Below are 72089 nucleotides of genomic sequence, written 5' to 3'. Positions count from 1 at the left end.
GAAGCCGTCTGCCTCTGTGGTCCCCACTCTGACCTGTAGAGACTAAGCTCAGCGGAGTCCCGGAGCCAAGATGGCGCTCCCTTCAGGGCAGGTCACTGTCCTCCGACTGGGTGGACTCTATTTCTTAAAGCTTCCATCACTTCCCAGTATTGCTACCAGTGTGGACAAAGATTTCAACCTCTGGGTTAAAAAAATCCATATTAGGTCTTCATCCATGATTGTTGATAGAGTCTTTCCAAATCTGTGCAGCTTCCTAAGTGGCAGGTGTGGTGAGAAGATAAATTTTAATTTTTTTTTCCTGGTTTTTAGAGACAGGATTTCTTTGTATAGCCCTGGCTGTCCTGGAACTCACTCTGTAGACCAGGCTGGCCTCGAACTCAGAAATCTGTCTTCCTCTGTCTCCCAAGTGCTGGGATTAAAGGCATGTGCCACCACTGCCCAGCTAAAGTTTAATTTTTTTAACTACTTCTATATTCATGAAAGAACTTAGGAATATTGGGATAAAATGAATATCTTGTAGTTACAAGAACCCTTTTTAAAGTACTGATGATATTATATTAATAAGATGAGTTTTATAAAATCAAGAGAGCTGGTTGCCAAATAAGAAGTCAAGAATTATAGTGTCAATATACTGATCCAAAGCCCTACCACCCCAAAAGAGAACTAATGTATTGGAGAATCACAACAGCAAATTAGTCAATCAACATATTCTTATAATATGAAATACTTCCATAGAAATTTGAAACTGTAGGGTGTAGAAAGCATTTGGGTGGAATAATAAGGATGCCCAGAGATAGGTGTGACTGGTAATAGCAATTGCCCATCTGAAAGTACTAAATAATATATATATATATATATATATATATATATATATATATATGTGTGTGTGTGTGTGTGTGTGTATGTGTGTGTATGTGCAGGTATGTGTATCATATATAGAGTATATAGACTCATATATAATATTTATGTATTATATATATTATAGAATATATATATATATATATATATATATATATATATATATATATATATAATAGAATCATGTAGAAGGCAAACTTTGGACTGCTAATGAAGTAGTGTATAGAACAGCCATTTCTTATGACCATGGGGGATTATCAGGAAAAAGTGAATTAAGATGGGAAAGTAGACACTAAACTGGTTTTCATCTTAAGAAATGAAAACAAACAAACAAACATATGCACTCTCGTTTTAATGTCTCTTACTTGCTGACTGTAGATGTAGTTTGACCAAAATTCTCATGTTCCTGCTAAAAGGATGAACTTCCTTTTAAACTGTAAGCCAAGACAAAGACTTCCTTTTTAATTACCCTGTTAGGTTAGTTTGTCCTACCAGTGTACCTAATATATAAAAATGGTATCAAGAAGTGACGAAAAATATCATGATGTGTCTAATTACATTGTTCGTATCTCATAGGAACTAATTTGATGAAAGAATGTGAAAGAGTTTGGAACTTTTGAATAAAAATCCCCTTTGATACTGTAAGCAGAGTTTAACTGGCTACGTTGGTAGAAGACAAATATACAGAATGCTGAGAAATGAAGATAATGAGGGCTTGGCTTAAGAATTTTCTAAGGGTTTTCTTTCTCTTTCAGTCAAGCAACATGCCCAAAGGAAAAAAGGCCAAGGGGAAGAAGGTGGCCCCAGCTCCCACCATCGTCAAGAAATGGGAGGCCAAAAATATGGTCAATCTTTTGTTGGAGAAAAGGCCCAAGAACCTCAGAATTGGGTAGGACATCAAGCCCAAAGGAGATGTGACATGCTTCATCAAATTGCCCCCCTACATCAGTCTGCAGCAGCAAGGAGCCATCCTCTATAAGCAGCTCAAAGTACCTCCTGCCATTAACCAGTTCACCCAGGACCTGGACAGGCAAACAGCTACTCAACTGCTTAAGCTTGCCCACAAGTACAGGCCAGAGACAAAGCAAGAGAAGAAGCAAAGGCTACTGACCCATGCTGAGAAGAAAGATGCTGGCAAAGAGGATGTCCCAACTAAGAGACCACATGTACTCTGAGCAGGAGTCAATACAGTCACCACCTTGGTGGAGAACAGGATTTTGTTTGCTCCGGTGGTTTCAGTCCCTTTTTTCCCAAGCAATTATTCTTATGCATCATTTATTTGCCTTTAGAAGAAGGTTTTGTTTTTGTTTTTGTTTGTTTGTTTGTTTTCTGTGCTATTGTATCTTGGAACTTTACATTTTCTTATGGTAGTAGCTCACTGTAATTGATTGACTTGAGTCTTGAATTTCAGATTACCTAAAAGACTAGATTCTGAATGTTAAAATTGTCCCAATTACATTGTCTGGAGTCAGAAGACTCATCCTATATGTGCAGAGCAGGATTGAATGGGTCAAGGTTCTAGATTCAGTGAAATGGGGAAAGGGAGCCTCTCTCTCTCTCTCTCTCTCTCTCCTAGACACATGTTGACTGACAGCCACACACTGCTACTCCTGTGACCTCTCTGTCATCATGACTGCCCCCTCCTACTTAGGCCAAAGTAAATGTTTCTTTTCCTACTTTGCTTTAGTTACAGGTTTTGTTCCAGAAGCATGTGTGTGACAAGCACAGTAACTTCCCCAAATACAGAAGAGGAGAAACTCACATACTTGTGACTACAAATATGGCCATATATGTTTCTTCATATGGATGTTCATTTGTATATTTCAAACTTTCTTAATAAGTGTCCAGGATAGGAATCAAACACCTTCCCTATATTTTGGTAATTTTTCCAGAAAAGTATTAAAATGAAGTTGCTGGGAAGAGGATTCTGGGAACCTCTTGTTTACAGCTAAATTAGACAAGCATTGTGAATCATCTAAGGGCTCAAAAATAACTAATATCTGAAGGAGATACTGGATAATCTAATGAGACTAGGTTTTTAAACAGGGATATCTGTTCTAAACTTCAGTGTTTATTTTCAGGTATATCTTCAATTGTAGAACATCCAGATGGTGTATACTAAGATTTGAATAGTATTTTGAATAGTATTTGAATAGTATTTGAATAGAGCTGAAAAACAGTGATCTAATTCTAGAAGGAAAATTCTGTAAACAAGATAAAGAGAACCCAACTCTCCTTTAAAAATATTTGACTGAGTAAAGAATTGTTAAATTGTGCTGAGAATGTTAATTATATATCCTTATTGCAAGCTCTCTTTAAAAACTATGTTTCCTTTAAGTAACCTAAGCTGTTAGAGACTACTCAATTTGATCGCTTCATTGACAGCTGCCAGACACTGCCTTGTGCCCAACTGCTGTGGCAGAATACTGTCAACCTAAGAATGTTTTCTATTAGCAACCTGCTGAGTGACATTGCGGCATCCTGGCTACTTTGAGTCTTTCAGGGATATTTATCAGGAAGAATATGCCAGATATAAGTAACTTTCTAACCATAGTGTGGCTGAAACAACACACTCTGTTCAAAATAGCTCCAGGAAATTTTACCAGACTAGAAAGACTCTACTTCTGAACAGACAAACATTGATGAACTGGAAATGAGGTGGTTGCCCTGTAGTTCTTTACAAACAGTATTGTTGGGAGAATCACTCAGTTATAGGGAACTCAGTAAAAAGCCAATGATTAACACAATATTAATCTTCAAATTAATCCTTATAAAAGTCTTGTGATTAGTAGATTTGGAAGCTATACTGTGATAGATGGAATTTTAATCTGAACACAAACTAGCCAGAGTCCTTTTCCTTCCTCTATAAACATACCATTCTGTCTTGATACATGAGTCTGGGAGGCTTATCCTACAGGCAGTGACACACATGCCTGTGCTGTAACATCAGGTGTAAGTAAATGCTACTCTAAAATGACCAGGTTCTTACTTGTGGTCTTTATTATAGCTACATCAGTAGATGCCAAGTATGACTGGCAGCAATAAGGACTGAGTAGAAAAGTTCAAGAAGTTATCAGCTGTGAGTCCAAATACCATGAAACATGAGATATTACTACCAGTGTGGAAGATGAGTTTGAGTTAACAAGCACAGAACCTATAAGAAGCCACTAGAAGGATGTTGGAGGAATTCAGAAGGCTAAAGAAAAAAAACAAAACAAAACAAAAAACCCTGAGTATGGAATACAGAGAATGTATGCAGATCAGAAAGGAGAAGCTAAGACTCCAAGGACTGCAAGCCTGGAGACTCAGATCTCTACAGACCTTACTCTGGCCACTGGCCATTGGTGCTCTGACTAGTAGTTATCAACTTCAGCCTTGAGCTCCCAACAAGTAAGTGACGTTACGAGCTTGGAACAGTGAGCATGTGATTCTCAGGTATTAGGTCTGAAAGCCTCTGGATTTGGGAGCTTCAACCAAAGAAGGACTCAGAACCATCAATACTAAGGAGTCTGTGACTTTTCTATGATTTATGACTGGATAGTATAACAACTCCCCACAAACTGTAATGCATGGACTGAAATCTGCTCTAGGTTTTGTATGCTTTGCCCATGTAAAAGACTACAAAGTGAATCTGATTGGTTTGTTTAGCTTTTGTGTCTCCATTAAATTTTATAGATGCAAGATGTCTACACCTATAACGATAGAAGTAAAATTACATGAGATGAAAGAATGAAATAAACAACAGGAAAAAATGAAAAGTATCTAGTTTAGTGCTACATTGCAGAATACTTCCTCATGCATCACCTGTTGTCAAAAATAAAACACATAATTAAGGACATTAAAAAATGTATTCAAGGATACTAAATATGCAATAGAGAAGATACACGGCTTCATATTTTTGGATATAGTGATGATTCACAGATACAAATATATATATATATATATATACACAAAATAAAACAAAACATATATATATATATATATATATATATACATACATACATACATACACACACAAAATAAAACAAAACAAAACAGAGGTTTCCAAATAAAGAGTTCACTTCAAGCCAGGCTCTCACTTTTAGTCCCAGCACTTGGGAGGCAGGGACAGGCAGATTTCTGAGTTCGAAGTCATCCTGGTCTACATAGTGAATTCCAGGATGGCCAGGGCTACACAGAGAAACCCTGTCTCAAAAAACACAAAAACAAAACCAAAAACAAAATCAAAACAAAAAAAGCGTCAAAGTTCGCTTCATTAAACCGCATAGAAGCTGTGTTACTTATACCTAGGGCTAAATTCTATTATGTGGCAACGTTTAGTAGTTGGATAGAGATTTATTACATATTCCTGAGTATAATAAAAGACAAAATATTTGATTCTTGGACTTGTTCAAGTGGTCCACTTCATAAAGAAATATTTTCTAGTCTGATTATAAATTTGTATCATAAATACTTTACAATATGCAATATATTGAAATATAATTGATGTGGAATCACAGAAACACTTATCTAATTTACAAAGGAAACATTTATTTTCAGTATTGTGAATATACTTCATAATTATTGATATCAATTTCTATACACATATATACAGTGCTCTCCTGAGGAAAAGATAATAGGTTTTATATATATATATATATATATATATATATGTATATATATATATATACATATATATATATTCACACACACTGATGTATTCATGAAGAAATGAATATCTGTTATAAACATGAACACACATGCATATATTAGTGAAGAGATTTAAATGCACAGATACATGTATTTGTGAGATTTATTAGTAACTAGCTCACACACTAATTTTAGTACAGTCACTCATTATAGATACACAGTTCGTATAATGCAGGAAATGAGAAAGAGTTGCCTTAAGCTGAATGAATAAAAATAAACAATAAACAAAATCAGTCTTAATTAACCAGCTCTATCCTGCTGCTTGCTGCTGTAATTCTGGGTCTTCTGGATTTGAAGTGACAGATTAATTGAAAAATTAGATAAACGTTGAATATTAGGTTGGAATAATGAGCATCTAAAATATTTAGCATATTAAGATTTGTCCTGAAGGCTATCAGTATCCATTTGTCTTTAGTATCATATAATTTCATCTTGCCAAAAAAGCAGATGCAATTGAAGGATTATATTCTAGAATTTTTCTGCGTAAACAGAAGATGATATATGTGATCTTTGCGTAGGACTCTAGTAGAGTAGAAGTAGAATAATTATTTCTATATAAGTTAATAAGTTTAGATTGTCAGTAGAAATTTTTAGTACTCTGTTCACTAATTTGTGAGGAATTATAAGAATATTTAGTATAAAAGTTTTAATGGTGTCATGAAAATATATATTTGGATACTCAAGTGAATTTTCTAATCACATGGGATCATGTTTCTCTACATTATGTTTTATGTATCTTCATAAGTGAACTGTTTTTATGTAGAAAATTACTCCCTAAGCTCAGGAATTTCTTTGTTTTAATCTTTTCTTCAATATTCATAAATACATGTCAGATGTTTTAATCAAATTCAATTCAAATATCTAAACTTCAATTTCTCTCCTATGTCCACAACCAAACTTTCTTCTCTGTCTCTCTGTCTCTGTCTCTCTGACTCTCTCTGTCTCTCTCTCTCTATCTCTCTGTGTGTCTGTCTGTCTGTCTGTCTGTCTCTTTCTCTGTCTGTCTCTTCCTATCTCTGCCTCTATCTCTCTTATACTACTCACTGGAGGTATCTAGTATTCCTCCATGTATGTGCATGGGTATATAGGATCATCTATTTTGCCATAGTTAATCTTGTGAAGTCCTCATTGTTGAGAACAACTGAATTTCCATACCCAACAACTATCAGTTAGCCATACCTTATCAAATCGGTGCTGATCCTCATGAGTCCCTTCTCCATGTTAGGGATACCAGGTTTTGCACATAAGTCCCAAGCTCTGTAGATTCATGTGTGCAAACCAAATTCCAAGTCTGCCAAACTGTTTGGCTGCAGATACTTACTACCTCTGGCTCTTACAATCTTTCTGTCTCCTCCTCCATGACATCCCCTGAATATTGCAGAGTGGGACATGAGACAGATATTTCATTTGGAACTGATTGCTTCACAACTCTTATTCTATATATGTTGACAGGATATCATTCTTTATATTAAACTCCATCTATTACCAAAAATTATCTGAAGATGGTAGAAAGATACACTATTTGTGACACTTAAGACAAGAATTTAGGGGTAGTGGATTAGGTTAGTCCCATAACATTCATACTTCTATTGCACCAATAAGCAGGTCCATCTAGGTCAGTTAGTATTGTGTAGCTCACTGAGCTCATAACGGGAGTGGTGTTAACTTTTTACCATGCACAGGACCTTCCAGTACTATGAAAGGCAACTAGAAGTGATGAAAATTCCAGGCATGTACTAGCTGAATTTCTTCATATCTGGTGACTCAGATATGCGGCACTTTCAGCAGTAAGGGGTTAACATCCATTTTTGGAAAGTAACAAATAGCAAAGGAAATAGCTTGCAGTATTTAAATAAGGACAAGTTTAGGGGACCCTGACAAACAGTGCTAAGAAGGGTAACCACACTTGGTACTAGAATTTTTATTTGATAGTATATGCTGCCTATAAATGACATTCGTGACTATCCCTGATCTCAATATTATGAGGTAACTCCATTAAATCAAAACACATATATTTTAGGAAGAGTCTATAGTAGTAGATTTATGTAAATGTAGTCAAAGATCTCTATTTTTAGTTTTTCACCCATACTCCTGTCTTTTCCCTGCCTTCCAATATTCCATCTATTTAACCATTCCTTGTCTTCTATTTTCCTATCTATTTTTGTGTCATTTGTGTTCTATCCCTTCCCTTGAGTACCCAACATATGGTTTCTTAGTAGTTTCTTGTGTGCAGAGGTACTCCAATTTAAACATGTTCTCAATTCTAAATGAGTTGAAACTACCATTCACATATAATGAAGAACATGCAACATATCTCTCTTTTGCTCTGCATTACCTTACTAATAATTATTTCCTGTGTTTTCTATTTATACAATTTTTCATAATTTATCTTTTCACTTGTATAATTATCCTTTGCATAAATACACTATAATACATGAGCCCATCAGTTGATGAATATCTAAGAAGTCTTATTTTCCTAACTATTGTAAAAGTCACAGCAATGAACAGGTATGATCAGGCACCTCTACCGTAAGACTTAGAATGCTTTTGTAATATGCACAGGAGTGTTATAGCTGGATCATACAGTAAATCTATTTCTAGGTTTTTGAGGAAAATTTACAATGTTTTCATAGCACCTGTACTAGTTTGTGCTCTAATCAACAATAAATAAATGTTCATCTTTCCCCACATCTCTCCCAACATCTCTCCTCTTTAACTTGTCTACTAATCTCTTATCTGTTTCAATGTTCCTAACTCTATCATCTGGTGTTCTGCTCTCACCCATTATCCTAGGGTAAGATGAAAGTGGAAAGTAGTGTTAATTTGTGTTGCCTTGACCACTAAGGACATCAAGCAGTTTAAAGTGTGTCTTAGCTAACTTTTGTCTTTCCTTTTTCTTTTTAGAACTCTTTGTCTAGTTCAATGCCTCACTAATTTTTCTTTATTTTTAACTTTTTATTGATTCTTTGTGCATGTCACATCGTTCATGCCAATCCCACTCATCTCCCTGTCTTTCCATATCTGCCATACACCCTTGTAACACGATTCCCCAAACAAACAAACAAACAAACAAAAAATAAAATAAAATAAAATAAAATAAAATCTTTCCAGGGAAGCTACTGTGCCTCATAATGCGTCACACTCTTTTGTACAAACAACTTCACTCGTAATCGTCACCACAATGAGTCATTGGTCTGGTTTGTGATGCTGCTGCCTTCTGTCGCCTTTTCAATGTGGAATCCTCACCCAGATTTGTCTCATATCCTCTTGCTCCATGGGGATCCTGCAGCTTTAGTTCTGCAAGAGCAGTCCCTTCACATGTTCCAGAAGGTCATAGATCAGGTGGATGATGGAGTAAACTAACTCAAAGTCGTGGTTCTAGGTAGGTTTGGGTGGGAGCTGAGTTGGCCTGCTCACAAGCTTTCCTGCATCTATACCACGAGAGCCAGATCTCCCACTTTGCCAATGTGAGCAACAGTGTGAACACTTCTAGCAGTGGCAGCTGTCTAGGGACAGGACAGCTTTGCAGAGCCCAAGCCATCAGGACCAGCTGCCCTGTTCTCATACCCTCTGGGCCAGCTCACCTGAGCTTCCTCCAACAGGACCAGTTGTAATGTGCTAACCCATGCCCTAGTTTTTAATGGGATTGTTTTTTGAAATTGTTGTTTGTTACTGTTTTTGGATTTTTGTATATTATATACACTAACTCTGTCACATAGATTCCTGGTAATCATGGATGGTTTTTGCATATTTAATTCCAGCGTTATGCAATGTTAAAGAAATGGAGGGACCTGGAGGGCATCATCCTGAGTGAGGTAACCCAATCACAAAAGAACTCACATATGTACTCACTGATAAGTGGATATTAGCCCAGAAACTTAGAATACCCAAGATACAAGATTCAACTTGCAAAACACATGAAACTCAAGAAGGACGAAGACCAAAGTGTGGACACTTTGCCCCTTCTTAGAATTGGGAACAAGGGGCCGGGCGTGGTGGCGCACGCCTTTAATCCCAGCACTTGGGAGGCAGAGGCAGGTGGATTTCTGAGTTCGAGGCCAGCCTGGTCTACAAAGTGAGTTCCAGGACAGCCAGGGCTATACAGAGAAACCCTGTCTCGAAAAAACCAAAAAAAAAAAAAAGAATTGGGAACAAAACACCCATGGAAGGAGTCACAGAGACAAAGTTTGGAGCTGAGACAAAAGGATGGACCATCTAGAGACTGCCATACCCAGGGATCCATCCCATAATCAGCCTCCAAACACTGACACCATTGCATACACTAACAAGATTTTGCTGAAAGGACCCAGATATAGCTGTCTCTTGTGAGGCTATGCCGGGGCCTAGCAAACACAGAAGTGGATGCTCACATTCAGATATTGCATGGATCACAGGGCCCCCAATGGAGGAGCTAGAGAAAGTGCCCAAGGAGCTAAAGGGGTCTGCAACCCTATAGGTGGAACAACATTATGAACTAACCAGTACCCCCGGAGCTCGTGTCTCTAGCTGCATATGTATCAGAAGATGGCCTAGTCGGCCATCAGTGGAAAGAGAGGCCCATTGGTCATGCAAACTTTATATGCCTCAGTACAGGGGAATGCCAGGGCCAAGAAATGGGAGTGGGTGGGTAGGTGAGTTGGGGGAGGGTATGGGAGAACTTTTGGGATAGCATTGGAAATGTAAATGAAGAAAATACCTAAAAAAAAAACAACAACAAAAAAAAAGAAATCTGTTTAGAAAATGTAAACTTTCCAAGTCTTCTTTAAAAAAAGAATTCTTGAAATAATCAATTAAAATGAAAACATATAGTCTCTGTTAACTATAATAAATATTTATATTTCATCTACTTTGCATATTTGGATTAGAGGAACATTTTTTACAGTAATTTTAGAAATAAAATTGGGAAAATTTTGATCGTATCATCAGTGTTTGAAGCTGCAATAATGAATTTATCTGTAATAAAGTACAGGCAGAACAAGATTATATTTTCTCTTAAAGAATTGTTCTCCCAGTCAGACATTTTTATCTGAATATATGTATAATTTTTTAAAAATCCAATTATTACTTTCCAGCAATGTCGATTATTATATACCCTAATACTTTGAACTTTTCCAATTGTACAACACAAGTTAATCTAATATTCACATTTGGTGAATTTTATAACTTTTCCTTGAATTCATCTGGTTTTCTGTCAAACTCTAGATCCACAATCTTCTGAAGATTAGGATTATTGATCAGTGTTCAATTCCTAATTGCTAATGTTACTCTACTAATCAGTTCACAGAACTGTAATAATGTTCCTTCACACCGATATTTCTAAACCAAGGTTTGATTGATATAAAACTTTAGCATTCCCATTCCTGTTAGTGAATGCTAGGACATTTTAATAATATAAAAGCAATAAGACTGACGAAAGATAAAATAATGGGACAATACGATATTAAATGTCAACCAAAATGCTACATTATCCAGTTTTAAATTTTTAAAAAGGCCAAGAGTGGTGTGACAATAACAAGTGTTTGAAAATAGCCTTGTAATTTATGAACTTGTGTAACTGTTTTCTGAAAAGTAGTTTGTAAAATAGAGGCAAGTATTTGTGGCTAGTGTAAGGAAGGTGCATTAGAAAATACATTTCTCAAATATATATATATGTATATATATGTATATATATACATATATATATATATATATCAATCATCTAAAGTTAATATTTTTTTGGGATATCAGAAACAATGTAATAAATCATGACATTTAATGTGCTTAATACCTTGAGCTAGGACTTCACTGTGGAAGTCTTTCTAATATTGTCTTTTTCTCCCAATCTCTGGAAGCTTTATATTTTTTTTTCGTCAAACACATCTTGAGTTCTCTTCTTTAGCTGTGGAAATCCCTCCACATTGGGTGCAATTGCCTTTGCCACAGCCCCTATGATTTCAATACACAGAGAACTTAAAAACCACAAGAACAACAACCAGACAATATACCTGAGGCCCACATAGTCATTGTCTAAGTTCATTGTTGGTTTTTCAGATGTATTAGTCTCCCTTGGAAATAATTTACACTTGTTGAAAATTATATTTAAAATTACCTTTCCCTTTTTCTTATGAAATAGGTCTATAAGATTCTAATAATCACTACTACTTTGGTGTATGTTTCATTAACAACTTTGTACTTTAGTTTTCTGAATGTACTACACATGGCAAAGACTAGAGGATTTCAAATTTTAAATGGATATAATTTTCATAATCTACTCATGAAATGTTGGGCAGGTTGTTCAGGCTTCAGTTAAAATGGCCACTTTATTTAGACTCATGTTTTGAGGCCCGTTGTATCTACCAACACTATTCTCTTAAGGACTCATAGAGTCTTCGGAGGCCATGTGAAGTAGGCAATAGAAGTAGGACTCTGCACTTCCTTTTCCAATTTCTGGTCCCAGCTGTTGTCTTCCTTGTTGTCCAACATGTTGTGAATAAGCATTCTTCAGGGAGCATCCTCACCAGGGTTAATTTTCCCCTCTTACAAAATGAGCTATAAGTTGTATCTGTCAGATACTGTGCTTCACTGATGATATAATTCACTAATATATTTGGTTACAATCCACATCCAGTAATAATTTTCCTCTAAAACTTGACAGGTCATTTTCAACTCTGTAATCCTAGTACACTAGGTATTGGTTCATCAATGGAAAGTAATCAGTGAAACAATGCATTTCCTTAAATGCTCATGATTTTAGAATATAAAAATGCTTAAGTGCTTGGTGTGAGGTTATTACTATCAAAGGATAATCCAAATGCCTCATATCCTATCACACATTATATTTTCCCCAGTTTCACTGACCATTGAAATTTATAAATGCTTAATTTTAAGATATTCGTGATGTTCTGATGTGATTGACATATACATTATGAGTAATTGCTATCAAACTTGGTGTATTGACCCCTTCATACAGCAATTTGTTCATAGTGCAAATATTTGAGAAGTACCTAGTCTTTTTAATAATGATTTGTGAGGTAGTATGGAAGAATAAACTATATTCTATAAAGTGTTATATGAAATCATACTTTTCTAGTGAGAATATTAAATATATTTTTACAAGTTTGTCATGATGGTACCTAAAAGTTGGAATTGGGAGCATTATAAGTTCAAGTCTACCCAGGGTTACATAGTTACCTCAAGAATCACCTGGATTTGACCATGTCACATAAAACCAAACACCTTGGATGAAGCTCATGGCAAAATCCTCGCTTCACGCATACAAAATCCCCAATTCAGTTTCCTACAGTGTAAAACCAAACTAAACCAAAACTCCTTAATGGACAATATAAACATTACCAAAGAGAAGCTTAAATGTGAATTTTGCCATTTGGATGAACTCTTCTGTTCAATATAACATTCTTTGATTGAGACGATGCTTCTGAAAAATCATCATGTCCAGAATCAACTTGGAAGAAGTGTAGATTTATTTCAGCTTATGCTTTCAAGTACAAGATCATTGCTGAGGGAATTCAGGACCAGAGATCAAAGAAGGAATTTAGAGGAAGGAGGAAGGAAATGAACTGGAGACTATAGAGCAAGGTTGATAATTCCCACTTCTCCTTAACAAAAGTTCTCATATACCCCAGGGATATTTGCCTAAAGATGGTGCCACTAAATCCTAACAGTTCTTCACAGATACGTGGATGGACTGCTCTGACCTAGGAGCTTCTTAATTTGAGGTTCCCTCTTCGTAGATGACTAGTTTGTGTCAACTTGACAGTCATGGCTAACTAACACAGGTCATTCCTTCTCACCTTGACATATAAACATACCACTGTTAAGCAACCTTTTTTTCCAGTCTTAAATATTTTATGTTAGTTCCATAATAAGAAACATAGAATAACATAGAAGTCCCACAGTCTTTAAAATAATTCCAACCATTTAAAAGTTAAATGTTTCTTTAAAAGTTCAGTCTTTTAACTGTGGCTTCCTGTAAAACCAAAACCAAGTTAAATATTTCCCATTCCAAATGTAAGAATGTTGGAATCGAAGCAATTTTATCAAAGCAAAACCAAAATTCCACAAATCAAATCCAAATTCTATAGTTCAATGTCCAACATTTCCGAGTCACCATGTCTGTCTGCGCCAAGGGGTTTCAGCCCCTCCATGTCTCCTGCTCTGCCATCTGTAGCATATGGAATGCCTCCAGCAGGCTCAGGCCTTCTTCAGTTCACACATTCCAAAGTCTTTAGTGGATATCCATGGTCCTTGTCTTCTTTACAACAGACTCTGCTCTTACTCTCCATGATTTTTTTAATATTGCAGTTTCCCTGCCTTCCAATGCAGTATTAAAGAGACTGTTGTTATACACTGGCAAATTTGACTTGTCTCCTCTTTTTCAGGCTACCACTTCCATGCGCAGACCCCATGAAAATATTTTATAGAAGATTTTACCTCAATGATACTAATCTCTTCTTTCATATATATATATATATATATATATATATATATCATGTGGTCCCTTTATTTTTAATTATTTTATTTATATTCCAAATGTCACCCCCCCTTCCTGATCCTTCAACCCTAGAATTCTTTACCCAATACCCCTTTGCCTCTGAGAAGGTGTTCTCCCACTGGCCTCTGTGGGGGAGGTCTCAGGTGGCATTAGTGTTAGACTGGGGTTCTTCTCTCTGTTCCTAATTATAGTAGACCTCCTGGGAGACAGGTAGGCTGTGGGATGGCTCAGGAGGGGGTCATGGTGGACAGCAATGCTGATCTCTTTATCACAGCTGATTCTATTGGACCAGTAATGCATAGAATTTTTCACTATAGGGATGAGGATGTAATATTACTTATAGATAAGTCTTCAGTCCCAAATAACCAACACACATTTTCACAATTCAAAATGTCACAAAAATAATCCCTAGCCTATTTCCTTGGTTTCTACTCCTGTCTCAAACTTTGGGAGATGAGGTAGCCATGTGATTAAGGCGAAGGGCTGATGAAACTTCAGGAGCTATGTTTTTAATGTTCATTTTTATTTTAGCATTATCTTCTAAATTCACACAATTCATTCAACTCTAGTTTTTTCAACTCAAAGTACTAAATACTTTCACAATCTGTCCCCCTTTGATGACAAATAATAGAGAGAGAGAGAGAGAGAGAGAGAGAGAGAGAGAGAGAGAGAGAGAGAGAATGGTCAAATCCTTCACAGCAGCCCCTTACTACTCTGACATCCTTGGTTTTATTTTGTTTGCCTGCTGTTGTGGAGAAGCATCACCATGTAAATCACTTGAGGGGAGAAAATAATTTGCTTACATTTCCAGCTTATAGCGCATCATTGAATGGAGGGAACCAGAGTAGACACTTATAAGCAGAGACCATGAAGGAATTTTGCGTACTAATATCAAATCTTAGTCCTAGTTTGATACATGCCCAGCTAGCTTTCTTACATAACTCAGACCCACTTGTCTAGGGATATACTGCCCCCATTGCTCTGGATGAACCGATATCAATTAACAGTTATTAAAATGCCTCCACAAACATGTCCACCGTCACATCCTACCTGAGAGAAATTCTTCAATTGAAGTCTCCTCATCCAATGCAACTGTAGGCTCTGTCAAGTTGAAAATAAAAATTAAATTCACATGCGGTCTTATTAATTGTAGTAGCTTATTGTGTTAGCTTGTTTTACCCTTTGACAAGCATGTTATTTCTCCCTTATTTCCCTCTGTCAAACCACACCTTTCCCTGTCCATCAACCCTTCATATTTCTTATTTCTCCTCCAAAATTCTTCAAATAGATTAACAATAAAAACACTTAGAAAATATTGTAAAGTGGATTTTCGATATTAAAACTTCCCCTATACACAGTAAGCAACTTTTTAGATGGACATCAGAGCTCATGCCAATTACCAGCATGATGACCATCTTAGCAGAAGAACAAGTGGAAAGATCGAAGAATTCAAGTGTAGTGGAGATTATCTAGTTAAACCTTGGCTGTGTGTGGTTATCAGCTACTGGAAGCTCATTCTCTCATTTCTTTGCTGTGTCAATCCATACATCTGTGCAGTCAAAATGATTCATCTTTGTGTTGGACAAGCAGGTTTCATTGCAGCAGCTGCTACAATTCATGCCTGCACAGCTTCTCCAGGCTGTAGATTCTAAACTGCTAGCAAGCAGAAACAGACTGGAAGGAGACACTTGAATTTTCTATCCAGAGAAGTAAACAGAACACAGCCTACAAGTTATTATTATTTTTTTAATCTCCATTCGAAAGTACAGATGAAATTTAGCTGCTTGGGCATTGCTCAATCCCCCCACCATCTCAACGGGTTCCTACTGTGTAAATATTGTGATCTTAATAAATAAATACTGAAGCACAGCTGGCGCCGGCAAGATATCGCTGTTAGGTTGCTGTGGCCCTGTTATCACCAGTGGGTGATGCTAATTATTCTCAGAACTGAGGCTCTGGCATACTAGGGGAAAAGGAATGCAGAGGAAAGTCAACAGAGGTTGAAACAAAAATAAAACATTGTTTGTTTCAGACCATTGCAAGGGCATTCCATCCTTATGAAAACCAGAGCTACACAGAGTACAGGTATGTATGTGAGTTGCTTTTCTCGGTAAAAAGGATTTACCAACACTATTTATTTCCCAGCTTGTTTATATTGCAGCTGATTAAAATTCACACCACTTGTTTGTAAGAGCAAGAGGAGGTAATTGGGGTGTTGAAAGGACAGCACTGGGAGCCTGGAATTCTTAAATGAACGAGCAAAGAGGGAGGGTATTGAGCAAAGAGGGAGGGTATATTTGTCTTTCTCCTTGCTTTTCTGGCAGGTGTGTTACTGACCTACCTTTGAACATTATGCACATAAATAAATAAATAAATAAATAAATAAATAAATAAATAAATAAATAAATAAAAGTTTATTGTGTATAACTATCTTGATTTGAAAAATCACATGCTTTTTAGAGGAATTTTCAAGCAGAGAGAAGCTGCATATGAACAATGACTTTCCTTTCTTGAAAATGCCGTGGTTAATTTTTAATTGTTAGCCACTGGTGACTTCAGCATCCCTCCCATTCAAGTAGAGCTGGCTCATCATATTGTCACAGCCTTTTAAGTAATGCTGTTTGACTTTGAGCAGATAGATAAGCAGAGAGAGCCCTGTTAAATGGCACCTTCCTGGTTTTCTCTGTCAGTATTGAAGATCCCGTTCTTGTGGCATGCTCTCCATATTTGCTTACTTGTCTGCACAGACAACTTACTTCAGAAAAGGCAAACTGCTGTTAGTTAGATTCTTCTCGACTCCTTCCACTGTTTCCTCTGGTCATGCCTTGGCTCCTCATGTTCAACTACTCCTCATACCTCTTCTTTGTTTAAAATGAATTTAGATTCTAAGGTAAAATGGATTGGAGCCAGTTATTCTTGGGGTTCTCTATGGAGCATCTGTGCCCCTGAATGCCAATTACAAGAATGGAGATAGTTGGCAATACTCTGCTGCTTTATTCAAGAAATCATCAGTGAAGGGAAATTGGGGGCTTTTCCAGTGTAAGGAAGAAAAACACTCAAAGATTACTGAATTTGTCATGAAAATTATCGTTGGTATATGTGTGGCTGAAAGGTACACCATTTCACAGTTCTTATCCTTGACACGGTTTTTCAACAAATATCATTTTCCATATTAATCTGCATCCAAAATAAATATTTAAGCCAGAGAATCAGGAGACTATTGTTGCAAAGAGGATCACATTTGTTTTTGATTCATTCAATCTGAAGATAGTTTCTATAGCTGCCAGCTCAAATCACTAGATTAGTAATGTGATACTCATTTCAACTAAACAGGAAGAGAAGCATTTTCAGTAATAGTATCTTGCATGGTTTTAAGATATAAAAATCGAGGATGCCAGGAGATAATTAAAACAGAAAGGCAGCTAACCTCATTCTGTGAATGAACTTATAATCACAGCGTGTGATATTCCAGTGAAGCCAACAGTGTTTGCTCATCTAACTTCAGGTGGACAAACCTATTGTCTCAAAAATTCAAGTTATAGATCTTCTAAATCTCCATCTAGGTCTTGACATCCCCTTCTTTGAGATTCACTGTCTTGATTCCCTCTGAATTGTTCTCTCTCTGAACACATTTGATTGCTTGCTTAATTCAAACAAATGAGACCTCTAGCTTTTAAATGGAGGTACTGGATCTCCCTGAGACCCAGGACAGCCTTTTTTCTGAGGCACAGGGTTGAAAATGATTTAGACTTATTCTACTACCAATGCTTCCTAACTCAACCATCATCTCCAAAATTGGCCTGGTAACTACCTGATGGTTTCTGTTTTGTTTACAAATAGAAATGCCATTACTTCCCAAAGGCTTCTCACATTCAGTATTTCTAAGTTTTCTCATGATAGCAAATCTTTGCTTATGTCTCCCCTCTTAGAGTTATATTCTTGCTCTAGTATATGAAGTCAAGTCTAGTATATGCGTTTTACTTAGGACAATCATCTTTCACTGATTGCTTCCACAAAACTCACTTTTTCCACACACACAAAAAAATCATTCTTACATTTCCCTGCAAACCTTAAATTTATTTAACATTCGAGTTCCTGTTGTTTTAATCCAGGCCCTCCCTTTCCTACTTCTCAATCCCCCTTTTGAATTTCAGTCACTGAGTTCAACACAATGAAAGTAGACTCGCCATCTCCTTTAAATTCCTAGTGCCAAAAAGAGGGATACAAAATGAAATGATTACTGTCTTTTTAGATATAAGGGTTCTACCATCCACTCTTGGTTTTGCTGAACCTACTTGTCAGTCTATGAAAGCCTTTCACTTCCCTATTTGTAGATTGCTCTGAGGCTTCCAAACTGCTTAGTCATTCAGTTAGCCTCACAGCTGCCTGCTTACTCATGATGGCTGAGTGCATAGTAAGCGGGAACTAGTGATGAGCATAGTGATAACCACATTCCTACCATTTGATTTGGGCCTGATATATTTAATAATGCTCCAATATTCAACTAAGGACTTTTTGTGTACCTTTGTCTTTGAAAATCATTTAATTTATAGCCATATAAGATGAGGGAGAAGGGATAGCAAAAAGCACCTTTGTGTCTTGTCTTATTTTTCTTTTTCAATTTTGTTGATACACACACACACAAACACACACACACACACACACACACACACACACACATATATATTTCAAATATTTTATTATTTATGAGTTTCACATTGTTCATCCCAATCTTGCTCATCTTGCTGTCCACTCATATACACCCTTCAGCATTGCAACCTCCCCTCCAAAATAAACCACACAAGCAAATACGCAACAATAGCAACACAACAACAAAGAAAAAACAAAGCATAGAAATCATCACATTGTCACAGTGTAAATACTTTAGTAACTCACATTATTTTGTTCTTAAAAAAAAAACCATAAAGCATATAAATTGAAGGAATGGAAATCGTATTTTATTTTTATTTAACCACGGCAATCTCTGAGATGAATAAACAGAGTGGACTCTGATAAATATCTTAAAATTTAGGCCTCACCATAACTTTTAGCAATTTTTGCTTTTGATTATATGTAAATTTTATATTCCTGAAGTTATACCATCTTCAAAATGAATGTTGAATGAAAAATGTTTTAGACGTAGAAACATTATGACTGTGTTTCCGTTAAACTGAAAATTTCATAGAAATCACTGACAATTTTTTGTGTGGTTTCAAGACATAGACTCAGACTTTACTAATACAATAAGGGTATTTGTTTATGTTTAATATGTTTACTTTGATTTCTATTAAATGTAGTTCATACCTAAGTATATATGTACAGGTGTGTGTGTGTGCGTGTGTGTGTGTGTGTGTGTGTGTATAAATCCACAGTTTAGTAAAATTATGTCATAAAAAATGTTTAAACACTTTTTGGAATTCAAAATTAATATGGCCATGATTTTCCACAGTCAGCTTTTATTTTCATGTTTTCTGATAAATTGTTTATATATAAACTATATTTAATCTGTCTCCTATTTATCTCATGCTATTTACTGATGAACACTAACAGACTCAGCCATAAAATGATACATGATGAATTGGAGGCATGTTACTCCCCATGAGATGTGAGTCTTTACACAGTATTTCTCATTATCGACCTGATCAAAGATCATATCTTTTGAAAGTTGGAAGGCTGACAAACCAATCTCTCAACTAGTTTTAGGACTCAGTATGCATAAAGTGCTGAGCTTTATTTCTGTGCTCTTTGTTTCTATGATGTTAGAAGCTATAATGCAGAAGTGAATCTCCAGGGATGTCCCCCAGGGATTCCTTGCATCCTCGTTAGGAGTCAGAGCTAGAGACTGAGATAATTTCATGACTGTCAGGAGTGAAGTATGTGTACAGTATTCTTCTGAGACATGGAGAAGAGTCTCTGGAGCCACTAATGTGTCTAGAATAGTTCATGAGTAAACACTATTCTAGCTAAATTCACAAAAAAGCATCTTCGCCCCAGGTCACCCATCTCTCAGGACAGTTCCCTCAGAGTGTGACTCTCAGGACCTTGGAAGTCTTGTTCTGCCAATTTTGTGGTCCATTGTAACCTCCTTCCATGTGGCCCCTTCACTGAGGTTAAAACCCCATTGTAGTTTCCAACAGAGTCTCAAAATTGCTCAGTGCTATCAGTAGGCTATAAATGTTTAAATTATTTCTAAATTTTCAATATTTTGGAATGCATTTTTAGTTAAGTTATAATTATGTTACTTCCCTTTTGCATCTCCTCTCTTGTTCTCTGCCCAATTTCTAATAGTGTATTTTTCTTTTTGGTTAATATATAAAATAATGCATAATATTACATATAATATATTTCTCTTCTCTGTGTTTAGGGGGAGTGGGGTGGGAGGTATATATGCTTTGCTTTTTTCAATTTCCTTTTGAGAAAGAGTTTCACTCAGAAGTGTAGTATGGCCTATACTAGAACTCTTTATACAAACTAGCTTTAGTTTGATTTCATTGTGATCCACTTGACTTACTTATCTGTGTGCTATGAGAACAAGTATGAACCACCATATCTTGACTTAAAGGTAACTATTTTTGTAAAATATTAGAACACCACGCAGTCATTCTCAAGAGGTAGGGGGCAGGTATGGAAAAAGAACAGAAAAATTAAAACACATCATTTATCAATATTTGCTCTCAATGATACAATATTCCCTGTGAATGTGTTCAGTTTTATTTTTCTTTAATAAACTTTAAAGATGCCTCAGGACTAAAGATGTAGGTGAGTGACCATTTCTTTGCCTAACATGCACAAAGCCTACAAAGTCTACATTTTGGAATAAATGTAGACTTATCTAGTGCCACAATAGATAGATAAATAAATAAATAAATAAATAAATAAATAAATAAATAAATATTAAAATTCCTAACAAATCAAAACATCTATTTCCTCCCTAAACATATCGATTTTCTTTTCAGTTATTTTACTCTTCATTCTTTATTCTGTACCATAAGACATTTTTAATACTTGAACTTTAAAGTCATGATCATCGAAAATTTATTATGTGGATACATAAACTGATTAATATGTGTATATATGTGCGTGCACATGCATGTGTGTGCAATGCATGCATACAGTTGGTTATTCTAGTGTGTGTACATACAGAGACTATAGCAGGGCATTGTGTGTCTTTGTCTAACATGTCCTATCTTTTCTTATGCCAACCTAGATAGTAGGTCTAGCAGGTGATCTGTCAGGGTCATCCTGTATCTGTCTATTCAGTTGATGGGGTTACAGATGTATCTACTCATGCCTGGATTTTTTTTTGTGATTGCTGGTGGTTTGAACTATGATTTTTTTTGGGGGGGTAATTGTTTTTCTCTAGTATCTTAGTCATCTCCTAAGGCCCAGTCATATTCTACATGCTGCACCTGATTCCATGTCTAACTATAGCAAAAGGGAATCACATTTCATCGTTACCATTAGAGTAATTGACATGCAACCACAGATTATTACATATAATGTAATTGGTAAGGTTGAATGATCTTGCCAAATGTGTGTGGGTATGTGGAAGAAAGTGAATGCATGAAGACCTCAGTGGATGTTCACACAAGGCTGTGAAGGTAAAAGAGCCAATTTTCTGAAGATATTAATTAATACAAAGGGAAGCATGATTGACTTCAGGTTTTAGCTGGCTGTTTTGATAGCCTTGTGTACAGTCATGGTGCCCAGATAAAATCACTCTAAATCCCAAGCCACTAGAGTGGCATTAGGGAAGAGAATATGAAAGACAAGCCTACTCAGTCACATATATTCTAAGACTTGTTTCATGTCACCATGGTGTGGAACACAATGCTTTTTTTTTTTTTTTCTTTTTCTGAGCTTTAAAATGAAGAACAGGAGCAACTGCCAGCTGCAGTGTGAAATCTAAATGGTGTACTGTATACACACTGACTCCTTAGTGAACATCCAAGGATGATCATATTGGAAGAAAGAAAGAATCCTACATAAGCCCATTTAAAGGCATACGTGGTAACTGATCAGCTTTGTGCAAAAAATGGTGGAAGATAGCCTACATGAGCCTGCAGACCATACATTACTGTATTCAATGTAGTCATCTACACATTTTGTGAAGAAAGTTATATAAAAAGCACAACCTGTTAGCATTTCCTTACAAACCATGACATGTTGTGCATTTCATGGTCCCCAAAGTCAAATATATTCACGCTGACAATTATAGACTAAGGACTCAAACTTAGCCTAGAACTTCAGTTTGTGAGATAGGTGAACATTTTGCAATTAGGAACCCAACATTCTAATATCAGTCTCTAGAATCAACGCACTCATACCTCCTGTTACACCACTGAAACTTGTATCGACTCAACAAATCTCTGAAACAATGAAAAACAAACATATGTTTTTTCTCCAGTCTGACTTTGCCGAGATAGAAGCATACTGTCAGTGTCTTTAATTGGGCAACTATGGAGGATCTAAGACCTCGACTGATCAGTCTAATTCTGTCCTCTAAAGACATTAAATATCCAAGTATCTCTACTCCAAATAAAATAAAGTTGAACAAGACAAGCATAAGGAGGCACATTGTATGGACTGTAACGTTGAACATAACATTTAATACATGTTGGAAGGCAGAAGGATAAAGCAGTAAGAAAGACAGAATTGGTTATGAAGGGTAACAGAGATCATAGCATTAAAAAAGACATTGTTTGAGGAGCTAACAAGAAGGCTTGGAGAGAAAAAGAATAATGGGAGAGGATGTTTCATTGATGGGACCTGTTATGGAAAGCCTGAATTCTGGAGCACCTTCTCCCAGTCATGACATATGTGTGGCCATTTGGTAAAATACTCTTTTTTGTATTGTCCATTATTTACTATGCTTTATTTTTTTTTACTTTTATTTTTTGTGAAAAGTGAGCTGACATTTATTCTCCTTTACCTGTGAGTAACTAAAATTGGACTGTTGGAAGAAATATCTAGTGATATAATTAACTAATGTAAAGTTCAGTTATGAAATGCTAGACTCAATGTCTGGAAAATTGGACTTATTCTGTCTTAGCCTGTCATCTACACAGAGTCACAGAGAAGCATTTCCAATCTGCTCAGAGGCAGATTCTAGTTAAAGGGACAGTAATGAGATGGAATGGTGGTATTAGAAACTTTGGTTTCCGAGAAATTTTCTAAGAATTAATTATTACCTGATTTATTTAAGTAATGTACTCCATTGTCTAAAATTCATCATTTGCATATATACAATGGGTTAAAAAACATCAAATTGTGCTTATGAGAATAAAAATGAACTTTATCTATTAGCTATTATTTTCAGTGCTAGATGTGTAGTATTTATTGGGTGAATTCTAAATACTTACACAATCTTTCATGATGGGTTTATTTTTGAGAACTTCAAACATGTATACAATGAGATAGGATCATATCTAGTCCAATTTACCTCATCAACTGTCTCTGTATCCTCCCTGACATGGCTCCTCCCAACAGAATGCCTCATTTAGCTTTTGATAACCAATTAATATAGTCAGTGCGTCACATATGTCCATGAGTTTGGGGCCATCACTAGAGCATGTGAAACTGACATGTAACTATGTTTTCAGCACAAAATGCTTTTCTTATTCCACCACTTCCACAATCAATATCAGGAGGAAGAACTTGGGCATCATCTACCTCATCTATGCTTAGATTATGGTTTGCTGGATTTCTGCAGGTATCATACAAGGAATCACAGTTGCTATGAAATCCTAAGTGCTTTTGCCATGTCAAATCCAGAAGATACTATTTCACAGCACTCTTCAATAATCACTTGGATCTTATATTCATTCTACCTCATCTGCTTCCCTATTCCCTGAGTATTGTTGGTGTTGGTATTAATATAGATCTGCTTTGTAGGGCTAAGCAGCAAGTCCATTATTTTGAGCAGTTTGACAAGTTATATATTTCTTCAATGAATTTCTCCATGAAGCTTCTTTGACCATAGTTGAAAGTTGTCAAACTTAAGGTCATAAACATAAGTAGTAGGTAGTTTAACATCATTTCTCATTTGCAAATAGCAGGACCTAAGGCTGCTCCAGCTTCTGTGTTTTGACCATGGTCACTGTACCAGGCAGAGAATTTCCTCATGTGAGAAAGACTTTAAGTCTAGTAAGAAAGCATTTAGTTACCCTTTAACAGTGATACCACTATTGTTTTAATTCTTATATCATTTCTGGTAGGTCTGTATTGAAGCCTGAAAGAACCAGCCATGAATTCTTTGGCAATAAGCTCTTACCAAGGGGTTCTAGTGAATAATTAAGAGCTACAGCAATAGCTTGGGAACTTTTGGAACTTCTGACAAATACGTCATAGGGATGTATCAGATGCTTATATTGCAATTTTCATTTAATGTTACTTGTCTCCCAGGGAACATTATCCACCCATGCAGGTTTATTATGTTCCAAGTTTTTAAAATTGTATTTTCAAATTTGCTTATTAATTAGTGGGTTTCTCATAGATTTTTACATATATTCTTGGTTTTGGTTAAGCCACCCACCTACTATCCTCCATTCCCTCCACATTATCAAGTCCCTATCTCTACTTAGCCTTATTGTGATTATTGTTAGTAGTAATGATGCATACATGTCAAAAAAAGTGTTCAAGGAGACTAGAATAGACTTAGAATTCATAAAACCTTTAGTTCACACCCTTCAGAAAGTGAAGAGCTTGTTCATTGGCATCCTGTTGGTGTCAATATAACCCATTGTAGCTTCATTTGCCTACCACTCCAAGAGCAGGCACTTTCACATGACATCAAAAAAGCATCTTTTTGAAGTAACAAAGGATCCACAACTTGTCAAAATGCAGAGAAAAATGACTGTGGTGTAGCCAATCCTGATTTGGATTCTATAAAACTATAACTAAGGCTTTGAGGACATTGTGGATGAAGGCTAAGGCAACTGCTTTTTCTGGATGTCTTCTGGACAGAACAGGGATGTTGATCCCATGAACTCTAATGATGTGGCTGCCCAGACAAGAGATGCAAACTTCTAGCTGGTCTACATGTCAACATGGATGGTAAAAAGTTCACAAGTTTTCACTCCTTAGATGGAGAGATACAAGTAGTTATTCTTTTGAAGGTGAGAGAACCAACTTTCTTTTCATTTTTTTTTGTTTTTTAAGAGTTAAGAATTCAATCATAAAAGATTCAATCAACCTAAACAAGGGCATAATTAATGGACTAAATGCTCTCTCTCTCTCTGTATGTGTGTGTGTGTGTGTGTGTGTGTGTGTGTTTGTATCAAAAATGTACTCACATATAAACTCTTCACAATTACAAACCTTCCTACAGACAGGCGATGGAACAATGGTCTGGTGTTATCTCTAGGGAGCACCCTAAAGAGATAGAAAATCCTAACACATATAAAGTATGCTGATAAGAGAAAACATGGTATCCTGGAAAGATTAACTTGTAGCACTAGGAAAGCTGAATTTCCTTGTCTCTGCAGGGCATCCCATTTAAGCAGCTTGCGGGACTTCCTAGAAATTTACACCTCTGTGGAGACAACACAAATGGAAAAGTGTTAGTTTCCAAATCTGTTTCCCTCTGAGGAACCCTCCTGCTGGGTTTAAACTGACTGTTCATTTTAGGCCTCATTTACTATTTAGTCTTCAGAGGGATTTTCAGTATGAACAATGGAAATTTTGCTTTGGTTTTACTTTTTTCTTATCTTATCCATGAATAAATAAAAGCTTTGAAGCCAACAAGAATCTGAAACAGCATACTCGATTAATAATGATTGGGTGTTCATATTTAGAGCCTTTTACAATTATAAATCTAACTTATTCTTAACTGAGAAATATAAATATAAGAACTTAGCTGGGGAAGGACACCAGGAAAAGACAGCCCACTGAATCTGCTAATCAGGGATCATATAGGCACACATAGTATGAAGGGGTAAGCACCAAGCGTACACTGGTCTGGACCAGGTCCTCTGTATATATATATATATATATATATATATATATATATATATGTTATGGCTGTCTGCTTGGTGTGCTTGTGGGACTCAGAACAGCAAGAGTGGGTGTATCTCTGACTCTTTTGCCTGCTCTTGGGACTCTTCCTTTTATTGGGTTGCCTTGTCCAGTCTTGGTGTGAGGGCTTTTGCCTCATTTTAATGTATTTTGTTTGTGGGAAAAAGAATTGTGCAGGAAAACTGATAATGATGATCTACCATCAATTTCACATACCAAATAAAATAAATATTCTAAATGCTTTCACTGCAAAAAAATTGTGGTGATCTTTTAGGAAAAAGTTATGCATAGCCCAAGTTAAATTTTTACAAGCCCAAATTATAATTTCACTATGGATAATAACCTCATGTAGTAGTAACCCAAAAAATTTCCCATTTTTTTCTTGATTTAACCTATTTTCTTTCTTTTTCATTATTAATTATTTCATTTATAGTCCAGTTGTTGTTCCCCACCCAGTTCCCATGCCCAGAATTCTGCATCCCATTCCCTCTCTTCTTTGCCTCTAAGAGGGAATATCCCTATTCCCCTTCCATGGAGTATAAAGTCTCTACAAGATTAGGCATATCCTCTCCAGTTGAGGCCAGACAAGGCAGTCCTTTGAGTGGGAGTAGGGGAGAGAGGGTTGGACCAGTAAGTGTGTGCTCTGTGGTTGCTGATTTAGTCTCTAGGAGCTTCCAGGAATCCAGATTAGTTGACAGATTAGTTGATCTTCCTATGTGGTTGCCATTCCCTTTAATGCCATAAAGTAACTACTAATAATAATTAGTAAAATATTAAATCAGGAAGTTGGTAAGTTAGTTTGAAAGTTGTACACCCACACATAAAGTTATATTGAATAGTTATGTGACAGATAATCAGAAAAGAGCAGAGTTCCTTCCTCTTGATGCCAGTCTTAAGCACAACACACTTTGGCATGTTTTATGACAACAATCACCACTAGCAAAAAGAGGACAGAATCCTATGGTTGACCTGCACATTGTATACAGTGGAGTGAAAAGCTAAGAGGTGCCTATCTCTGATATTAATTTAAGCTTGCCTTAGTAGCCATACAGAGGTCTTTTCCCAATTTGTCTTATCCACTATAATACCTAATTTCTGATTACCTACAAAGAAATTATATCCTGAAGAAAGTTAAGCCAAGCATGAATACTCTGCCTGGAAAAGGATTTTATATAGTTTTATAGTTTGTAGTATTGAGAGAATCCATGGCCTCTTCCCTGGTGCCAATGTTCAGATGCCTTATCTTATTGATAATCTATATAGAGTTCAGGAAATAATCATAACATGAGAGACATACATGGAGATCTTTGCTTCCTAAATAATAGAACAAAAATCAAAGAATCAAACAGAATAGAATATAGGTTGATTGAAACTGAAATGTTTTATTTTAAAGCTCTACAGTATAATTAATAGTTAAAATCTATACAGAAATGTTGTAGGCTTCAATGATTATTATAAACTGTGACATGAGGCCATAAAAACTATAAAAGTTTCATACCTCGACCAGCACTTTGAATTACCCTCTTTCTGTATAGATTCAGATGGACCCTTTATATAGACAATACATCATATCCACCTAGGCACATATCTTCTTCCTTATAGCCATACTGTTCTTAACTTTTTAAAACTATAGCACCCTCTCTCCAAGGAAAATCCCATATTTAGTCATTGGAGTTAAGACATCAATAAATGGGTAAATGACAAAATCAATAGCTTTCAAAGATTTAAAAATCTTAGAAAATCATACATACATATGTTTCAAAATAGAATAATGAATCAAGAATTATAATTATCTTATCATGTTTCCTTACCCATTTTTCATACACAGTAGTTTCTTTATTAGCCAGAGAATAAGCAATGTCACATACTATAAATAGAGAATTAGAACTTAGACAATTCACTTATTGATTAAGCTTGTGTTAGAGATTATCAACTGTGAAGGCTGATCACTTCACTTGCAAAGACATTATACCCTAAAGGAAGTTAAGCAAAATATTATCATCCTTTCATAAATAGGATACTCTATCAGAAATAGGATATTCTATACAAATAATTTAGCTACACCTTGAAAAGTTATGATTTTACTTATAGACCAGAGCAATCTGAGCATATCTATTAAGTGGCACCTTGGGTGTGGGCTTCATAGCTGTTTTTGTACAAAATTTTCTGATGTGGTTCAAAAGATATAATGAGAGTGAGGGAGAAATTTAAATTTTGATTTTAAATTGATGTGGTTAAGAGAGTGGAATGTTTTAATTTTTGTAACGTTATTTCTCTGTGTCAAAGGCAGGGTTTTGAAAATGTGAGCTTCCTTGGTAAATAATAGAACAAAAATTAAAGAATCAAACAGAATAGAATATAGGTTGATTGAAAGTGAAACATTTTGTTTTTTTGTTGCTCAATTTTATATAGATTTGAACACCTTAGAAGGTTTTAAGGACACTATATAGGAATCATCAAAATATTCTATGTTCTTACTACTTGGATTTTATATTTGCTCAGACCAAGTCCTGAAGGATGAGTTCTAAGATCATGACCAGTGCTTTATTAACATATCTGTATTTTCTCATTCAATAGACAGTGACTGTGGAACTCAGTGAAGATGTTCCAATAACCTTATGGAAATGGCAGACCCTAGCAGATACTCATAATTGGGTCAAAACATTTCCTCTTCTCAATTGTCCAAAACTGTATTATTTAAAAGGGATATTGATGTGAAGAAACTGAGTAACATGGGCTGAACTGATTCTGGTTACATAAGAGGTAATTTTCAAACATGTTGATACATGTATGCCACTATGCCAAAAGTGATAAAACTAGATTTCAAGCTGCCTTTTATATTATTAATTGGGAGAATCTTTCATTGGTTTTTATTTGTTTGTTTTTGTTTTTGTTTGTTTTTAATCCTGGAACTGTGGTATTGCTTGACTTCATTTGTCATATGACTTCAGGCTTGCCTCCTGCTCGTGGCAATGGTTGAATATAGACCTAGGGTGGCATTACATTTCAGTCTGTTCTCTAGACCTTTCCTCACCCTCCCTCCCCATCTAAGGCTCCTGCTCAATACTCTGTTTCAGATCCTGGAAAGTCAATAGCTTTTGGAGTTCAAAATAAACAAAGTAGGTACAATGTTCATTATTTCAGGGCCCTCTTGCAACCTCCCTAGAATAGATTTCAAGATCATTAAATGCAGTGCCAGCACAATTTGTTCAGATCTTAATGGAATTTTGGATGGAGCCCAATAAAATAATAAACTTATTTTTGTTGTTTTTGTCCCCTGTGCACGAACTCCCTCAGGCTTTGTGTGGAAAATGTGTTTATTTGGGACAGGATTCAGGTAGCATTACTGTATCAGGCCTGCCATCACCAATCACTTATAAGTATGCCTCCCATGTCAACCAAACCATCAAATTAATATTCCTCTTTAAGCATTCGAAAACTCACCTTTCAATTTGAGAAGAATTGAGAAATCGGTTGCTGCTAGATTTGGAAGACTACATCTGTAGCAAGTTTTGTGAAATTGGTTCATATGTTATTTTCTCATTTCCTATAATTTGTGAAATGAATCTCCTTTAAAAATAAGAACACATACACACACACATACACACACACACTCATACACATACACACACTCACACACATATACACACACATACACACATGCACACACACACAAATGTACACACACACACATGCACACACACAAATGCACACACACACAAGCACACATACATACACACACACATGCACACACACCCACATACACACATGCACACACACATACATACACACATACACACACATACACACATGCATACACACACACTCACACACACATACAAACGAACAAACACTCACTCACACACACACACACATACACACACATGCACACACACACATACAGAAATGCACACATACTCACACACACACACACACACTTACACACACACATACACACACACACACACACACATACACACACACAAGGGCAGGGATTACTTTTGCATTATTTTTCTTACATTACATTGCTCAAAGTCTTAACTCTGTTTCTGAAGAAGATTTTAAAAAAGAAGATTTATTTATTTATTTATTTATTTAGTGACTATAAGTACACCATTGCTCTCTTCAGATACACCAGAAGAGAGGGCATCAGAGTTCCCATTATAGATGGTTGTGAGCCATCATGTGTTTCCTGGAAATTGAACTCAGGACCTCTGGAAGAGCTGTTGGTTCTCTTAACTGCTGAGCCATTTCTCCAGCTCCTATGGAAGCTTTTTAAATGTTATTTATTTCTCTCTTTTATTTATAGTTTCTATCAGTGTTAGGTAAGGAGAGGTTATGGGCCCTCTCTGCACACAGGGAAAGTAGGAGCAAGCATTGACTGGGAGGTTGGGAGACTTTCAGAAGAGTGAGGGGTGGTGGTGCAGATAAAGAAGATGACTAGATGAATATATATCAGCGAGGCCCAAAATGAAAAAGACAAGTATTGGCTTTCCTTTTTCTCCCTCCCTCAGTCCTTCTCTCCCCTCTGCCCCCTTTCCTTAAAAATTTAAATGCAGAAGAGCTCATTAATACTGATGTCTAAGGTTGAAACTCAAGCTTTGAGTACATACAACATTGAGCTATCGTTTTCTTTTTGATTTTTATTTGCAAAAATTCTGTTAAAGGATGGAGAAGGTAGAATGATGGAGTGCTTAATCAGCATAACAAAACGCTGTCCTTTCCATCCTCAGCAGACAACACATGGTGACACAGCCTGTTATCCTAGTGCTCAGAAGATGGAAAAATGAGGCTCAGAATTAAAAGGTAACCCCTAGAATATAATAAGCCTGTCAGCAGCCAGGATTATGTGAGAACCTGAAAACAACAACAACAACCATTACAAAACAAAGTAACAAAAACTTGTATTAAAATCTACATTACAAGAGACATAGTCAATAGTGACTTAGGAATTTGAACCCATTTGTAGTGAATTAGTAGGACAGTGAACAGGAATCTTTGGTCTTGAGAGACCCAGGCATAGGAACAATGGGTGAAGGTATAAGTTGTAGGGCATTCTAACTCCTAGAGTAGTGCTTTGATCTTACCAATGATCTGTGACAGGAAGCTCAAAGCAGATTCCTCACTGGTTAACTTCAGAGAAGTCACTGGAAGAAAATGACTGAAGAGAAACCTGGTAAACTAATCACTGTAACCATCACTTACTGTTTCCATTGACAATATGTCAGGGTTTAATTCTGTCCTTGTCCAGGCCTAGATGTACATTATTTCATATTTTTTGAATAAGCACATCTGTACATTCCTGATATATGGTGCAAAAGCCATATACCAGTGTCCTGCTGCAGCTGAAATCACTGATGCATTTCGTCTGTTCCGTTACAGTCAGGCTGACAGTGCTGCTTCACTAGATAAGAAGTTCAGAAGCAGTGCCTCTGTGGCGAGTGGGAATGACTGTGCACAAAGTAGAGAGATATCCAATTACATAACATCCTTTGTGTAAGAAAACTTTTTTTAATTTTAGAAAAAAATTCAAATAGCACTTAAAATTTCAAAATATAATGCAACAGTTTCTTTAAATTTTTAAATGTAACATTCCTTACTATGAAAAAAGTTTATTTTACAAAATACAGGTTATATCTCTTCTTTTTTATCTGAATACAATTATGCTTTCTAGTCTTGGGACAAAAGTTTCCATGCAACCCAGTTGACATTATCTGGGTCTTCAGTTGCTTTACTGGTGAGTGACTGCAAAACCCCTATGTTGTTTACAGGCAGGCCCTTGCTAACAGGAACTGGCCATACTTTGTCTTCTCTTTGACCCCACCCTCCACTGGAGGATCTGCTACAGGCTTTCAGCCTTGATTAACATGACCATGACACTTTATATCACTCTCATAATTAAAACGCTCATCTTTTCCCAGGCCATCCTTTCCAATCTACCAGTCATGTTCCCACCAAGACTATATTTAGTTAAATGCTGTACCACAAACTAGAAATCAACCAATTGTAGTCTTTGTGATTGTCCAGTTGAAATTTGTAAATACTTCTGTATTCCAGGTTAAGTTTGTCAGGAGAATGTGCTTTCCGGGTACTGTAAAGAGGAAGGGCAATCCTTCCTTTTCTAATGTTTTTATTTCCTCTTCCTCTTTTTCTATAGGACAGCACTCCTGTGTGAAAGCACCCTGGGTCATCGAGTGGCATTCAGTGAAGTTTGCTAGAACTTTTACAAACATCATTCCAGACAGTTTTAGAAACTTTAGAAACCCAGAAAGTCAAGCTAGCTCACAAAGTTTCAGATTACTTTACCAGACTGGCAAGTTCTGCATGAAGTCTCAACTAGTCTCCATTTAGCAATGTCAATTATAGCATCTCTAAGAATATCTGAACCACTTATCAGTGAGTACATATCATGTGAGTTCTTTTGTGATTGGGTTACCTCACTCAGGATGATGCCCTCTAGGTCCATTCGTTTGCCTAGGAATTTCATAAATTCATTCTTTTTAATAGCTGGGTAGTACTCCATTGTGTAAATGTATCACATTTTCTGTATCCATTCCTCTGTTGAGGGGCATCTGGGCTCTTTCCAGCTTCTGGCTATTACAAATAAGGCTGCTATGAACATCGTTGAGCATACACAAGATATAAGAAACAATTTGCAAAACACATGAAACTCAAGAAGAATGAAGACCAAAGTGTAGACACTTTTCTCCTTCTTAGAATTGGGAACAAAACCCATGGAAGGAGTTACAGAGACAACGATTGGAGCTGAGATGAAAGGATGGACCATCTAGAGACTGCCATATCCGGGGATCCATCCCATAATCAGCCTTCAAACGCTGACACCATTGCACACACTAGCAAGATTTTGCTGAAAGGTCCCTGATATAGCTGTCTCTTGCGAGGCTATGCCGGGGCCTAGCAAACACAGAAGTGGATGCTCACAGTCAGCTATTGGATGGATCACAGGGCCCCCAATGGAGGAGCTAGAGAAAGTACCCAAGGATCTAAGGGAGTCTGCAACCCTATAGGTGGAACAACAATATGAAGTAACCAGTACCCCCCGGAGCTCGTGTCTCTAGCTACATATGTAGCAGAAGAAGGCCTAGTTGGCCATCAGTGGAAAGAGAGGCCCATTGGTTATGAAAACTTTATATGCCTCAGTACAGGGGAACCGCCAGGGCCAAGAAGTGGGAGTGGGGGGGAGGGCTTGGGGGACTTTTGGGGTAGCATTGGAAGTAAATGTAAATGAAGAAAATACCTGACTAAAAAAAATAAAGTAGCAATGAAATAAAAAAAAAAGAATATCTGAACCATGCAATAGCCCCAGAAACATCCATGCAATAAGACATAATGCAATTATTTTTGTAGACTATTCATCTTTGCCAGTTCCTTCCTTGGATATGCCACCTCAGTCCTTGGGGTCTTATATATTATTTGTAGTATCCATTTTTCAACTGTAGACTTCAAACTGCACTTATCAGATAACCTTCATTATTAGTGAATAATTATGTTTGTTAAAAACTTCCTATGAAGATTACCCTCTATCTTCTAATTCTGATATAAGACTATTAAGGAATTCCATATTTAATTTTGATTGCCAATACAGTCCTATGCAAGCATACTATGTAGACTTCATCATTAAGGAAAAATAATAACTACATGCACAACCAGAGTTTGATGTTCATATGTTTCCTTTCTGTGAGACCATCCTTAAAGTAGTATTGTAGAAAAACAACTTTCATTTTGACCTGAGAAGGCTATGCTGACTCCATTACCAGCTTCAAATTGGCAGTTCAAGACTAGCAAATCCAGGCTAGTTCAGGTCTTCAAAACTGGCCTGCCACCTCGCCTGTGGCAAGGACAATGGGCCAGCAGCAGTTTCCAGATTTTCTCAGCTACTTCCTCAGCAACAGTTTCCAGTCTTTACCACCTGGTAATGAAATGTCCCTAGAGATGTAATAAGATAAATGTCACTTATCCCAGAATCCCCTAATGTGTTTTAAATTAAGCCTGTGAGTTCACTTGGTTGAACCTCTGTCTTGGTAATGGGAAACTCCAGTATGGTGAACTTCTGAAGAATCAAACCCTCTTTGTGTTTACATAATAATTGTATCTAGAGTACCATTCTTCAGCAAATCATGGACAATTAGAGACCCAGGTTACAATCCGATACATGCAGTAAGTGGAACAAGCTAAGAAATTTCCTTCCTTGGTCAGCACATTAAAGATGTGGTACAGGTATGAAATGTAGATGTTGGCATGATAATGTAGATGATTCCAGGACTTAAATTGCCCATTAACATTTATCTGGTGCCTTTAAGTATTATCCAAAAAGCAACATATTTTGTAATTCCATGTCAGAAACCCTAGCTACACCAATGGTTTTGTGGTGGTAAGAACTAATTTTGGGTAGTTACATCTTTATAGACACTTGAAGTGCCAGGAGTGCTTGCTGTTTTCTAGCAGAGCAAGTTTAGCCTGGGATCCATTGTCCTCACAGTGTACCTGTGGTATGTAGGATCTCTATTTCCTATGGGATATAATTCTACACAAAATAAAATAATCACTATCTTACAGCAATAGAAGCCTATCTTGAGAGATTTTTGTTATTCATTGACAGAGGTTTTATGCGATTCTCAAACATAGACCATTTTACTATTACAGTTGACTATTTTACTATTACTTGATTGAATGTTCAAAATGAAAGTCTGTTGAAACAGTGAATTAGGTATTTAGCAGTTATATTTTTGTGAAGTTGCACTCAGACTTACAATATATTCAGCAGATGAATCAATGGAGGAATATCAAAGGTAGAGTACATTCTTCCAAACCTAAAATGCTTGCCAGTCATTTTCCTTTTGATCCTGGTAGACAAAGATATAAGGTATACTTTTCTGAGTCTCCATGTTAACTTTCAGACTCAGGGATTGACAATTACTTCTGTGACTGTGGAAGATGTTTGTTCAACACTACTGCACCTTAACAATGAACTCACATACTTACAAGTCTGATTAATAGTCATGAATAGTACAATATCATCAATAAACAAATAACATTGTAAAATGCATGCATTCTCTAAATCCCATTAGAGTAAACAATGGTAGAGCTTTGGGCAAATGTCAATTAAGTTGAGTATGATATGTTTTTCATTTTCTTCCATATAGTAGTTGAAACTTAAGTAATCCCCTCAAGACCTTTCAGATGCATACAAGATTCTTCCTATAGCTTTAATGAAAAAGGTTTTGTATCTAGAATCACAATTTAATTTATGTCATAAATATTCATCTTCTAAAACCAAACAAAATTTATGATAGGCTATCTAAAGATACATATATGGCAATATATGTATTTGTACATATGTGTACAAATACATGGCAATATATATATATATATGCATGCTTTGGTGGTTGCTAATTTCCAATAAAGCCTACTTGAGATTTAGAGGAGTCAGTTTCCATTTATTACCTGATGTTAGCTAAAATGACTCTTCAAGATCACTCTGACAATATTTAAATCTTGGAATCATTATAAAAACTATCCAGGGACCATACCTAGTAGCCAGTAGAAGATTGACACACTCATCCTTCCTCCTTTTAGAGTCACCATTCATATAGCTCTCATTTTGTTTTAGGAAACAGTGCAGAAATTGCTACTCATTGCTACTGTGTTGCAGGGAGAGCTTATATTAGCTTATAAATTTGGAGAATAGACAATTCTGTAAAAATCATATTTATTCCTCTAAGATCATTAACTGTGAACTTATATTTGGATGGTCTATGATTTTAATTTGTATTTTAATCATACCAGTCTATGCTTAACTTATTCAACCTTACATTGCAATGTAATATGAATGACATGAATACTTGCTATTCTAACATTTAAATGATATAAATGTGAAACTTATCTTGTGAAGAAGAGAAATTGTTTCTATTTCTGAAAGATATATATCTCTAACATTGTCATTCTGTAATTGTTGAAGTGTTACATTATTACACTGTTCAGTACATTAAACAATTTCTTGCACAGAGCTGAATGTAGTTTCCTCAAAATGTCACTGGATTGGTACTATTTCTGTACTTTGGAGATTAACAAAACTTGAACACTCTTCACATATTACACTGTCCCAAGTATTTGCAAACAATTATTATTAGTTGTTAAATATTCTTTTTATGATGCTAAATTTTCTCTATCCTCTTAGCAGATGTGGAAACAGTTTTAAAATATCCACTACAAACTGAGATTCCTTTAATAAATCATTAAACTTCTACATTATACAACATAACAGAGATGGTAGGCTCAATGCAAGAGACTAAGATGCTCTTTTTTCTAATAAATGCAAGATAATACATGAAAATTATATCAGAAGATGGCCTAGTCCGCCATCAGTGGAAAGAGAGGCCCATTGGTCTTGCAAACTTTATATGCCTCAGTAAGGGGGAATGCCAAGGCCAAGAAGTGGGAGTGGGTGGGTGGGGGGGTGTGTGGGGGACTTTTGGAATAGCATTGGAAATGTACATGAAATAAATACCTAATAAAAAAGAGAATTATAAGTGAAAATTATAAAATAATCACTATTATCATGTTTCTGAAATATTTCTGCTTAAGAGTAGACATTTAATAATTTGACATATTTTACTAATATTCTAGGATAGTTTTCCTTTATATATAATACTTAGATGTGCTTTTGAAGTTTTTAAAAATCCTTTTAGGACTCCTATTCATTTATGATTTTGATCTTTGTTGATTAATTCCAACCAGTTATCATTTTCTGAACTCAAAACATTACATTTTTCCATTAATTGCCTCAGGTGATTTTATAATAATCCATGAATCTACTTAAATCAGATCATCCAACCACTTATCATAAGATATATGACAGACACTACTCCACAGTGTAAGTGAACTGTTCTCATAGAACTCATATTACAGGATGGATATGAGTACATTTTTGACATCAACCTTTAATTTACCTTAGCAAAGCCTCAGAATGCATTTTGTTTGCTCCAATAAAATTTTAAGTTGCCATACAATTTGTAGCTAAAATGAAAATAATTTGGATGATAAAAGAAAAATCTAATTACATCTGAAGTAATATAATAGCCAACACATAAAGAAACACTCCAAATGTTGGAAATCATTGAAAAAATAAAACATATAGTATAAAGTTGCTAAATTATTAACTTGATGCATTGTGTTAATTATATGGCAATGTAGTACAGTTTTTGAAACTTTGCAGATTTCACTATTTTTTATAATATAGGGCCTCCTCATAATCATTAATCATGTGGTTTTCTAACTTTCCATAGAAAATAAAATTTCTCATTGAAAACAATGCAAGCAAAATCATATTATTTACCACTTGACCGAGTTTCAGATAACATTTATGACTTAAAATGTGTTCAAAGTCTCCAAAATACTTTCTTTTAATTGATAAAGTTAGCACAGTGGCATTTTCTTTTCATTCCAAGTAGTAAGTTATAGTTATTTACACCCTAATCTCACTTTTATGCTGTCATTTCTTTCTTTCTTTAAATATTTTGCTCTCCATCAGTTCCCATTATGGATCTCTGCCCTTCATGTTTATTTAGAGAATGAGTTTCTGTCATTATCTGAACAGGAAGAAGAGATCACTGAAGTGGTTTCCAGAAGTTTTTATCCTGGGTCCATTTGTGTTTCATACATGGTATTTTGACTGGCCAATTCAACCCTCTCTGGGAATAAACTCAGTCTCTGCATGTGAAGAAGGAATAATGACATGAGTTTTGATTGTGTCTGCTATTATATCACTTTCACTAGCTATGTTCCTAGTGGGAGACAGGAATTTTTTAACTTTCAGTTTAAAAGCAAAACATGTCATAACAAAGGATTAAATCACCCAGTACAAATGCCTGTACACACAATGACTTTCATTTAAAATTTACCTAAAATCATTATGTGTACTGCTAGAACCGACAAGCTTTGGGGTTAACAAAAATACTTGCTTTTATAAACAGATTCTTGGGTATAAGAAACTAGTCATTTAAATCAAACAAATGATGGATGGAAAAAATAAAGAATACAAATAAAATGCTAGCCTCTCTAAGCAATTTTATTACTGTTAAGAATTATGAGCTGCTCTTAAGCTCTTGTTCTCTGCTTGTCCCTCACCTCTTCCTCTCCTCTCCCCTTCCCCTTCTCCCCTCTCTCCACTTGGCAAGTGGCTGCCCTCTACTTCTCTTGTCCCTCTTGTCTTTCTACAATAAACACCTTCAAACCATGAAAAAGAAAAGAATTATGAGTTGTCTACAATAATAAAATTGGAAACTTTGTTTTTATCATTGAAATATATTTTAATCTAAAACTATTACCACATGATAAGATGCTAGTTACTGTAGAATCCTTAAATAAAATTAATGTAATTTGGCTACAAGGCTATTCTGAACTTTGCTTACCATCCTCATTTCTGTGAAGGGAAATTTGAAGAAGGTGTATGTTTGCTTTAAGATTTGGTTTGAAACATACTTAGTGGGAAGATTCTGAGAAGGCAGTATAGTGTGTCTAGATCTAGATCTATCTGCCAACACACACACACATATATACCCCCCCACACACACATACACACTCAAGTATTGTTGAAATCAAACTGATATAATTATTGTAATATCATTACAATCTATTAAATATTTACTTACCACTTCCAAGAGATGGCTTAAATAGTAAATGGAAATTCTAAACTCAGAAGCAATCTAACACAGTGGCTTCATTTACATATTTCTAGAGTTACCTGCACATAGTTTACTGTGAACACTGTAGACAAAAGGAAATTGTCTTACAAGTGTTGAGGGTCTCTGCTTTGCCTGCTGATTGTTTCTTTAGATTGCACAGAAGTGGAATTCCAAAGTTATGTAAGGGGAGATCATGATAGCCCTGGGATTAAAAAGGTGCATCTCCAGAGCCTGCTAGGGAAGATAATTCTTTTTAGACTGTTTCCCTAGGTTCAATGATTTAGGTGACAAAAAAAGATCAATAGGAATAAAATTATAGAAGTACATGTTAGCTGAGGTTTCATCAGACACAGGAAACTTAATATGGATATGAAGTTGAAAAGATGCAGTAAGAGTGAAACATGTAGTGACTGAATTGGATCAAAAGCAGTAAAATGTAAAATATATGTATTTGGAGAGGATTCGAGAGCTAGATAATTGTGTATGGAATTCTTTCAGCTAAAATTTGTCCTCCTTGATGACAAGAATATTATTTTCAGCCGGATGTAAACTCTCAAACCTGTAAATCTAGCATCAGGTGGCCAAGGTGAGAAAACTACTCTAAATTTAAATCCAACATAGATTAAATAGTGACTTTTATACCTTCAAATCACTTGGAATATAAAAGCAAATAAATATCAACACTAGTAAAAAAATAGCCTTATTAAATATACATAGAATATCAGCAAAGTGACTACACATGAACAGGGAAATGAGCAAGATAAGAAAGCACCTAAAACACAAAGGTAATACAAAGTCCATAAATAAAACAACAGCAGAAAAATACAATGTTACTACACATGGAAACTATGGACAGAAAATAAAGTGAATTTGGCAGCTGGGAACACAGTTACTACAACCAAAATTCATTAGAGAGATCCTAAGAGATTTAAATATTCAGAAAAGGAAAGAAAGAAACAGCAAAAGTAGAAAAGGGTCAAATGAAAACATGACGATTGGGAAAAGAAAAACAATTAAAAAAAACTGAAGGGTTCAAGAAACTCACTAAAATTTCATCAAAAAGACCAACATTTGCATTATGGAATTCTCCAAAAAGAGTTCTTTGAAACAGAGAAATACTATACAGATTAAGACATGAAATGATGAATGAAAATTTAACGCACTGAAAAATACTCATGTAAACATTTAAGATGTCTAATACAGTGAAAGGAAAATGATCCAAAAGAGACTCCAGATGTGAAATATTCATCCAATTTTGAAACATAACAGAAAATCTTGAGAGCATCTAGAGAAACATGACTTATTAAAATTTAATTATCCATCACGAGAATCCCTGCTGATGCCTAAAAAGAAATTTTGAAAATAAGACTGGAAAATATTGGATTGAAGACTCTGAGAATTAGAGGGTACTGGGTCTTAGGTTCTTAAATAGCCATCTGAACTGTCCTTTCAAATGTCAGGAGGCAAACAAAACTTTCTAGTGGGGAAAAGAGTTGGGGAAACTGTTAACATCAGTTCTGTTTGTAAACATTTTAAGGGGTACCTTAAGTGTGAAATGAAATGATATGGGGCAGAAATGTAAAGATCTATGAATGCAAACCTCAATACACATAGGTGCCTGGTTGTTCAAAGAAGCTACTGGCATTGGAACAAAGATCCAGAAGTATTTTGTTTTTGTTTTGTTAGTTTGTTTTTTATTATTAAAGAATTCACTCTTAGTTTGTTTGTTTTTTTAATTAAAATATAATCACATCATTTTCCACCTTTCCATTCCTCACTAGAATCCTCTGGTGACCATTTTTCTTTTACACACACGCACACACACACACACACACACACACACACACCACAGAGCACAGCATAGATACATTCCACTGAATCCATTTCTTGTTGTTTGTGTAAATTTGATTTCAGAGTTGATCATTTGGTACTGTATAACAAATTACGAGTCTTATCCCAGAGGAATTTTAGCTCTTAGTATTTCAGAAGTCCTCAGTAAACTGCAGTCCTTTGTCTAGGGTTAAGACCCTTGAGATTTCCCTGCTCCATGGTAGCATCTGAACTGTCCTTAGGCATTGTCTGCTGGCATTCTCCTAGGTCAGCTCTTCCTCAGACTTGAGACTTCATGGGCCTAGCTTCTCTGACATTTCTCAGCAATTCAGCCTCACAACAGCTGTTACCTCTGGCTCATACATTCTCTCTTCTTTTTTTTTTTTTTTTGTTTGTTTGTTTGTTTGTTTTTCGAGACAGGGTTTCTCTGTATAGCCCTGGCTGTCCTGGAACTCACTTTGTAGACCAGGCTGGCCTCGAACTCAGAAATCCGCCTGCCTCTGCCTCCCGAGTGCTGGGATTAAAGGCGTGGGCCACCACGCCCGGCTTACATTCTCTCTTCTAAGTACAATGATATTTCTTGACCCTTAAGTAGAAGAATTGTTTTGTATACGTATGAATGGGACTTGGCACCCAAGCATTTTTTCTCCAAACTTTGACCAGTTGTGTTTTTTCTATAATGGATATGTCCTTTTTTTTTTTTAATGCTATTACTAAGCCTTAAAGTTGATAGTTATAATTAATGTCTTTTTCCAATGACATTTCAATTTCTCTATATGTTCAAAGAATATTACATATGAATAATTATTATTATTTTGGACACTCAAGCTGTGAAAGGATTTGAGAACTTCAACAACCAAATGAATGTAGGCTAAAAGTAATGATTTTATATGTTAGTGAAATCATGTTGAGTAAAAGTCAACTTAGTGTTTTGACTCTGGAATGCTAATTACAATTTACCAATATAGATACAAACTAGGTAAAGACTAGTTACAACAGAAATAAAATTTTAATTAAGAAATTGAAATGGGTCTGCTCCTAGAACTGATCTTGTGCCACAGTGCTCCATACCCAAATTTATCCAAGAGAGTACTCACAGGAGGACTGACACAGCAGTTTACAGGACAAATAAGCCACAGTCAGAGACAGTAAGACCAGATAACACCAGAGATAACCAGAGGGCAAGAGGCAAGAGCAAGTGAAACAATAGAAACCAAGGCTACTTGGCATCATCAGAACCCAGTTCTCCCAACACAGAGAGCCCTAGATACCCCCAAACACCAAAAAAGCAAGACTCCGATTTAAAATCACATCTCCCGATGATGATAGAGAACTTTAAGATGGGCATAAAGAAATACAGGAGAACAGAGGTAAAACAACTTGAAGCAGTTAATGATGATACACAAAAATTTCTTAAAGAATTACAGGAAAACACAACCAAAAAGGTTAAGGAATTGAACAAGACCATCCTGGATCTAAAAATGGAAATAGAAACAATAAAGAAAACATAAAGGGAGACAACTCTGGAGACAGAAAACCTAGGGAAGAAATCAGGAACCATAGATGCAAGCATTAACAACAGAATACAGGAGATAGAAGAGAGAATATCAGGTGCAGAAGACACCATAGAAAACATTGACACAACAGTTAACATAAATTTAAAAAAGCAAAAAGCTACTAAACTAAAACATCCAGGAAATCCAGGACAAAATGAGTTGACCAAACCGAAGATTAATGGGTACAGAAGAGAGAAAAGATTCCCAACTTAAAGGGCCAGTAAATATATTCACCAAAATTATAGAAGAAAACTGCCCTAATCTAAAGAGATGGTCATGAACATAAAAGCAACCTACAGAACTCCAAATAGACTGGACCAGAAGAAAATCCTCTCATCAAATAATAGTCAAAACACCAAATGCATAAAGCAAAGTATATTAAAAGCAGTAAGAAAAAAAGGTTAAGTAACATATAAAGGCAGACATATCAAAATTACACCAGACATCTCAACAGAGACTACGAAAGCTAGAAGATGCTGGGTAGATGTCATACAGACCCTAAGAGGGCACAAATGCCAGCCTAGACTACTATACTTAGCAAAATTCTCAATTGCTATAGATGGAGAAACCAAGATATTCCACAACAAAACCAAATTTACACAATATCTTTCCACAAATCCAGTCTTACAAAGATTAATAGATGGAAAACACCAACATAAGGAGGGAAACTGCACCTTAGAAAAAGCAAGAAAGAAATCTTTCAACAAACCCAAAAGAAAATAGCCACAAAAACAGAAAAATAACATCAAAAATAACAGGAAACAACAATCACTATTCCTAAATATCTTTTAACATCCATGAACTCAATTCCCCAATAAAAAGACAGACAAACGGAACCAAGCATTTTGCTTCATGCAGGAAATACAACTCAGTGTAGAAGACAAATAGTATCTCAGAGTAAAGGGCTAGGAAACACTTTTCCAAGCAAATGGTCCCAAGAAACAAGTGGGAGTACCCATTCTAATACCGATTAAAATCAACTTACAACCAAAAGTTATCAAAAAATAAGGAAGGACATTTCATGCTCATCAAAAGAAAAAACTACCAAGAACTCTCAATTCTGAACATCTATGCTCCAAATGAAAGGGCACACTACATTCATAAAAGAAACTTTACTAAAGCTCAAAGCTTACATTACAATGTAATACATTGTACATACAATAATAGGGGGGAGACTTGAACACCCCAGTTTCATCAATGGACAGATCACAGAAACACAAACTAAACAGAGACACTGAACCTAACAGAAATTATGATGAATTTAATAGTTATCTATAGAATATTTCATCCTAAAACAAAAGAATATACCTTCATCTCAGCACCTCATGGTGTCTTCTACAAAATTGACTATATAATTGATCACAAAACAGGCTTCATCAGATACAAGAAGTTTGAAATAATCCCATGCATCCCATCAGATCACCAAGGATACTAGTCTTCAATAGCAACAAAAAACAGCAGAAAGTCCACATACATATGGAAGCTGAACAACGCCATGCTCAGTGATAACTTGGTCAAGGAAGAAATAAAGAAAGAAATTAAAGAATTTTTAGAATTTAATGAAAACGAAGACATAACATGCCTAAACTTATGGGACACACACACAAAAAAAAACAGTCCTAAGAGGAAAACACATAGCTCTGAATGTCTCCAAAAAGGATCTGGAAAGAGCATACACTAGCAACTTAACAGCACACCTGAAAGCTCTAGAACAAAAAGAAGCAAATTCACCAAAGAGGAGTAGACACCAGAAGTAATTAAACTCAGGGCTGAAATCAACCAATTAGAAACAGAAAGAACTGTATAATCAACAGAACCTTGAGCTGGTTCTTTGAGATCAATAAGATAGATAAACCCTTAGCCAGATTAACCAGAAGGCAGAGATACAGTATCCTAATTAAAAAAATAAATAAACAAAAATAAAAGAAAAGAAATGAAAAGGGAGATAGGACAACAGAAATGGGAAATTCAAAAAAATTAAAAATCAGATCTTACTACAAAAGCCTATACTCAACAAAACTGGAAAATCTGGATGAAATGGACAATTTTCTAGACAGATACCAAATACCAAAGTTAAATCAGGATGAGATAAACCATCTAAACAGTTCTTTAACCCCTAAAGAAATAGAAACAGTCATTAAAATTCCCCCAAACAAATAAAGCCCAGGACCAGATAGATTTAGTACAGAATTATATGAGACTTTCAAAGAAGACCTATACTACCAATACTCTTCAAACTATTCCACAAAATAGGAACAGAAGAAACACTACCCAATTTGTTCTATGATGCTAGAGTTATGCTGATTCCAAAATACACAAAAACCCAACAAAAACCCAACCTCACAAATGTTGATGCAAAAATATTCCATAAAATTCTCGCAACCAGATCCAAGAATACATCAAAATGATCATTCATCATGATCAAGTAGGCTTCACCCCAGGAATTCAGGGATGGTTCAATATATGGAAATCCATCAAAGTAATCCACTATATAAACAAAGTCAAAGAAAAAGACCATATGAGTATCTCATTACATGCTGAGAAAGCATTTGAAAAAAATTTAACACCGCTTCATGTCTTGGAAAGATCAGGAATTCAAGGTCCATAACTAAGCATATTAAATGCAATATACAGCAAACCAGTAGCCAACGTCAAACTAAATGGAGAGAAACTTGAAACAAACCCACTAAAATCAGGGACTAGAAAAGGCTGCCCTCTCTCTCCCTAACTATTCAATAAAGTAGTTGAAGTTCTAGCCAGAACAATTAGAGAACAAAAGGAGGTCAAAGAATATAAATTGGAAAGGAAGAAGTCAAAATATCACTATTTGCAGATGATATGGTAATATACTTAAGTGACCATAAAAAAACTCTGCCAGAGAACTCCTCAATCTGATCAACAACTTCAGCTATGTGGTCAGATATAAAGTAAATTCAAACAAATCAGTAGCCTTCCTATACTCAAAGGATAAACAGACTGAGAAAGAAATTGGGGAAAGGACCCTCTTCACAATATTCTCAAATAGTATAAAATCCCTTGGTTTTGCTCTGACCACACAAGTGAAAGAACTGTATGACAGGAACTACAAGTGTCTAAAAAAGAAATTGAAGAAGACCTCAGAAGATGGAAAGACCTCCCATGCTCATGGATTGACAGGATTAGTATAGCAAAAATGTTCATCTTGCTGAAAGCAATCTACAGATTGCATGCAATCCCTATCTAATTTCCAACTCAATTCTTCAGAGATAGAAAGAGCAATTCTGGAATTCATTTGGAATAACAAAACACCTAGGATATTGAAAACTATTCTCAACCATAAAATAACTTCTGGGGGAATTACCATCCCTGGCCTCAAGCTGGACGATAGTGCGATTGTGATAAAAACAAAACAAAACAAATAAACAAACAAACAAAAATCCTGCATGGTACTGGTACAGTGACATGCAGGTAGATCAATGAAATAGAAGACCCAGAAATGAAGCCACATACCTATAGTCAATTGATCTTTGTCAAAAGAGCTAAAACCATTCAGTGGAAAAAAGACATCTTCAACAAATGGTGCTGGTTCAACTGGCAAATTGACCCATTCTTATCTCCCTGTACAAAGCTCAAGACCAAGTGGATCAAGGAACTTCATATAAAACCAGATACATTGAATCTAATAGAAGAGAAAGTAGGGAAAAGCATCAAACACTTGGGCACAGGGGAAAGTTCCTAAACAGAACACCAATGGCTTATGCTCTAAGAACAAGAAATGACAAATTACAATTGAAAAGCTTCTCTAAGGCAAAGGACACTATCAATAGGACAAAAGGCAACCAACAGATTTGGAAAAGATCTTTACCAACCCTATATCCGATATGGAGCTAATATCCAATGTATTCTAAGAACTCAATAAGTTAGGCTCCAGAGAACCAAATAACCCTATTTACAAATGGGGAGGATAGCTCAACAGAGACTTCTCAATTGAGGAAAATTGAATGGCTGAGACCCACCTAAAGAAAAGTCCATAATCCTTAATCATCAGGGAAAAGCAAGCCAAAACAACCCCGAGATTCCACCTCACACCAGTCAGAATGACTAAGATCAAAAACTCAGGTGAGAGCAGCAGATTTTCTCAAGGATGTGAAGAAAGAGGAACACTCCTCTATTGCTGGTGGGATTTTAGGTTGGTACAACCACTCTGGAAATCAGTCTGGTGGTTCCTCCAAAAACTGGACATACCTGAGGACCCAGCTATATCACTCCTGGTCATATATGCAGAAAATTCACCAATATGTAATAAGGATACATGCTTCACTATGTTCATAGCAGGCATATTTATAAATATCAAGAAGCTGGAAAAAAAAACAGATTTCCTTCAACAGAGGAATGGATACAGAAAATGTGGCACATTTAACACAATGAAATTTTATTCAGCTACTAAACACAATGACTTCATGAAATTCGCAAGCAAATGGATGAAACTTGAAAATATCATCCTGAGTGAGGTAACTCAGTCACAAAGGAATACATGGTAAGCACCCACTCATAAGTGGATATTAGCCTAAATGTTTGGAATAACAAAGATTCAATTCAAAGACCATATGAAGCCCAAGACGAAGGAAGACCAAAGTGTGGATGCTGCAGTGCTTGTTAGAAGGGGAGAAAATACTCACAGGAAGAAATATGGAGACAAAGTATGGAGCAAAGACTGAAGGGAAGGCTGGTGACTGGAGCCTGATATAGCTGTCTCTTGAGAGGCTCTGCCAGAGTCTGACAAATACAGAGACGGATGTTGGCAGCCAACCTTTGGACTGAGTACAGGGTCCCAGATGGAGGAGTTAGAGAAGGGACTGAAGGAACTGAGCTGGTTTTGCTGGGGAGAGCAAGCAGTGTCAACTGGCCAAACCCCCTCCCCCCCAGAGCTCCATGGGACCACTAACCAAACTGTACACTTGGAGTGAACCATCACTCCGGCTGCATATGTGGCAGAGGATGGCTTTGTTGGATATCTGTGGGAGGAGACGCCCTCGAGCTTGAGAGTATTCGATACCCCAGAGTAGTGGAGTGCCAGGGCATGAAGACAGAAGTGGATGGGTGGCTAGAGGCAGGGTGAGGGGGGCTAAGATAGGAAGTTTTCCAAAGGGTATACCTAGAAAGCAAGACATTTGAAGACATTTGGCATGTATATAAAAAAAATATCCTATTTAAAAAAAAAGAAATTGAAATGACTGAAGTCTGTGTATGTATTTACCCTAACATTGACACCATAACAAAACGAAAACACTACTTATAATAAAACTTTGGTGAAAATCAATACAAAACATCCTCCAAAAAGCACTAACAGATTTATTTCATTAGAATATTGAGGGCTAATATCTCATGGTCAAATAGGATTGTTCCTAGAATGTATGAGTTGGTCAACATAAAAAAGTAACAACTAGTGTTAATGACATATTAACAAAACTAAGGGAAAATATCAAACATTAAGTACTCTTGGTGCAGAAAAGTTTATGACAAAACTCAGCACATTTACATGGTAAAATTTACCAGAAGAATAAGGATACAAGAAAAGCATATCAACTAAATCAGAGCTCTGCCTGTCTCTGTTTCTCTCCCTCCCTCCCTCCCTCCCTCCCTCCCTCCCTCCCTCCCTCCCTCCCTCCCTCCCTCCCTCCCTCCCTCCCTCCCTCCTTTGCCCTCCCTCCTCCCTCCCTTCCCCTCTCTCTCCTTCCTTCTTTCTTTCTTTCTTTCTTTCTTTCTTTCTTTCTTTCTTTCTTTCTTTCTTTCTTTCTTTCTTTCTCTCAATAGATAGATAGATAGATAGATAGATAGATAGATAGATAGATAGATAGATAGAGAGATATAGAGATACAGAGATACAGAGATACAGAGATACAGAGAGATAGATATAATTTACAAAAAACCTAAAGGTTTTCCTGTAAAATAATACAGGCAAAGTGAAAAGTGGTTTTGTTCAACACTTCCAAGTACAATAATATCAGAAGAAATATAGGAAAGAAAAAATAAATTATTTATTTATTTACTTATATTTGTTTTGTTTTTCCAGAGACCATTTCCCTGTATAGCCCTAGCTGTCTCTGAACTCAGTCTGTAGACCAGTGTAGTGTGCAACTCAGAGATCTGCTTGCCTCACCTCCCACGTGCTTCGGTTAAATGTGTATGCCATCACGGCCCAACTGAAAACAATGCAATGAAATTGGAAAGGAAAAATAAAATTATTTCTTTACCAGTGTATGATATTTGCAAAGAAAATAAAAATTGTTATTATAAAATATATTCTAAATTTATAAATAAAATCCTAATTGTAGAAAGATGCGTACCAGGAATTACAGGGATGGAAATGGAGAGAAGCCAGAGAAAAAGAAGGTTCAGCGACAGGCCCAAAGTAGGATCCAGCCCAAGGGGAGGTCCCAAGACCTGACATGGAATGCTCACAAAAGGGATCTATCATGACTGCCCTCCAAAAGACCAAATAAGCAGCTGAAAGAGTCAGTTGCAGTTATTTGCACCCAACCAATGGACAGAAGCAGCTGACCCCTGTGGTTGAATTAAGGAAGGCTGAAAGAAGCTGAGGAGAAGGGTGATCCTATAGGAGGATCTCAATTAATCTGGACCCCTGAAATCTCTCAAACATTGGACCAGCAAACAGGCAGCATACACTGGCTGAAATCAGGCCCCCAACACATATAGTAGAGAACATCCAAATTTGTGATCATTCAGAGATGAAGCACTTAACCTTCAAGAGACTGGAGGTCCTATGGAGTTTAGAGGGCAGGTGGGGTAAGAGGTGGGGACATCAGTGTTTAGATGGGGTGGGTTGGGGAGGAGGTGTGGGATGTGGAGCAGTTGTATAGTGGATGGGTAGGAGTAGGGAATGGAATATAGAGTATAAAATATAAATTACAAATTAAATTACAAATAAAATAAAATTTAAAAAGAAAGATACAAACCAAAACAAAATTCACCATTTTACAAATTAATATGACTAATCTCAAATGTAACTCATGAAAACAATTTCATTTCAAATACAAGGATGCTTACATTATCAAAAACTGGTAGCCAATACTATCAACATAGCTCTTGCCAGAGTTTCACTGAATAGTTTAGGATCAATAATAAAACCTAGCTACAAATTCATATGAAATCAAACAGGTTGCAAAGTCACTAGAGCTGACACACCAACTTTTTTTTCCATTTTTTTATTAGGTATTTACTTCATTTACATTTCGAATGCTATCCCGAAAGTCCACTATACCCTCCCCCCCACCTGCTTCCCTACACACACACACTCCCAATTCTTGGCCTTGGTGTTTCCCCTGTACTGGGGCATATAAAGTTTGCAAGACCAAGGGGCCTCTCTTCCCAATGATGGTCAACTAGGCTATCTTCTGCTACATGTGCACTGAGCTCCGGGGTACTGGTTAGTTCATATTGTTGTTCCACCTATAGGGTTGCAGACTCCGTGAGCTCCTTGGGTACTTTCTCTAGCTTCTCCATTGAGGGCCCATGTTCTATCCAATAGCTGACTGTGAGCATCCACTTCTGTGTTTGCCAGGCACTAGAATAGCCTCACAAGAGACAGATATATCAGGGACCTTTCATCAAAATCTTGCTGGCATATGCGATAATGTCTGGGTTTGATGGCTGATTATGGGATGGACCCCCAGGTAGAGCAGTCTCTGCATGGTCCATCCTTTTGTCTTAGCTCCAAACTTTGTCTCTGTAAATCCTTCCATCAGTGTTTTGTTCCCAATTCTAAGAAGGGGCGAAGTGACCACACTTTGGTTTTTGTTCTTCTTGAGTTTCATGTGTTTTGCAAATTGTATCTTGGGTATTCTAAGTTTCTTGGCTAATATCCACTTAAGAGTGAGTGCATATCAGGAGAGTTCTTTTGTGATTGGGTTAACTCACTCAAAATGATACCCTTCAAATCCATCCATTTACCTAGGAATTTCATAAATTCATTGTTTTTAATAGCTGACTAGTACTCCATTGTGTAAAAGTACCACCTTTTCTATATCCATTCCTCTTTTGAAGGACATCTGGGTTCTTTCCAACTTCTGGCTATTAAAAATAAGGCTGCTATGAACATAGTGGAGCATGTGTTCTTATTACCAGTTGGAAAATCTTCTGGATATATGCCCAGGAGAGGTACTGCTATATCCTCCAGTAGTACTATGTCCAATTTTCTGAGGAACATCCAGACTGATTTCCAGGGTGGTTGTAAAACCTTGCAATTCTGCCAACAATTGAGGAGTGTTCCTCTTTCTCCACATCCTCGCAAGCATTTGCTGTCACATGAATTTTTGATCTTAGCCATTCTGACTGGTGTGAAGTAGAATCTAATGGTTGTTTTGATTTGCATTTCCCTGATGATTAAGGATGTTGCACATTTTTTCAGTTGCTTCTCAGCCATTTTATATTCCTCATTTGATAATACTTTTTTTTAGCAAATTGCCCTATTTTTAATGGGGTTATTTGGTTTTCTGGAGTCCACCCTCTTGAGTTCTTTGTATATATTGGATATTATACCCCTTTCTGATTTAGGATTGGTAAAGATCCTTTCCCAATCTGTTGGTGGCCTTATTGTTTTATTGACAGTGTCTTTTGCCTTACAGAAGCTTTGCAATTTTATACCATTTGTCAATTCCAGATATTACAGCACAAGCCATTGCTGTTCTATTCAGAAAATTTTCCCCTGTGCCCATATCTTCGAGGCTTTTCCCCACTATCTGCTCTATAAGTTTCAGTGTCTCTGGTTTTATGTGGAGTTCCTTGATTCATTTAGACTTGAGATTAGTACATGGAGATAAGAACGGATTAATTTGCATTTTTCTACATGACACCTGCCAGTTGTGCCAGCCCCATTTGTTGAAAATGCTGTCTTTTTTCTACTGGATGGTTTTAGCTCCCTTGTCAAAGATCAAGTGACCATAGGTGTGTGCATTCATTTCTGGGTCTTCAATTCTATTCCATTGGTCTACTTGTCTGTCGCTATACCAGTACAATGCAGTTTTTATCAAAACTGCTCTGTAGTACAGCTTTAGGTCAGGTATGGTGATTCCACCAGAGGTTCTTTTATCATTGAGAAGAGTTTCAGCTATCCTAGGTTTTTTGTTTTCCCAGATGAATTTGCACATTGTCCTTTCTAGTTCCTTGAAGAATTGAGTTGGAATTTTGATGGGAATTGTATTGAATCTGTAGATTGCTTTAGGCAAGATAGCCATTTTTGCTATATTGATGCTGCCAATCCATGAGCATGGGAGATCTTTCCATCTTCTGAGATCTTCTTTGATTTCTTTCTTCAGAGACTGAAAGTTCTTATCATACAGATCTTAGTCACTTCCTTAGTTAGAGTCACACCAAGGTATTTTATATTATTTTTGACTATTGTGAAGGGTGTCGTTTCCCTAATTTCTTTCTCAGCCTGTTTATTTTTTGTGTAGTGAAAGGCCATTGATTTGTTTGAGTTAATTTTATATCCAGCTACTGCACTGAAGCTGTTTATCAGGTATAGGAGATCTCTGGTGGAATTTTAGGGTCACTTATATATACTATCATATCATCTGCAAAGAGTGATATTTTGACTTCTTCCTTTCCAATTTGTATTCCCTTGATCTCCTTTTGTTGTCGAATTGCTCTGGCTAGGACTTCAAGTACTACGTTGAATAGGTAAGGAGAAAGTGGACAGCCTTGTCTTGTCCCTGATTTTAGTGGGACTGCTTCCAGCTTCTCTCCATTTACTTTGATGTTGGCTACTGGTTTGCTGTAGATTGCTTTTATCATGTTTAGGTATGGGCCTTGAATTTCTGATCTTTCCAAAACTTTTATCATGAATGGATGTCGGATGTTGTCAAATGCTTTCTCAGCATCTAATGAGATGATCATGTGATTTTTGTCTTTGAGTTTGATTATATAGTGTGTTACATTGATGGATTTCTGTATATTAAACCATCCCTGCATACCTGGGATGAAGCCTACTTGGTCATGATGGATGATCTTTTTCATGTGTTCTTGGATTCGGTTGGCGAGGATTTTATTGAATATATATGCATCGATATTCATAAGCGAAATTGTTCTGAAGTTCTCTACCTTTGTTGGGTCTTTATATGGTTTAGGTATCAGAGTAATTGTGGCTTCAAGGAATGAATTGGGTAGAGTGCCTTCTGTTTCTATTTTGTGGAATAGTTTGAAAAGATCTGGAATTAGGTCTTCTTTGAAGGTCTGATAGAACTCTGCACTAAACCTTGGCTTTTTTTGGTTGGGAGACTATCAATGACTGCTTCTATTTCTTTTGGGGATATAGGATAATTTAGGTCTTTAATCTGATTCTGATTTAAATTTGGTACCTGGTTTCTGTCTAGAAATTTGTCCATTTCATCCAGGTTTTCCAGTTTTGTTGAGTAGTCTTCTGTAGAAGGATCTGATGGTGTTTTAAATTTCCTCAATGTACTGGCTGGTTTTGTGTGTCAACTTGACACAAGCTGGCATTATAACAGAGAAAGCAGTTCAGTTGGGGAAATGCCTCCATGAGATCCAGCTGTAAGACATTTTCTCAATCAGTGATCAAGGGGTAAAAGGCCCCTTGTGGGAGGGACCATCCCTGGGCTGGTAGTCTTTGGTTCTATAAGAAAGCATGCTGAACAAGCCAGAGGAAGCAAGCCAGTAAAGAACATCCCTCCATGGCCTCTGCATCAGCTCCTGCTTTCTGACCTGCTTGAATTCCAGTCCTGACTTCCTTGGTGATGAACAGCAGTATGGAAGTGTAAGCCAAATAAACCTTTTCCTCCCCAACTTGCTTCTTGGTCTTGATGTTTGTGCAGGAATAGAAACACTGACTAAGACATTCAGGATCTGTTGTTATGTCTCCCTTTTCATTTCTGATTGTGTAAATTAGGATGCTGTCCCTGTGCCCTCTTAGTGAGCCTGGGTACGGATTTATTTATCTTGTTGATTTTCTCAAAGAACCAGCTCCTGGTTTGGTTGATTCTATGAATAGTTCTTTTTGTTTCTGCTTGATTGATTTCACTGCTGAGTTTGATTATTTCTTGCCATTTACTCCTCTTGGGTGAATTTTCTTCCTTTTGTTCTAGAGGTTTTAGGTGTCCTGTCAAGCTGCTAGTGTATGCTCTCTCTAGTTTCTTTTTGGAGGCTCTCTGAGCTATGAGTTTTCCTCTCAGGAATTCTTTCATTGTGTCCCATAAGTTTGGGTATGTTGTGACTTTATCTTCATTAACTCTAAAGAGTCTTTAATATCTTTCTTTATTTCTTCCTTGACCAATTTATCATTGAGGAGAGTGTTGTTCAGTTTCCACGTAAATGTTGACTTTGTATTTTTTTATGTTGTTATTGAAGATCAGCTTTAGTCCATGGTGATCTGATAGGATGCATTGGATAATTTCAACATTTTTGTATCTGTTGAGGCCCATTTTGTGACCAATTATATGGTCAGTTTTGGAGAAGGTACCATGAGGTGCTGAGAAGAAGATACATCCTTTTGTTTTAGGATAAAATGTTCTGTTAAATATTTTATCTGTTAAATCCATTTGTTTCATAACTTCTGTTAGTTTTGCTTTGTCTCTGTTTAGTTTCTGTTTCCAGGATCTGTCCATTAATGAGAGTGGGGTGTTGAAGTCTCCCAGTATTATTGTGTGAGGTGCAATATGTGCTTTGAGCTTTACTAAAGTTGCTTTAATGAATGTGGCTGCCCTTGCATTTGGAGCATAGATATTCAGAATTGAGAGTTCCTCTTGGAAGATTTTACCTTTAATGAGTGGGAAGTACCCCTCCTTGTCTTTTTTGTTAACTTTGGGTTGGAAGTCTATTTTATTCGATATTAGAATGGCTACTCCAGCTTGTTTCTTTAGACCACTTGCTTGGAAAATTGTTTTCCAGCCATTCATTCTGAGGTAGTGTCTGTCTTTTTCCCTGAGATGGGTTTCCTGTAAGCAGCATAATGTTGGGTCCTGTTTGTTTAGCCAGTCTGTTAGTCTATGTCTTTTTATTGGGGAATTGATTCCATTGATATTAAGAGATATTAAGGGAAAGTAATTGTTGTTTCCTGTTATTTTTGTTGTTAGGGTTGGGATTCTGTTATAGTGCTCCTCTTCTTTTAGGTTTGTTGAAGGATTACTTTCTTGCTTTTTCTAGGGCGTAGTTTCCATCCTTGTATTGTTTTGTTTTGTTTTGTTTTTCTGTCATTATCTTTTTAAAGGCTGGATTCGTGGATATTGTGTGAATTTGGTTTTATCATGGAATACTCTCCATGTATGGTAGTTGAGAGTTTTGCTGGGTGTAGTAGCCTGGGCTGGCATTTGTGTTCTCTTAGGGTCTGCATAACATCTTTCCAGAATCTTCTGGCTTTCATAATCTCTGGTGAGAAGTCTGAAGTAATTCTTATAGGCCTGCCTTTATATGTTTCTTGACCTTTTTCCCTTACTGCTTTTAATATTCTGTCTTTATTTAGTGCATTTGTTGTTCTGATTATTATGTGTCTGGAGGAATTTCTTTTCTAATCCAGTCTATTTGGAGTTCTGTAAGCTTCTTTATGTTCATGGGCATCTCTTTCTTTAGGTATGGGAAGTTTTCTTCTATAATTTTGTTGAAGATATTTGCTGGCCTTTAAGTTGAAAATCTTTAACTCATCTACTCCTATTATCCATAGGTTTGGTCTTCTCATTGTGTCCTGGATTTCCTGGATGTTTTGAGTTAGGATCTTTTTGCATTTTGTATTTTCTTTGATTGTTCTGTCCATATTCCTTATGGAATCTTCTGCACCTGAGATTCTCTCTTATATCTCTTGTATTATGTTGCTGATGCTCACACCTATGGTTCCTAATTTCTTTCCCAGGGTTTCTATCTCCTGAGTTGTCTCTCTTTGGGTTTTCTTTATTGTTTCTACTTCCATTTTTAGATCCTGGATGGTTTTGTTCAATTCCATCACGTGTTTGATAGTGTTTTCCTGTAACTCTCTAAGGGATTTTTGTCTTTCCTCTTTAAAGGCTTCTAGCTGTATACCTGTGTTTTCCTGTATTTTCTTCTTAAAATCCTCCATCATCATCATGAGAAGTGACTTTAGATCCATGTCTTGCTTTTCTGGTGTGATGGTCTATCCAGGACTTGAATGGTGGGAGAGTTTGGTTCTGATGATGCCAAGTAAACTTCGTTTCTGTTGCTTCTGTTCTTATGCTTGCCTCCTGCCATCTGACTATCTCAAGTGCTTGCTGCCCTCAATATATCTAATTGGAGCCTGTATTTTTTATTATCCCACTTGATTCTGGAGTCCTCAGAGTCCAGCTTTCTCTGTGATCCTTTGAGTGTTGGCTCCTGTGAACCTGAGATTCTGGGTGTGTCAGAGGTTTTGGCAGTCAAGCCTCCTCTGAGATACTGGTGTGACCCAGCTCCTATTATCCTGGGATCCTGTTGTCCTAAGATCCTGGAAATGGTGTCTTTTTTGTGGACTGTGGAGCTGTCTGGTCTGTTCAAAACCAAGGTAAACCAGAACTGATCAAAAGGAACCCAAGCCTCTGGTTAGGAAGGACTCTGTTGTCCTTGTTCCTGCTGTCACAGGCCCATCACAATTGGATTGGAACACATGTTGTGTTCCTCTCACCAGTGATCCTAAGATCCAGTGGAGAGTCCTCTGGGGACCCTGGGTGTGTCTGCTGACTCCTTGACCTAGGTGACTTGGTTCTGGTGCTGACCAGAAGGGCAACATATCAACTTCAATACAAAAAACCTCAAGAGGCCCTACCCTTATATGGAGGGGATTAGACAGTCAATGGTTGCTGTATTACAGAGTGGATCGCTCCAGGAATGAGCTTCCAGTTAGGTTATCACACATCCAAGTGATTAGTCCTAAACACTGAACCTCTAAATGTGCTCATTAGATTGTGTATCTGTATGTCTGTGTTTTGTGTGTGTGATAATAAAGAGGAGGTCATGAACTTGAGAGTAAAAAACACTGAGTCACATGGTAGGAGTTGGAGAAAGGAGGAGAGCGGTAAATGATGTAAACATAACACTCACATGTGAAACTCATAAACCATTCAGGAAGCTAAAAAATGGAGATAGTCACAAACCTTTTCAGTGTGCTCAATAACATGGAATTTTACACGTAAAATTATTATGAAGATACATTTTTCATGTGTGTATACCTGTAATAAAATTATAGGAAAATGTGTTAAAGGGCAAAAAGGAAACTTGCTTCCTGTTTTAGATTTAATTACTTGGGTACTTCCTGTGAATTATACCAACCCCATTTTTAAAGACATGTCTGTCAATTAAAATGAAGCAAATATAGTTCCTGCTACATTTATCATTTTTGTTTAATTAAAATGTCACAATCGGCCTCTATCTCATAACAGAACCTGGACTCAAGTAGGAAAAGTCAACAAATGGAAAGACAAATGCAGAAAAATAAATCTGAGAAGCAATTTAATAAGTAGGCATAAATGATGTATGTTGATGAGAACTCAAAATGCATTTGCCTTTTGAATTTAATAAGTAATCATTCTCCACTAAATAATATTTGAATAAGTGCCAGTCCTATATCCCATTTCATGTATTCTTGTAAACATCAGAATTATATTTCTGCTTTGGTCAGCAACAGAAATCAAAATAGCAAAAGTAATCAAAATTAGATTGCCTGTATACACAAGATAATTTGGTGCAGAGATACAGGCTTAAGATTTATTTTTAAGACATAATATTGGATTTTAAATAAAACAAACTTTAATATGCCACTGCGGCCTTAAGAAAAGTATTTTCAAATAACTGAAAATGCTATATGTAGTTTTGTTTTATTAACATTTTTTTTTTTTGGCCACAGGCATAGGAATAACTTACAGTAATTTCCTTTCAGATTGTGGAGTTGAAAGGAAAAAAAATTACACTGCTAATGTATAATAGTTGTATCCATGCCCATGTGCAGAAATAGAAATCAATGTTAGGTCTCTTATTCTATAAAATGTAGATAAATTTGTGGGTAGTGAGTAGCATCATTTAAGTCTCAGATGTGTGTAAGACATAAGAAAGTGTTTTGTTATAAATACCTATTTTGCTATTCCTTCCAGAGTTGTAAAGAATTCTATGTACCATAATTAGAAAAACTGGATAAATCTAGACTCCTTTCTGATAGCTATTTATTGAGTTAAATTTCCACTGCTGAGACAGTGTACCTGAGATTATTTTGTCTTCAGCATTTCAGAAGTTTCAAGTATGGCTTTTCAAGAGTACTTTGAGATCTTTGCAAGAGACACATTATACATGAAACTTGTAAAGAGAAAGGGGTGCTCTTTTTCAAATAGGAAGTAAAAAAAAAGTAGAAATAAGAATAAATCAATGATAAAATATGCCCTTTAAGGACACACCCTTAACAAACTTATTTTCTTTGAATAAGCCATACTTCCTAAAGTTTCTAACAAATATATACCATTAATTTATCGTTCCAATACTCAATAATTCATATAACATATCATAGCACATATAATACATTCTACTACCTAAAAAAGAAACCTCTAAACTCTGCCCACGGAGGACTAAGCCTATAGAACCTGCTCAATAGAAGCATTTGAGGTGCACACCCAAACAGATCCTCACTCTCCCAGACTGTACTTGACAACATATGCATGCATATATGCCAGTCTTCTACAGGATAGGAGTTAATTGCGTTGGAAATCACTGCTCCATCATTTGTAATTTTATATGTCAGTTTGTTTGACTTGAATCAATTGGTAATATTATATACAACAAAAATCTTCCCCTACCTTCTGTTCTTCAGTGGAGGTCTTTAAATTAACTTTTATCAGTAGTTTCTCCAGGCAAATTTGTCACCTACCAATCAAAGCCACATTTTCTGTTATAACTTCTTTTTAATGAATCATTGATTTTTTGAGATTACAATATAATTATATAATTTTGTCTTTCCCTTTTCCTCCTGCTAAATCCTCCTATATTCTTTTTTTTCCTTTCTTTCTTTCAAATTCAAGGCCCCTTTATTCATTGTTCTTACATTCACATTTGTATATGTATATACATATTTATTCCTAATACATAAATGCAACTTCATGCTTTGTTGATGTATGAGAGCTGACCATTTGTTATTGGATAACTAGTGTGTTTTTTCCTCTGGAAGACTATTTCTCCCTCTCTCACATTTCCGTGGGTGTTGGTAGTTCTTTGTGAAGGGTGGAGGATTCAGGTTAGTCTTTTCCAGTTCTCTATAGCATGTCTCTTTTTGTTGTCCTTGGTCTGCTTAACAATAAGGAACCTTAGCCATCAATGCATGGTTAGTAATGACTGAAGTCATGGTTCTTGCAGAACTGACAATCACCAGTTTACTAAATTAACTGTACTATTTCTTGAACTCCAAATGAAAATTAAAAGTTTGAAATCTCCTTCACACTCAATGCATGACATTCATACTTTCATAAAACTAATATGTTATAAAATAAACCATCACATTTATGGACCATTCATACTTTTTTAGAGAACCTGTCTTAAAAAACAGTCACACTCTGAAAGACAGGTGATATGGATTTCAACTTAATATATTTGAAGAAACTTTCAGTCCATGAGAATGGATAAGAACATTAAGCAAGGAACTGTCAGAAACTATATTTACATGACAAATTTCACCAGTTATTTATTTGTCAAGTTCCTGAGCCCAATATTTTACATTCATATTGTGTTACACATGAATGGTTATCCCAGAGTACCCAATTTAGGGTTATTTTGGGTCAGTATACTAGTCCCTTTTGTTATAATAATAAAATACTCTCACCAAGAAGCAACATAGGGGAGGAAAGGATTTATTTGGCTTTCTCTTCCAGGTCTCAGTCCATCGTTGAAGAAAGATAGGGTAGGGACTTAAATAAATATTGAAGTAGAACCATGGAGGAAAACTGATTCATGGCCTTTGGAAGGATAGCTTCCTTATGTAGAACATAAGGGGAAATTTGCCTATGGATTGTGCAATTCACAGTAGACTTGGCTCTGCTACATTGCTTAATAATTAAGACAGTCCCCTACAAATAATACATCAATCTCATATAGACACACCCTCTACCAATATTGCTTTCTCAAATGACGTTAGACTATGTTGGTCAACAATTAGAACTAACTAGGACCGATGCTGGTTTTTTGCTTACCATTTAAACAAGTGTTGTGAATGATTTAGAAATATAGGTCAAGTTAAAAATATCTTCATATCAATTCATGTAAAAACAGCTGAAAAGTATCAACAACCAGATCCAAAAGTAAAGCCCAATACTAAGCTAGAGCTAAAATAAATAATAACTCATAAAACTTATTACCAAGCACTCTAATACAGAATCACAAATAAAATTATATGGAGTAGATAACAGTGGCATGCAGTATTTATATCTAGATAGAATATCTATTTTAAAGCCCCTCTCTGCTCATGAAAGCTCACTACTATCTCAGGAGCTACTGGCAGTTGAAGGCTGGTTGGGATGTGAGAATTAGATTTCTTTGAAGATATGGATTCTTGTAAATTCTTCAAACACCAGTAGACAATGCTATATCCATTCACATATAAGAAGCACCAACTATATTCAGCTGATTATAAATCTAGAACATGAAATTAGGAAGTAGATATGTTGGGGGAGTGGGACTCTGGGAAGTTAGAGAAGTAGAGGGTTGTAATAAAAATATATTTTATAAAATCATATATGAAATTCTCAATGAATAAATTAAAATGTATTTTAAGACCTTTTCCTACCCCAAAATAATGATCTAGCCTATATATTTTAGCATTATTGAAATTGTCAACTACTCATATGGAACTAAAGGGTAGAGTATGATATATTATCAAGGGTATTTTCCTCTTCTGATTAACTCTTGATTGTTTAACAATTATTACATTGTTGAAACACATTACAAAAGATCATGGGAAATACTTGTAGTAGTGTGATGTTTTGATCTGCTATGAGTATAAGGAGGGTTTGAGCCACACTTTCCCTTGGGAAGTACAGGAGTCTTAAACATAATAACATCCATCTTTCAAATGTGCTCCTCCTGGAGACCAGTTTCTAATTTTTGGTCTTAGTCAGTATATGTGTATCAGAAACTGTCATGCAATTTTCCACAAGAGGAAAAAAAGAGATTCTTATTTTTATCTTGTTTCTATAGCAATATTAAAAACTTATATAATTTCTTCTAATCACTGGAATAATCAGTTTTGAGATTACTATTTCTATTTTTACCCTGTCTTTTATTCTAAAGAATTATTCCAATGACTTGTTTAAATGCTTGAAATATGAATTTGTATTAGAAGACCAAGATTTATTTACACATCAGCACCGAGAATAGTTGCCACACAATGCATTGTCATTTTCAAAGGAAAAAAAAAATCCAATACTATGAGTATGTGTATATGAATATAAATTTATTTTAAACAACCAGAGCATGAGATTAGGGAGCTAGAAATTTCAAAGACCGTATTTACATAGCACTCCCATTTTTTGATTATTATCAGTAATGCATACAATGTTAAACTATTTAAGGAGACATGCTTATAATAGGAAAATAACCATAACCTTTTTATATAAGACATTTAAACAGCTATAGATATTGGTATCTGCAATGGGTACTGAAGAAAATTCTCTGCAACTACCATGGGTTAAGTACAGTGTCCTCTGATGAGTGATTTCAGTGTGTTCTTTGTCCTGTTCTTGTTTGTTTTTATCACATGAATTATTTTTTGAATATATGCCTATAACTTTCATGGTTGAATAATGTCTTTTGTGCATGCTTTGGTCAGTATTTATAGTTATACCTCATTGTTTTCAGAGAACTATCTACATTAATCATTAGTAAATTCTATAAAAACCATGGTACATTTTGGTAGCAAAATTGATTCTTCTTATCAACGTATTCTTTTTTTTTTTGGATTTAATTTTCCATAGAAAATTTCTGAGTTTTTATTTTTTTCCCATTTTCTTTTTTTTTTAATTTTTAATATTTTTATTACATATTTTCCTCAATTACATTTCCAATGTTATCCCAAAAGTCCCCCATAGCGCCCCCCACTTCCCTACCCACCCATTCCCATTCTTTTGGCCCTGGCATTCCCCTATATTGGGGCATATAAAGTTTGCAAGTCCAATGGGCCTCTCTTTCCATTGATGGCCAACTAGACCATCTTTCGATACATATGCAGCTAGAGACAAGAGCTCCGGGGTTCTGGTTAGTACATCATGTTGTTCCAACTATAGGGTTGCAGATCCCTTTAGCTCCTTGGGTACTTTCTCTAGCTTCTCCATAGGGAGCCCTGTGATACATCCAATAGCTGACTGTGAACATCCACTCCTGTGTTTGCTAGGCCCCAGCATTGTCTCACAAGAGACAGCTATATTTGGGTCCTTTCAGCAAAATCTTGCTAGTGTATGCAATGGTGTCAGCGTTTAGAAGCTGATTATGGGATGGATCCCTGGATACAGCAGTCTCTAAATGGTCCATCCTTTCATCACAGCTACGAACTTTGTCTCTGTAACTCCTTCCCTGGGTGTTTTGTTCCCAATTCTAAGAAGGGGCATAGTGTCCATACTTTGGTCTTCATTCTTCTTGAGTTTCATGCGTTTAGCAAATTGTATCTCATATCTTGGATATCCTAAGTTTTGGGCTAATATCCACTTATCAGTGAATACATATTGTGTGAGTTCTTTTGTGATTGTGTTACTTCACTCAAGATGATGCCCTCCAGGTCCATCCATTTGGCTAGGAATTTCATAAATTCATTCTTTTTAATAGCTGAGTAGTACTCCATTGTGTAAATGTACCATAATTTCTGTATCCATTCCTCTGTTGAGGGACATCTGGGTTCTTTCCAGCTTCTGGCTATTATAAATAGGGCTGCTATGAACATAGTGGAGCATGTGTCCTTTTTACCGGTTGGGACATCTTCTGGATATATGCCCAGGAGAGGTATTGCTGGATCCTCCGATAGTACTATGTCCAATTTCCTGAGGAACCACCAGACTGATTTCCAGAGTGGTTGTACAAGCTTGCAATCCCACAAACAATGGAGGAGTGTTCCTCTTTCTCCACATCCTCGCCAGCATCTGCTGTCACCTGAATTTTTGATCTTAGCCATTCTGACTGGTGTGAGGTGGAATCTCAGGGTTGTTTTGATTTGCATTTCCCTGATGATTAAGGATGTTGAACATTTTTTCAGGTGCTTCTCTGCCATTCGGTATTCCTCAGGTGAGAATTCTTTGTTCAGTTCTGAGCCCCATTTTTTAATGGGGTTATTTGACTTTCTGGAGTCCACCTTCTTGAGTTCTTTATATATATTGGATATTAGTCCCTTATCTGATTTAGGATAGGTGAAGATCCTTTCCCAATCTGTTGGTGGTTTTCTTGTCTTATTGATGGTGTCTTTAGCCTTGCAGAAGCTTTGCAGTTTCATGAGGTCCCACTTGTCAATTCTCGATCTTACAGCACAAGCCATTACTGTTCTATTCAGGAATTTTTCCCCTGTGCCCATATCTTCAAGGCTTTTCCCCACTTTCTCCTCTATAAGTTTCAGTGTCTCTGGTTTTATGTTAAGTTCCTTGATCCACTTAGACTTGACCTTAGTACAAGGAGATAGGAATGGATCGATTCGCATTCTTCTACATGTTAACAACCAGTTGTGCCAGCACCATTTGTTGAAAATGCTGTCTTTCTTCCACTGGATGTTTTTAGCTCCCTTGTCGAAGATCAAGTGACCGTAGGTGTGTGGGTTCATTTCTGGGTCTTCAATTCTATTCCATTGGTCTATTTGTCTGTCACTATACCAGTACCATGCAGTTTTTATCACAATTGCTCTGTAGTAAAGCTTTAGGTCCGGAATGGTGATTCCACCAGAGGTTCTTTTATCCTTGAGAAGACTTTTTGCTATCCTAGGTTTTTTGTTATTCCAGATGAATTTGCAGATTGCACTTTCTAATTCGTTGAAGAATTGAGTTGGAATTTTGATGGGGATTGCATTGAATCTGTAGATTGCTTTTGGCAAGATAGCCATTTTTACAATGTTGATCCTGCCAATCCATGAGCATGGGAGATCTTTCCATCTTCTGAGATCTTCTATAATTGCTTTCTTCAGAGACTTGAAGTTTTTATTATACAGATCTTTCACTTCCTTAGTTAGAGTCACACCATGATATTTTATATTATTTGTGACTATTGAGAAGGGTGTTGTTTCCCTAATTTCTTTCTCAGCCTGTTTATTCTTTGTGTAGAGAAAGGCCATTGATTTGTTTGAGTTAATTTTATATCCAGCTACTTCACCGAAGCTGTTTATCAGGCTTAGGAGTTCTCTGGTGGAATTTTTAGGGTCACTTATATATACTATCATATCATCTGCAAAGAGTGATATTTTGACTTCATCTTTTCCAATTTGTATCCCTTTGATCTCCTTTTGTTGTCGAATTGCTCTGGCTAGGACTTCAAGTACAATGTTGAATAGGTATGGAGAAAGTGGACAGCCTTGTCTAGTCCCTGATTTTAGAGGGATTGCTTCAAGCTTCTGACCATTTACTTTGATGTTGGCTACTGGTTTGCTGTAGATTGCTTTTATCATGTTTAGGTATGGGCCTTGAATTCCTGATCTTTCCAAGACTTTTATCATGAATGGGTGTTGGATCTTGTCAAATGCTTTTTCCGCATCTAACGAGATGACCATGTGGTTTTTGTCTTTGAGTTTGTTTATATACTGGATTACGTTGATGGATTTCCGTATATTGAACCATCCCTGCATCCCTGGGATGAAACCTACTTGGTCAGGATCGATGATTGTTTTGATGTGTTCTTGGATTCGGTTAGCAAGAACTTTATTGAGGATTTTTGCATCAATATTCATAAGGGATATTGGTCTGAAGTTTTCTATCTTTGTTGGGTCTTTTTGTGGTTTAGGTATCAGAGTAATTGTGGCTTCATAGAATGAGTTGGGTAGAGCACCTTCTGTTTCTATTTTGTGGAATAGTTTGTGAAGAACTGGGATTAGATCTTCTTTGAAGGTCTGATAGAACTCTGCACTAAACCCATCTGGTCCTGGGCTTTTTTTAGTTGGGAGACTATTAATGACTGCTTCTATTTCTTTGGGGGATATAGGGCTGTTTAGATCATTAACCTGATCTTGATTCAACTTTGGTACCTGGTATCTGTCTAGGAACTTCTCCATTTCATCCAGGTTCTCCAGTTTTCTTGAGTATAGCCTTTGGTAGAAGGATCTGATGGTGTTTTGGATGTCTTCAGGATCTGTTGTTATGTCTCCTTTTTCATTTCTGATTTTGTTAATTAGGATGCTTTCCCTGTGCCCTCTAGTGAGTCTGGCTAAGGGATTATCTATCTTGTTGATTTTCTCAAAGAACCAGCTCCTTGATTGGTTGATTCTTTGAATAGTTCTTCTTGTTTCCACTTGTTTGATTTCGCCCCTGAGTTTGATTATTTCCTGCCGTCTACTCCTCTTGGGTGAATTTGCTTCCTTTTGTTCTAGTGCTTTTAGGTGTGTTGTCAAGCTGCTAATGTGTGCTCTCTCTAGTTTCCTTTTGGAGGCACTCAGAGCTATGAGTTTTCCTCTTAGAAATGCTTTCATTGCGTCCCATAAGTTTGGGTATGTTGTGGCTTCATTTTCATTGAACTCTAAAAAGTCCTTAATTTCTTTCTTTATTCCTTCCTTGACCAAGGTATCATTGAGAAGTGTTGTTCAGTTTCCACGTGAAGGTTGGCTTTCTATTATTTATTTTGTTATTGAAGATCAGCCTTAGTCCATGGTGATCTGATAGGATGCATGGGACAATTTCAATATTTTTGTATCTGTTGAGGCCTGTTTTGTGACCAATTGTATGGTCAATTTTGGAGAAAGTACCATGAGGTGCTGAGAAGAAGGTATATCCTTTTGTTTTAGGGTAGAATGTTCTGTAGATATCTGCCAGATCCATTTGATTCATAACTTCTGTTAGTTTCACTGGGTCCCTGTTTAGTTTCTGTATCCACGATCTGTCCATTGGTGAAAGTGGTGTGTTGAAGTCTCCCACTATTATTGTATGAGGTGCAATGTGTGCTTTGAGATTTACTAAAGTTTCTTTAATGAATGTGGCTGCCTTTGTATTTGGAGCATAGATATTCAGGATTGATAGTTCCTCTTGGAGGATTTTACCTTTGATGAGTATGAAGTGTCCCTCCCTGTCTTTTTTAATGACTTTGGGTTGGAAGTCAATCTTATCAGATATTAGAATGGCTACTCCAGCTTGTTTCTTGGTACCATTTGCTTGGAAAATTGTTTTCCAGCCTTTCATTCTGAGGTAGTGTCTATCTTTTTCTCTGAGATGAGTTTCCTGTAAGCAGCAAAATGTTGGGTCTTGTTTGTGTAGCCAGTTTGTTAGTCTATGTCTTTTTATCGGGGAGTTGAGTCCATTGATATTAAGAGATATTAAGGAAAAGTAATTGTTGTCTCCTGTTATTTTTGTTTTTAAAGTTGGCATTCTGTTCTTGTGGCTGTCTTCTTTTAGGTTTGTTGAGGGATTACCTTCTTGTATTTTCTAGGATGTGGTTCCTGTCCTTGTATTGGTTTTTTTCTGTTATTATCCTTTGAAGGGCTGGATTCGTGGAGAGATAATGTGTGAATTTGGTTTTGTCGTGGAATACTTTGGTGTCTCCATCTATGTTAATTGAGAGTTTGGCTGGGTATAGTAGCCTGGGCTGGAATTTGTGTTCTTTTAGTGTCTGTATAACATCCGTCCAGGATCTTCTGGCTTTCATAGTCTCTGGTGAAAAATCTGGTGTAATTCTGATAGGCTTGCCTTTATATGTTACTTGGCCTTTTTCTCTTACTGCTTTTAGTATTCTATCTTTATTTAGAGCATTTGTTGTTCTGATTATTATGTGTCGGGAGGTATTTCTTTTCTGGTCCAGTCTATTTGGAGTTCTGTAGGCTTCTTGTATGTTCATGGGCATCTCTTTCTTTAGATTTGGGAAGTTTTCTTCTATAATTTTGTTGAAGATGTTTGCTGGTCCTTTGAGTTGAAAATCTTCATTCTCATCCACTCCTATTATCCGTAGGTTTGGTCTTCTCATTGTGTCCTGTATTTCTTGGATGTTTTGAGTTAGGATCTTTTTACATTTTACATTTTCCTTGATTGTTGTGCCGATGTTCTCTATGGAATCTTCTGTACCTGAGATTCTCTCTTCCATCTCTTGTATTCTGTTGCTGATGCTGGTATCTATGGTTCCAGATTTCTTTCCTAGGGTTTCTATCTCCAGTGTTGCCTCATTTTGGATTTTCTTTATTGTGTCTACTTCCCTTTTTAGGTCTAGTATGGTTTTGTTCATTTCCATCATCTGTTTGGATGTGTTTTCCTGTTTTTCATTAAGGACTTCTACCTGTTTGATTAGGTTATCCTGTTTTTCTTTAAGGATTTGTAACTCTTTAGCAGTGTTCTCCTGCAATTCTTTAAGGGATTTTTGTGCTTCCTCTTTATTGTCTTCTACCTGTTTACCAGTGTTCCTTTGTATTTCTTTAAGTGTGTTATTAAAGTCCTTCTTGAAGTCCTCTACTATCATCAGGAGATATGCTTTTAGATCCGTGTCTAGCTTTTCCGGTGTGTTGGGGTGCCCTGGACTGGGCGAAGTGGGAGTGCTGGGTTCTGATGATGGTGAGTGGTCTTGGTTTCTGTTAGTAAGATTATTACGTTTGCCTTTCGCCATCTGGTAATCTCTGGGGTTAGTTGTTGTCGTTGTCACTGTTTAAAGATTGGAGCAGAAGCTGTGTTCCACTCACCAGCAGTCTCAAAATCCTGTTGCGGGGGTCGTGGGTAGCTGTCAGGTGTCAGCCGACCCTGAGCTCTAGCTACACTGGTGCTGTTCTGGCCGGATGAGGCCTGTGGCCCTACTCAGGCCGGTTTCTGCTTCCCTAACTAATGCAGTCTCAGGTCCCGCGCGCAATTGGATTGGAGCAGGAGCTGTGTTCCACTCACCAGAAGTCTTAAGATCCTGTGGCAGGTGTTGTGGGTAGCTGGCGAGTGTCAGCTGACCCTGCGCCCTAGCTACCCTGGTGCTTTTCTCTTATCAACGTTTTCTTGAAAGAGGCATGAATATTCAATTTCAGAGTTTAAGCTGGCCAACCATATACTATTTTGCTTTCTTTTATTTGTTTATTTATCTGTGGAGCATATACAAATATGTATCTGGATATGTTCATGCATGTGGGCATTTGTGGAGGCCAGCGATTGATGTGGAGTATTTTGCTAAGTCATTTGGCACCTAGTATTAGAGAGTAATAATTCTCAATGTACCTGGAGCCCAAGGTTGAAGTAGAATACCTGACCAGTGACCCCCAAGAATGTCTGTCTTCCTATCATACCAGTCAGCATTAAGGTGACATTTACTGTTTAGTTTGCTTTGTTTTCTTTCTTCTATTTCCTTTTCTGTTGTTTTTGGATTTGTTTGTTGGTTTTCTTGTTGTTCTATTGTTGTAATTGTTTGTTTGTTTCTTTTGTTTTCAGACAAGCTCTCTTTCTTATGTAGTTCTGGCTGGTCAGGAACTGACTTTGTAAAGCAGGCTGGCTTTGAACTTGTGAGTTGCTTCTGCTTCCCTAGTACTGAAATTAAAGGTGTTTCATAGTCAGTGTCTGAACTCCAGCTTCATGTTTAAAGGGAAAAGGCAAGCACTTTACCCTACTTCAATTCCTACTAATTGTTTCTTAGCTTTTCTTTCTCCCTATTTTTCTCTAAACAAGATCTGTAGAAATCCAAAGGATGTACAAATGCTTCTCGGTAGTGCTATATTTCTTTCTCCTTCAAGTTTTCATAGATTTGTACTTTATCAGTACTTCTCGGTTTTAGTGAGTACATCTACATGTATATGCATTCTGTTATCCTTTGAAATCGCAAGCACTACCACTGCAACAAGTGGTTGGTTTTTTGTTTTTGTTTGTTTTTTGATTGTTTATTTTTTTGTTTTTTGGGGGGTTTTTTTCTTTTGTTATTTCTTAATTTTCAATCAAATATGACATTGGCCCTTGCATTTCTGTTCTTTGAAATTAACTGCTATGAGTTATCTCTTTTTATTCTCTTAGATTTTTCCAACATCTCTAATATATTACATTTTCACATGGTGTATTACTGTGTACTTGTGGGAGGTTTTTGGTTTTTTTTTTTTTTTTTGCTTGAATATTTTTATTTGATTCAACAGGCATTTTGATCTTATAAATGAATCCATCATCAACAACTCTATCAGAGGAAGACATTTAACATTCTCCTATCATAATATATAGGAAGACATATTGTATAAATTTACTAATTGGTAAAATGCTATCATTTCAATTTGTTTATTTGTATAATATTTGTTTGTGTGTAACTATTTCTGAACTGGACACTGAACTGAAAAAGTGATGTGTGAGTCTACATATTCTTCTTCTATGGCCCTCTGAATTATAATAATTATGATGTTTCTACTTTGTATATTATGAATATTTTGTAGCTGCTTAAATTAATATAATTTTTCATTCAATAAATAATGAAAATCTTTAAGTACATTTTATTTTGTATGTGTTCTCTCTCAGTCTGTGCCAGTTTGTAACTCAAGATCTATACTATCAAAATACAGCCCTGTAATATAAATATAGTGGCTTCCTTCTAGCCATTGATTAGTCTGGAATTTGTGAGCAAATTTACATAAGATTTAACACAACTCTGATGCCAATGATTGCCTATTTATTTTACTGTGTGAAGTTTATTCTTCCCTTATGGGCAAAGGCACAAAAATAACAGCAACATACAGATATTACATCTTATAATGCCACTGTGGACATAGAGGTATGACTAAGTTGACATTGTGTAGCTAGGATGCCATTCAGTTATCTTCTTGCTGTAGATAAATCAGATTCCAGTTTCAATTTCCTGCCCTTGTCAATGAGCATGGCTACCTTTTCTTTATAAAAAATTACTTCAAATTTTAAGACTAATTATAAGAAATAATCTTAATACTGACTCTTTGGGGCCTGTCTTCCCCTGTGTATATGTATATGACATCATTTCAATACATAGGTTCTAACTATGTTTTACTTTGGAGTATACAAGTCAGTTGTAAATCTTTGTATGTATCTTATTTCTGTCATTTTTTTATGGGTCTTCTGTAGCCTGTATGCTGGAACTTTGCTATCTCCCTGCTTCACCTGCTACCCATTGTAGATCATTTCCTCTCCACCTTATGGTGGAAATATTTCCACCTATTCTGATTGTAGCAATATCTGTTATATTTGTTGAATCTCTTGCTTTTTTATAGCTTAATGTATCAAATGAAAATTAAGTTTTTTACTTCCTGAATGGTCTTATGACCTATTTTCCCCTTTAAAATATGACAAAAATGCTTTCTGAGAGTTGTTAAAATTTTTGAGATAATAAAACAATCCGAGAAGTTCTTCGTTGCCTGTTCATTCATACTCTGCCCCATGCTCCTTCAAATTCATGGCTTTTTTATTATTAATTGTTATTGCATACATTATACATGCATATGTAATCCTAATTATAACCTGCTCATTCTGTATAATGTTACTTGTATGTATGTTTTCAGAGAAGACCACTTGGTACTGAACAACCAATTGCTGCGCTCTTCCTTCAGAAGCTTATTCTTCCCTCATCAATCCCAGCATTTCACAACCACCTATAGTGCTCTCTGTAGGGCTGAATCCCATGGGATTGTTCGGGTCCAGTTTTTCATTCTTAAATTATGCTATTCAAAAATAGTACCTTTCAATTTCATATGCTCTCTGATATAAGCTTCTCAGGAATTTAGTGTCTGTTACTCTCATTCTTTTACTTCTTGTTACACATGTCTCTTCTTTTTCCGTTGATCACTCACCCTGTGCTTTTCAGTATATGTCTATTCTAAATAATTTCTTCCAAGTGCTGGATTTAATGGTAAAATAAAGCTGTCAGCACATTGTAGACAAATCTGAGGATTTCTTCAATTTAGAATAACATAGCTTTTGTATTCATATCTCTCTTAAAGTCCTCTCTTAGTTGACCATGAACAAAATTTGGAAATAACCTGTGTCTGTGTTCCTAGGATGTTCCTCTGAGATAACTCTCTCAATGCATGTAGCAGAATTATTATTCTGGACTTTGGTTGCCATCAAAATTGTAGTCATGTTCTTTGTCATCCTTATGTTATCTTTCAAATATATACTGTAGTCAAACAGGTCTTCTTGCTTTCAACAGACAATTTTCACTTCATTTTAGCATTTGATGTTTATGGATATCTCATTTTGTTACCCAACTGCTCTCTCTAGAGTGGATAGAATTATTCCTATAGATTCAATCATTATTTCTCAAGTGTCACTAATGTTTTGTTCTTTATATCCAAAAGACTAATGGGAAATTAGAATGCAAATGCTTAAGCATTTTCAGCAGAGCTTTCAATGAATTTACTAAGGAAAGGAAAGAATTGCACCTCATGTTTAGAATCACCTACTTGAATTCATCTAGAAAATGAATCACATACAATGAATACGATTTAAATAAAGTTTAATATATTTTCGCTGCTGGGTCAGAGGACATGAATAATAGTATAATAAATCTCTCTTGTTACACAGTTTATTATTTCCCTTTTCTATCATATTTGTTCAGTTATTGTCATAAATCTCCCCTGCTGTTTTTTTGCACTGCATTGTGACAGATGTTTAATGAAAGTTGAAAGTGTTTTTATGCAATGCCATAAGCTTTTCAGAAGAAAGACAGTATGCAAATGTAAATCATAAATAACTGAAGTGCAAATCAGGATGCTTTCTCCAAGGAATGCATAAGTAGTATCTTAAAAAGAGATAAAAATGTAATGGTCTAAGATTTAAAGGATTAGAAATTGAAGACTGCATAATTCCAAACAGCTTCATTATTTTTGGAATCATGTTTAATTTCATTTCACTAGAGTATCAACCTGAAGAAGAGTGACTGGAAGGCATATTAGGTAAATGATTATGCCAAGAATTGCTATACATCCAGAAAATAGCTGCAGGGGGAGAGAACTAAATACACAGGAAGATGTTTTTATCCTCAGACCACTAACAGTATGAGGGACTTGAGTTGAATTTTGTATTTTCTCCTTTTCACGGAATATTGATTTTAAAAGATAATATTAAAAGTTCGAATAAGTGTTCACACAAAAGATTTTCTACATAGTTAAATACTCTACTAAGGCGACAAGTAATTCTACACATTTCAATCCAAATGGATAGATTGGTATTGCACACCTTAACTCTGATACCATTTTAATCTTTCCATGAGAAATAGAGAAAGTTCATTTTTAAAAATTTCTTTCAGGAAAAAGCGCCTTAAGTTCAGTTCCTTTCTATAGTTTTATTATTGGGACCAAGCAATTTCCATAATCCAGAATTGTTTTTCTTTATAACTTCAACGACACCAGGGTAACTCTTTGAGCTTCATAATTTCTGCTCTAATGTTTCTTCTAATTAGAAGAGACTTTCTTTGGGTTTTGTGTTATCTGGTGTGCACTGCTACCACCTTATCTTTGCTTTATTTTTCTTATTTATCACAAAGTATACTACAACTAAAAAGGGATGGAAGGATTAATGATCACCATCAAATGACTTCATTAATTTATCCAAATGTGTAACATCTCAATGATCTCAGGTACTTGGGAAGACACATGTGTAGTTTAACAGAACGATTCACATCTAGTAATTTACAGCTTATGAGACGCTCTCGTGATTTCTACTACTCAGAACAATGATTTACAAGGCTACAATAACAATATTTCTCAATCATAATGTGAGAAGATGATGTACAGCCTAGATGGCTGTCTGTGGTTCTAGAGATAAGCTCAAACTAATTTATTCACCTGAACACATGTTTTTACAGCCAAATTTCAGGCAGAACACTGAAGGTACTAGAAGAATTAAATCATTATACAGTTATTAA

General features: G+C 36.2%; 1 long non-coding RNA gene across 1 annotated transcript; it reads left to right on the top strand.

Moving 5' to 3' along the window:
• The first annotated feature begins 16037 nt into the window (after window positions 1–16037).
• LOC115032126 (uncharacterized) lies at window positions 16038–33219 on the top strand. Its single transcript, XR_003837758.2, has 3 exons — window positions 16038–16123; window positions 30787–30859; window positions 32211–33219. It is a non-coding gene; the product is annotated as an uncharacterized LOC115032126 (long non-coding RNA).
• Window positions 33220–72089: the final 38870 nt, after the last annotated feature.

This window comes from Mus caroli, unplaced genomic scaffold (assembly GCF_978045245.1).
Source record: "Mus caroli unplaced genomic scaffold, Mus_caroli_1 scaffold_9, whole genome shotgun sequence".
NCBI classification, from domain to species: Eukaryota; Metazoa; Chordata; class Mammalia; order Rodentia; family Muridae; genus Mus; species Mus caroli.
The sequence above is the reverse complement of the archived record's forward strand: the minus strand, read 5'-3'. Positions and strand labels throughout refer to the sequence as shown.